This window comes from Ambystoma mexicanum, chromosome 14 (assembly GCF_040938575.1).
Source record: "Ambystoma mexicanum isolate Mex_15411 chromosome 14, UKY_AmexF1_1, whole genome shotgun sequence".
In the NCBI taxonomy this organism is placed as follows: domain Eukaryota; kingdom Metazoa; phylum Chordata; class Amphibia; order Caudata; family Ambystomatidae; genus Ambystoma; species Ambystoma mexicanum.
In genome coordinates this window covers 557,381,639-557,453,727 of record NC_090940.1, presented here as the reverse complement: position 1 = coordinate 557,453,727, position 72,089 = coordinate 557,381,639, and positions in this window count along the sequence as shown.

Here is a 72,089-nt window from a genome sequence, read left to right as displayed (position 1 = left end):
GGCCATTTTAGACTACAGGGTGACTATGTACAATAAACTAAAAATGGCGTTTCTAACCTAAAATGGAGGCTTAATTCACTTGAGGTCACGACCTTGAATTACGGATTTCCTCGCAAAGCGACTTGGCATAGGCCAACATAAACAATGCGGACGAAACAAACCCTCCTTTTGGCCTATGACAAGCGCTAAAATACCTTCAATCACTTTGCGACTAACTCCACATTTCAACATCTATACATCCTGAATCATTGTCTGACATATCTATTGCCATTAGAACTGACACCAGAGTTTCTTTTAACACATACTCTTTGGAAACCTTCTCTGGGGCGTATATTTTATGCCCTAATACACTTGTTGCTTGCGCGCAACATCCCTCTAATACTGAGCATCTACCAGGGAGACACTGTATACAACAGCAAAGAAACAGAAAACTTCCCAAGATAATCAGCAGGACCGAAAACAACTTCCATCCCCATGACTGTAGGATGTCCCAAAACCATGCACTAAGTTCCCAGTTTCCCTCAGGAACATGTACTTCTGAACTAAGAACATGTAGATTTTGGATAGCCCTATAGATCGTTGGAGAGGAGTCTGGTACGTAAACGCAGCAAGCGGACCCCACTAATTTACATACTCCTCCACGCTCGGCCAGAATGACATCTAATGCCATCCGGTTCTGAAGAGCCACTAATCTTATCACTTTCTGTTCTAACGTCATATTATAGAGTATGTCAGTGGTCCGATTGATGGTTCTCTCCAATACTCTCGCTAGTCCCCTGATATCTTCTGAATTCGTAATTTGGCCAAAGAATGGCACAAAGGATTTTATGATATCTCCTAGAGTTTGCGCTGGAGTATCCCCTTTCACACCTCGTCGTGGATGAGTTTTCGAAACATCTGCAGTACAGACAATAAATATCCCAGGTAGTAGAATCCCTAAATAGCAGGTTCCTTGCCAATCCCTGGGCAACCATGGAAATGCCACATTACCGCAAACAAAATAGAAAGGTTTGCCTACGTACAGAGGTCTGTTCTCACTAGTCAAATTCGCAACATTGGTGCACTTTCTAAAATTACCCATTGACCGTGTTCCATTCCTGTGTATGCAGAAGGATACTGAATCGGGGCTATGGTTAACAGAATAAGATCTAGGCGTGGCATCCTTATTGCCTATAGGAGCCATTTTAAAAGAGATTAAAGACTGAAAAGGACGACACAATCTATCAGAGGGCCTAACAGAAGCAACGTTTGGCTTACTTCTATTTGCAAAAAGCGAGCATCCCAGGGGCATCAAGACATCTTTTTCAAAACTATTTAAATTTGTACCATCAAAGTTCCCTGAGATGCTGTCATTTCATCGACCAAAGAATAGTGCTCTAAGAGAAGCGTAACAGGCAGTTGCCAAAGGTAAAGGATGAATATACCAACCTAGCCCCTTATCCCCATGTTGTGGTAGATGTCAACAGATCCAACAATTGGTCTTATTTAAAATTGCATGAGTGGCATTCATAATTAACAGAAGGGTATTATTCTGATAATTCCGTCTATGCAAAGAATCTCTAAGCGATAAAGTATGCAATTGGACGGAAGGAGTGGGGATAACAGATACATTTTCAATAGGTAAAAAGTCCACTAGCGGATATGCTTCCTCCAGATACCATAACCCAAAACCAACAGTTACTGAAAATCCAATAATTATCACAAAAAGGCAACAATACACTTTGGGGGTCCCTTTACATGCTTGATCATTGTCTCTGCTAGTCACATATTTATCTAAAAGTTCGGTACGAGCGGTAGCGGGTGTAGGCATTGTAGTCTTCAACCGAAAAACACCAATTGTTCGTTTGCTGGCAACTCCAGTCGCGCGTCTTCTTAATGTCTTTCCCACAACTCTTAGCCAACAGAATCTTCCCGTACAGTCGGGCCAAAGGACAAGCCCTCAAATGATTTTTTCCCAATCGCACAGTCAGACCATGCTGTACGTTTACTTCCTTGGACGCAAATTATATTTCACAGTTTCTGGTGAGGACAAAGTGTTGTCACTTCCTCCCGGAAGTGGCGAATGAATGGAAATGGGATCAGAAAAAGATTGATCCGGAAGTTCCACTGTTGGGGAGTGCGGAGACAAGATGGCTGTTTTGTCTGGTCTTGCGGATTCTGAAGCGGTCTTCGATTCTCCCTTGTTGGTTGTTGCTGTTTCAGGCACGCTAGTTACAGCAGTGGGAAGAGATTCCAGGCTTCCCCGGGTGCAGGCGGTGGAACCTTGCGAGTAAGCGAGGAGCATGCACCTGAGAAGCAGGTTCCCAGGAGTCCTCCGACTCCGGATAACCCTTCCAGGACAAAAGGTATTCCAACCTCCCTCGGTAGAACCTAGAATCTCGAATGTTGGAGACCTCAAATTCTGCTTGATTGGGTGTCTGAGAGGGAGTGTGTCTGGGCATTGGTCTGTGATGAGAATCGGAATAGAAAGGTTTAAGGAGAGACAAATGAAATACAGGGTGAATGTGATTTAGAGAAGGAGGCAGCCGAAGACGGTAAGCCACAGGATTGATTTTGTGAAGAATGGGAAAAGGACCCAGAAAGCGAGGGGAGAGTTTAGAGGGCCTTGTCCATCTGGGTAAAAACCGAGTGGACAACCACACCTTGTCGCCTGGCTTCCAATCTGGACATTCTTTGCGGTGTTTATCTGCTCCAATCTTCGATCGTCTCCTGCTGTTCTCTAAACATCGCACTGCCGTGGCATGTGCCTCCTTGATCTGATCCAATACCTCTTCGGCCGCTGGGGAGTTGGTGAAACTGGGAACCTCCGGAAGAATGGACTTAGGGTGGACCCCATAAGTACAAAAGAATGGCGAGAGACCAATGGCAGAGTGCCTGGTATTGTTATACGAGAATTCTGCAGTAGGCAGTAGAGAAACCCAATTGTCTTGATGCTGAGTGACATAACATCTCAGATATAGTTCGAGAGTAGCGTTCAGACGTTCTGTCATCCCGTTGGATTGAGGATGGAATCCCGAAGAGAGTGCTCTCTCAATCCCCAATCGGTTACACAGAGCTGTCCAGAATCTCGAGGTGTACTGACTACCCCGATCAGAGATGATCTTGTCGGGTAACCCGTGAAGTCTGAAGATGTCTCGTGCAAACACCTCAGCCATCCTGGTGGCTGTTGGGACACCAGAAAGAGGAGAGAAGTGTGCCATCCTGGAGAACGCATCTACCGTGACCATGATGCAGGTACAGGATTCGGATTCCGGTAGATCTACAATGAAATCCGTAGAAACCAATCCCCAGGGGCGAGTAGGCATCTCAACTTGGGTGAGTAATCCCAATGGTTTCCCTGTAGGATATTTAGACCGAGCACATATAGGACAGGTCTTCACAAAGTCCAGGGTATCTCTTCTCACGGTGGGCAAGGAAAAATTCCTTGAGATGAGCTCCAGGGTGTTGATTCCCCCGCGGTGACCTGCAAGGCGAGAAGTGTGACACCAATCCAGAATCTTCTTCCGCAGCATGCCTTCCGGGACGTACAGTCGTTTCTTGAAGAACAGCCAGCCGTCCTTCTCCTGGTAAGGAGAGTCGGGTGTAGCGGTAATTGGGGAATTTCCTGAACCACAGCGGCTTTAACTTCTTGTAGAAAAGAGCTAACAAGGGCCAATATCCGGTTGCGATGAAACATGGGTTCAGCGGATAACGAAGCCCTCTCCTTGCTGGAGTCCTTGCGGGACAGGGCGTCTGCCAGATGGTTTAATGACCCAGGAATGTAGGAAATCTGGTAATCATATTGCGAGAAAAGATAGGCCCAACGAGCTTGCCTGGAATTTGAACACTCCATTTCCTGGAGGGCTTTCAGGTTCTTGTGATCATTCCTGATAAGGAAGGGATGTCGGGCCCCCATGAGCAGATGGCGCCATTCGTCGCAAGCCAATTTCATTGCCAACAGCTCCTTTTCTAGGACAGAATAATTCAATTGACTGGGTGAGAGTGTCTTGGATAAGTAAGCTACCGGATGTTCCACTCCACCGACAGCCTGAAGTAGTACCGCTCCGATGGCAATTGCAGAGGCATCGGTTTCCAGGATGAAGGGCTGAGTTTGGTCCGGGTGTCGGAGAATCGGAGCTGAGCAGAAGAGATGTTTGAGCAACTTGAAACTGTTATCGGTATCGGTTGACCAGCGGAACGGAGAGGCCTCCTTCTTAAGTAGACGAGTGATGGGGTACACCACTTCCGAGAAGTTGGGGATGAACCTTCGGTAATAGTTGGAGAGTCCCAGGAACCTCTGCACTTCTCGGACAGAAGTGGGGGCGGGCCATTCGAGAATGGCCTGAACCTTCCTTTGATCCATGTCTATCCCTTCCTCTGATAATTTGTACCCCAGATACTGCACAGAAGGTACCGCAAATTTGCACTTCTCAGCTTTAACCAATAGCTTGTTCTTCTGTAGACGTTCAAGAACTTGGGTGACATGAACAATGTGTTCCTGTAAGTTCGAGGAGTAGACCAAGATATCATCCAAATAAATGATGACGGAAGTGGAAAGCTTGTCGGAAAACATTCTGTCCATAAACCTTTGGAACGCTGCAGGAGCGTTAACCAGTCCAAATGGCATCACCTTATACTCGTACAGGCCGAATGGAGTGCGGAATGCCGTCTTCCATTCGTCACCCTTGGAGATTCGGAGCAGATGGTAGGCGTTTCTGAGGTCGAGCTTGGTAAAAATTCTGGCTCCTTGTACAGCCTCGATGATATCGGAGATCAATGGCATGGGGTAACGATCTCGGATAGTCACCTTATTTAGACCTCTGTAGTCTATACAGGGTCTAAGTTCAGTGGAATCCCTTTTCTTGATGAAAAATAAGGGAGCCCCTGCAGGGGATTTCGAAGGCTGAATCAGCCCATTTGTCATATTTGTGTCCAAATAGTTTCGTAACACAAGCTTCTCCGTGAGTGTCAAAGAGAACATTCTGCCGAAGGGAACTAGTGCATTGGGTACCAAATCTATGGTACAGTCCTCGGGCCGGTGGGGTGGCAGTTTGGAGTGAAGGCTTTCTTGGAATACTTCGGAGTATTTCAAACAAAAATTTGGTAGTGCAAGAACCCCCACACAGTTGGAGGTGTGAGCCGTAATAGATTTAAGGCCCTTCTGACTCTTCGGTGGAAGACAGTGTTCGGTGCAGTATGCAGAACAGAAACTCAGCTGGTTATTTGTCCAATCGATTTGGGGATTTTGCCTGCGAAGCCAAGTGATTCCCAAAATTATTGGAAAATGTGCAGCCCGGATGATGTCGAACCTTATCACTTCTGAGTGCTGAAAAACTGTTAAGGGTAGCTCTTCAGTGGTATGCGTGATGAGTCCGGATGATAGTGGAGAGCCGTCAACTCCTTCTATCTTCTGGCCTTCCTTCCGGGGTATCCTGCTTAGACCTACCTTATCGGCCCATAGGGTATCAACAAAATTTCCTGCTGCTCCGCAGTCCAATAATGCGAGAGTCTCCACCTTCTCACCTTCTATCATTATGATAGCTGAAACTACCATGAGTCTGGAATCTTCCTTGGAGTCAGAAGAAGAAACTGTTAGAGAAACATAGGGACGAGTAGACAGAACTGGAAACCCCCGGACACTAGTCCCTATTGATGCCGAGGGTGATCGTTTCCCTGCCTCTTGTTAGGCAGTTCTGTGCAGTCTTTTAGAAGGTGTTGATCCGACCCACAGTAAGCGCAAAGTCCTTTTTCTCTTCTTCGCCTTCTTTCGGCAGCAGTCAGAGGTGCTCTTGTGGAGCCAATCTGCATCGGTTCTTCTGAAACGGCAGCAGGAGAACGACTAGGGGGAGAGTATGTCCGAGAATCCGGGAGGAATCCTGAGCCTCGTTGTTTGTGTCTTTCCATCTTCCTTTCCTGTAGGCGATACTCAATATGTAGTGCAGCAGTTAGCAGGTCAGGGAAAGTAGGTGAGCGAGTTGATCTGGCTAATTCATCTTTAATCTCCTCTTTAAGACCCCTCCTGAAAATGGCATATTGTGCCGGTTCTGGCCAGCCTGCGCCAGAGGCTACTGTTTTGAAAGCAGAGATATACGACAGGACATCCAAAGAACCTTGTTTTACATCTAACAACTCTTCAGAAGCAGTAAATGACAACTCTGGGCGTTCGAAAGTCTGTCTCAGAGAATTTTAGAACGCTGCGTAATCTTGGAGAATGGCATTGTTGCTTGTGACTAGGGGAGTGGCCCAGGTCAGAGCGTTGCCTGTCATGTTCGAGATTAGGAAGCCGACCTTCGCTTGGTCTGTAGAGAAAGTGCGGGGTCGGAAAGTAAAGTAGACGGTACACGCCTCTATGAACTCCTTCACCTTTTTGGGGGCACCATCAAATTTTCCCGAGGATATTGTTGTAGGCGGTAGTTCTGGAGGGGGAGGTTCCCGGGCAGATACCATTTGTCTAAGGAGGGCGTTCTCAGCTTTGACTCCCAGAAGTTCCTGAGACATAGCTTGAATTGCCTTCCAAAGTTCTTGCAGTTGCCCTTCGGCTGACATGGTGTCTTTCTTTGGCGTCGCAATCTGTGACAGTTTAATAGCCTGGTCTCCCTTTTCTCCCCCTTCTGTCGAACTCTCCTCACCTGGACCGCCGGAATCGCTGTCGGAATCCTGCAGACGCCGTCGAAGTAGGTAATCCTTCTCCTTTTTCCGATGAGCTTGCTTGTCACGGAGGGAGGCCACCGTGACCGCTGGAGAGAACAGCTGTCCGAGGACCTCCCTTCCGGAACCAAGCCGAAAATACGGGAAAAAACCCCGAATGGGGAAAAAACCCTTGGACTCCTCTGGTGTGTAGTACGGAAGGTGTAGTTCCAGCGGAAAATAGACTTTCAGATGGTCGGAGGAAAATAGTATCCGTTAGTGTGACTGAGGGCAACACAGCAGCGGAACAGGGGTGTCCTGTCGTGGGAGCCGGAACACCCACCAGCCAAGGCCACAGCGGGGCGAGGACCAGAGGAGAGGAAGCAAAGGAGAAAAAACGCCAGGGAGGTAGCGGAGAGAGAAAAAGAAAGCACAGGGAAAAAAGGGCGGCGCCTATCCGCGGGAACGGGGCCGCAAGAGAAGAGAAACAGAGACCGCTGAGGCGCGGCGGCAGCAGAGAAAACTGGAGAGGAGAGAAAGCAAGAAGAACACTCGCAGGAGGGCGCGAGTGAATGGAGCCTGAACAGAGCGAGGCAGGAGCGAAGGAACCCGGAAGAGCGAGAGCTTCCAAAGGATAGTTGCAACGCAGGGATCGCTGGGCCGGGAGAGAAGATATACTCCCAGCGGCCCCGCGCTACAAGGAGAAACCAGTAAGGGACACAAAGGAGGGACTAGTACCTCCCGTACCTGCGTCCCAAAATCCAGCGCGGAAGAAACCGCCAGTCGGAACGCCTGCGGGTGACACATAGGCCAACATATACAATGAGGACGAAACAATATTATATCAGTTCTAACAAAGCGTGCCTGAAATAAACCTTTAATGAGCCTAGAAAGTATTGTATAGAATTCCAGAAAGACAAATTTGTTATTCCTATTCTTTCTTATGTAGGGTCACTGCTGACGTGTGGAACCCTGTTCTTTAAAAAACAAGACAAGAAAGCCAGGCACTCCAGAAGCAAAGAGCCTCTTGGTGCTGGCCACAGCCCAGGACCTTGCATTAAAATACAAAAAATAAAACCTTTTTTTTTAGCTGTAGCAAGGGAGACCTCAGGGGTCACACTTGCGACCCCTGACAACCCCAAAATGACATCCCTGATATCAATATCCACCAGGCATGAGAGAGCAAGAAATACCCCCTGAATTGCACATTCTAAAATAGTGTGCATTCATAAAAACTCTGTTGCTTTAGATATGACAGGACCAAAAACACATGCCACTGTTTGTCAATACGAAACAGCTGTCCTTTTTTGCTAAATCACAGTTTCAAACATAACTTGTGTGCCTACATTACATCACCCTGGACCTGGGCTACAGCTGAGCGGCTAAGTGACACAGCAAATTCCTACCAGTGTAAATTAACAACATACAAATAAGTTAAACATATCTATTTACGGCTCAAAGTGCTGTTGTGCTATCCAGAATAAACATCAAATCAAATGTGATACTAATTATTGAAGCTATAGTACAACAGTTTTTATCATTTTAAACGCACTATATAACTTAAATGTTTTTTTTCATTTATACATACGGCTCTCCTTTGTTATAATATGTTATCGTTGGTTTCATGCCCAGGCATGCTCGCCTATAGCTGTCAGCCTCATGACCACTGCATAACTGAACCTGCCTAGGCATGTCCGCCCCTGCTCATCCTAGAACCACAACCAAACATTCTGATTTTATTCACATTAAAATACTGGAAACCTCCCAAAGATATTTATAGCTCAATCATTCTATATTAAATGTATGTAAAATATGCTATAAAATTATGTCAGCTATAAAATTCATACCCCATTCCTATCTCCTTAAAGGCCAAACACAACTTTGATATTAAATCTATATAAAATCTGTTATAAAATTATCACGTCGGCTTGACCCGCAATTATTTATATTCGCATTGAACACATTTTTATTCAGCTTTTATTCACATTAAAATACTAGAATCCTCCCAAAGCTATTTATAGCTCGATCCTCTCCTTTACATTATAAAATTATGATGTCAGCTCTATATTTAAAAGACCAAACCTACTCCCGCGCCACCACGCCAAAACCCTAACATTCACAGACTCGCTCTTCGCATCTTACTTTGCACTCAACCAGGCAGCGGTGCCCACGCATTTTTATAGACATTTTATATTAAAATATCATTTTAATAGAACTTTTATATCAATCTACATTCTTTTTTCATATAAAACTACAAAAACACTATATCAAAAGAAATACATTTGATATAAAATAGATATCTTTGATATCAATGTTATATTATATTTATTTCAGGTGTATATCAAAACCATATCAAAAGGAGGGCGGGACTAAGGTTGGAAGCAGGGGGCGTTCTCACTGTCAAATTTACTTGACAAGGAAAGGGAGGCCCTTGTCAAGAAAAGAGGCTCCACATGCCACATTTAAAGTATTGAAGTAAGCTCCCTTTCATACGTTTCTCTCCATTGCATAGCCGTTTAGACAATATGGTTCATTAGGCTCAACTTCCTCAATGTCTAAAGGCTTGCTTACTAGTCTCATTCCATCAAAAGGTAAACTCAAAAGAAGTATGCTCACAGACATTCTGTACACAGGCGTAGCCAGCATTATCTAACAGGTGGGGCCTGAAGCTAATGTAGTTGAGCCCACCGCGTGACATTAATATCTGTTAATGTCCACGCAGCGCTGCTGAGTGGGCATTTGCAGATTTTGGGTGGGCCTTGCCCGCGCAGGGCCTACCCTATCTACGCCTCTGATTCTGTAGCTCCATACTGTGAACAAAATAATTAGAGGGAATCTTTCTGAGACACAGATGTGTTTTTCTTAGAATCCCAGACCTGTGTTATTCTAAAAAATTGCCAATTAATTGTTTCCCGTCCTTAGAATTCAGGCATTCATATTTCTGATTTCCCAGCTAGGTTAAATGTTTTATTCAATGCACCATGTTGTTTCACACGTGCAAATGCTTAATATAATGAAGGCTTCCGGGTTTATGGTATTCATTTTTCCATCATTTTCGTTTGTATCTATCCATATTTATTCTTTGGCCCTTTTTTCTGTATTTATCCACATTTATTATTTGCCATATAAAAAGGTAACGTGCAAGTCGTATATTTCTGCATTTATTCAAATGAAAGAATGCATTTATTAAAACACGCACTGATACCTCTGGGTTTGGTGCGCATTATAAATGATTAAACAAACAAACAATCACACGCAGCCATAGTGGACCCAAATGGAACTGGATTATTGCACCTCAATGTCAGATCCATGTTTTCCATAAAAACAATATCTTGTGGTTTCTGTTAACCTAAAGATGTATGTTGCCAATAATTTCAAGAACATTACTACTACTTTTCATGCAACCTTTCCTCTTCATGCTGCTGGTCTGCAATACAATTGGCCCGCAATGCAAGATTCACACCATAGGGAACTAAACAGAAAGACCCGATTTTTCTTTTTTTCCCGATTTTCATAAATAAAAACAGATAGACAGCAGATTGATTCCCGTCTCTATGTATGCGTAAAAATCAGTAAAAACTGAAAAGATGGAGCCTTACATATAAAATATCATTGTTATGAAATAGTCTTCAGATTACAACACCAAACAATGCGGATGTGCCGCTATTGGAACTGTACAGAGGGCTGGTGGGTCAGCTAAGACAAATGGAGGGCCCTGACGGCCATTTTTCTTTGACAAATTCAGCACTGCTCGTGCATAGCCCCCTTCTCTCCGTTAGAGTACCCTGTGTTTTCCAGGACACACAAAGGCTTTGGGCCCAGAGTCCCCATATCCCAAAGGGAGGGAGCCGTTTCAGTCAACTGGCAGGGCTGGTTATTGGAAATGGATATATAAGTTAGAAAAAATGACAAGAGCAAACACGCTGGCCATAGGGGACATACAAGGTTTCTTGGCAGCTATTCTTGTGGAAAGGGCTGATGACATAAGGAGGAGAGCAAGATATTCAAGTGTGACACCATAAAACACAGCGCATGACGGAGCACTGTTTAACAATTGTAGAGCAGACGTGTGGAGGCCACACAGGGTACAGTACCCGGCACATCAGATATGGGTGCAATTATGACACGTAAAATGAAGGAAGATGAAGACCCTATTGCTTACATTCAGGATAATCGGGAGAAATGGCAACATGAAACTCGCAAGCCATGGGAAAAGACAGTGGCATTATTTTACCACATTTTAGGTCAGGGGTTGCCTGAGCCAGTACAGAGGCAGATGAAGAAACAAGTAGGGATGGAAGCGAAACCGTGGGCTGAGATACAGCTGACGATAGTACACCATTGTTGGTTATTGCAAGAGAAAAATAGGAAGAAAGATGAGAATAGGAAAATAATTGTCTAAATTTGTCATAGACGGGGCGGTATTGACAAGTGGAGAAGGATTGGAATTGCAGGAAAGAATGGGTGCATCGCAGGTGAGGAATTAGCACCCGATGGATCAAGGTGATATGGGTTCATGCCACGAGGCAGAGGTATGGGCTATAGAGGAAGAGGAGGTGGATTACCAAAAAATCAAGGTGGTTTTAGAATACACAGAACGAGAATCAGAACACTGAGGGAGGATATAACCAAGGGGGACATGTCAGACGGGCACCGCCGGTATGTTGGATTTATGGGATGACAGGACATAGTGCACGCATATGTGGAAGCCAAGGGAATGTACAAAATGGGCAATTATCAATAGGGGGACAGCGTATCCTCCACCATATAGTACACAAACTAGAGAGGGGTTCGCACAAGATCACACATACTATCAGACACAAGCGCTGCAAGTACAGCAGGTACATCAACAAGAGCGAGTGCAAATGAATCAACCACAAGGGCAGTCGCAACAAGCCCCTATGCAGACACAGCAGTATGCAAACACAGGACAAGTGCTGACACCCAGAATAGGAGGTGCCACTGTGGTAGCAGGAAATCCTTTCATAGGGACGGGGATGACCCTATACCCACAATAGGACAGCTCACAGGGTGACTTGATGTGTTCAGTACTATCTGTGACACCAGACCCCAAGACGAACCAAGGATCCTTTTCTTTTCTAGTAGACACCGGAGCTACTCGTTCATGTATACGAGAGGGAAAATACCCAATGTCGGAAATTGCCATGAATGCTCAAGGGTTCTCTAGAGTTACAAGTCAAGTTCCTTTTACTAATGAATTACCAGTCTCTATAGGAGAATGTGACATGTCTGTTCCTTTGTTATATTCACGACAGACACTAGTTAACATTTTGGGACGAGATTTGATGGCAAAACTTAACATGACGATTTCATTCACTGATTAAGGAATAGTGTGTTCCACTCCAGGAATACACGATTTAAATGTGGGAAAATGTATACTGGCGTTCACAGGGCAAGTGGCTCTGTGAGACGTCCCAGTAAATCCAGAGATTTTTCTATATGGAGTGAGCATTCTACTGACATGGCTACCTGGCTTAGTAGGAAACATTGTGAGGATACCTGATGAGTTTTTGTTTAGACCACAAATACCTATGGAAAAAGAGGGGGGCAGACTATCCCTATAGAATTGGAAGCAGCCATAGTATGAAAGGATATGCCAATGCTCAAAGGAGTAGATGATGAGGGTAGACCATGGAGAACAGTAAAAGCTCTTGTGGAAGGGTATATATTGACTGACATAACTGATGATGACATGTTCAGGGAACACCAAACAGATGATGAAGTGGTGTTATTTATGAGCATCACATACTGGATAAGGATAGAAAAGAGGCATGTTCCACAGCGAATGGCGATAATGCGGTAGTGTCCAGCATTTTTTCAGGAAGAATTGGAGATGGTTGCAAGCGTCCTTTGGACCATAGGCCCTTATGATGTAGGTTTGTTAAAGGGAATAGGGGAAGTTAAAATAAAGCTTAAGCCAGGAGCAATTTTACCTCGAGCAAAACAGTACCTCATGTCTCGAGAGGCTGATTAAGGTATATTTCAGACCATTTCAGCATTCATGAAACAAGGGATTCTGGTGCCATCGGAATCATCATGTAATACTGCAGTGTATCCAATCAAAAGGAGGGTCGTGGAGATTTTTACAAGATATGAGACTGATTAACCAGATTGTAGATGCAGAGTTTCCGCTAGTTCCTAATCTGGTGATGATACTGTGCAGTATCCCGGTGGAAGCTCGATATTTCACTGTGGTCAATTTGTAAAATGTGTTTTCACGATCCCGTTGCATAGAGATTCACAAGACTTGACGTTATTTACATTCTGCCAAACTCGACTGAAACATACTAGGCTGCCCCAGGGGTACTGTGAGTCCCCATTGATCGTTAAGAGTCCTACAGATGGATTTAGGTAATATTGATCTTAAGAGTGTGGTGATACAATACGTCAATGACATTTAAATTTGTATCACCATGGAAGATGAGTGCAGACAAGATTCTATTCAGTTGATGACTATTCTAGCAGACAAGGGATATAAGGTAGACTAGGAGAAGTTACAATACTGACAAAAGAGGTGTTATACGTAGGGCAGCTGATTTCACATGAAGGAATGAAGGTGACACCTACAAGAGACTCGACAATTATGAAATCCTCAAAGCTGAATACAGTGAAAAAGATCCAACAGTTTTAGGGGTTATGCAACTATGTTAGAGCCTGGGTGGTTAATTACAGTACATACACAAGACCCCTTTAGCAAGCTTAAAAGAAAGCACATTTGGATAAATTAAAAATAGAATGGACTGAAGAAATGGAGGAAGAGTTTGAGGAGTTGAAAAAAGCAATTTGTATAGTCTCTGTTTTAGGAATCCCCAATTATGCTGAGAAATGTTGTTTGTTTTCGCACACAAATGGGAGAGTCATGACAGCAGTGCTTACTCAGAGAACTACATTGGGGTACAAGCCTGATTTCGAATCCAATGATTAAGATTGTAAGATGTAAAATAGTAAATCCTGCCATGTGTATAGCTGAGCCAATAGAAGAAGGTGATCATGTGCATGACTGTGCTAATTATGTTGAATTTTATGATGAAGTACCCCGTTTGAAGGAACATGCTTTGGCAGGAGGGGACATTATCTTTACTGATGGTTCTTTGAAAATTGATCAGACTAGTGGGAAAGGCATTCAGGTGCAGCGGTAGTTAGACACAGATTAATTGCAGAATTAGAAGTTGTGGTAAGTGCAAGGCTACCGTCTCACTTTTCAGCGCAAACAGCAATATTAGTATTGCGCTTATTGTCACGCTCGAGAAACAGGAAGGGCAGGAAGGGATGGTGTACGGTGTATGGATTAGCACGTTGGAAAAGGAGGTGCTAACTCTGTGCGGACGGCACTCCAGTGCAGCATGCATCCTTATTGGACAGGCTTATTATGGCACTACAACTCGCAGTAGCCATAGCGGTTGTTAAATGCACAGTGCACACTAAGCGAACAGACTATCTCTTGCGGGAACGAAGCCGCAGATGTAGAAGCCAAAAGGGTTGCATATTCCCCTGATATTTGGACCTTTGATACTGAGAGTACTAAAGAGAAAGTAGTTACAACCATGTTAGTGCAAGAAGGGTTTAATAAATTGTCAATAACCTAACTAATGGAGATTCAAGGGAGTGCACCACAGGAAGAGCAGGAATTATGGAAATGAAGGGGGTGTTCTTAATCCCTCACAGCAGCATTATGGACACAAAACAGCACTGGAAAGCCAGTGATGCCAGTAGCATTATTAAAGGATGCGCTTGAACAGCTGCATTACCCCGCGCATGTAACTAGGGAGAGTTTTGCTGCTACAATTGCAGAGGACTGGTTCATTCCAAATTTGTTGGAGCACGTTCACTATTTATGTTAAACTGCATAGTGTGTCAAACGTTTACTGCTGGGCATAAACTGAGAACAATAGAGCGGTAATACCTCAACCAAATGGTCAGTTGCAGCATATACATATCAAATATGTCGATATGCTGCAAGTACGTAATGGATATAGGTATCTATTAGTGGTGGTATGTCCCTTCTCTAGGTGGATCGAGGCAGGTCCATGTACACACCCTGATGCCACTTGTGCAGCAAAGTTTTTAGTCCACAAAGTCTTCCCCAGATGGGGTGTGTGTGAAGTGCTGTGATCCGACAATGGGCCACATTTTATTAATGAGTTATTTGAACAAATAGGGCTTTTATTGAATATAAAGCACAAGTTTTCTTCAGCTTATCACCCGCAGGTGAACGGAATATGTGAGAGACTCAATGGCCTCCTTAAAGAAAGGATTGCCAAGATTAAATTGACTTTGAAGAAGGTATGGCTATATTGCCTACCCCTAGATTTATATGCCCTTCGGAATCAGCCAGGATCAGACCATCACCTCACCCCTCACAAACTAGTGACAGGGCGGCATATGAGCACACCCCTTACACCTCCATCTAGGAGTAGAATTGATGCCCATAGTGTAGCTAAACTTTTAGGTGATGAATTGCACGACTATTTGACATGTATGACCTCTAGCATCTCTCTCATTTCAGATCGAGTCAAGCGTAAGGGGGGTTGGTCTCAAAACACAGAAGAAAACTATTCAACAACCAACCCAATTCAACTACTATCAGCACCTGTATGTATGTTATATGTTGGAGACCTTGTTCTCATTAAAAACATTCCTAGAAAGTGGCATGAGCCACGGTTCAATGGTCCCTTTTACATTGAGAATATAACCCCTTCAGCTGTAAAGGTCTAAGGAAGACAACCTTGGCTTCAATTGCGTGATGTAAAGGCCTAGAAAGGTGAGGCCTGCCCTCCCACAATTACTGATCCAGAAGCAAGACAAGAAGAAGAATTACAGCGTGTGCAGACTCGATCAATGACGAAGAAGGAGGATGATGAAGCAACTACCAGTGGATGATAAAGAATTTTTATTGAACTGAGATTCAGAGGACACTCCTTATAGATATTTTAGCACGAGTGCAAAGACTTGCCAAGAATTTCAGGAATTTTAAACATTAACTTTTAGAAATACATTGAAGCATCAAAGTTATGCCTAAAAGTCAGTTCTTGATCAGAAATTGGAAACAAGATCAGTATCCAGATTAAATGCGTGGTGAAAACCTGTTCTAAGCAGCTCACCATATGGTACTCACTGACAGTGATGTTCATCGACTTGTGCTTGCTGTCTTTGTGTTTATACTTCAAGCTTATTCTACTCTTGTTAGAAGAGGTGTTGATATTCACACTTTTATAGGATCCTAAAAATGGCCCACTGATTAGAAGGCTTCTTGTGGCAATAATTGAGCAAATCTTACAGTTGCAAGTATAAAGAAATGTGATGATTGTATTAAAGATGAGACATGTAGAAGCCGGCACGGTTCTAGAGAATGAACAAGTGTAATAAGTACCAGGATGGTGCGAAAAATGGATGCCTATGTTTTTGTGCATAATATATGCCTGTACAATTACTTTCTTTGTCTTTTTGTTTCTCATTTTTCACAGTCTTTATCATGTTAGTACTTCAACTGATGTAGAGGTTCCTATGGTTATTCCTACTATGGGAACTTACTTTGATATACTTCATGAGTGGTACAAGGATTCTAAAAGATGCTGGAGAGATGCACGGGAAGATAAAGAGGGGATAAATACCTATCTAGCTAATGCAGCACACTTGGGTAATAACATGTGGTACCAGCACATGAGGAAAGTAGGGGAAAAACATCTAATAAGAGTTGCTATGTCTGCGCTCTCATCTCCAATGCCATGAATACAGTGCAAACTTTCATTTCCAGTGACATCCCAGAAAACAATGCCAGGTGCCTCATTCATCTTGCAGCATGTATGACCAGAGGACAATTTCAGGGAATTTGGGCCACTTTATGATTGAGACCAAAATGGTTGTTTCCATTCCAGGATGATTATATCAAGACTACCCAGATGGAAAGGGAACCTGCATGGGAGAACATAATGCTTGTGTATCCTGCAGCAGGACAGGAAGAGGTAGTCATTGAAGACATGAAGAGAATGGATTGTCCCTGATATAACACAAATAGCTGGATCACCTGGATGTTGGGAACTAACTCAAATATTAGTCTATTGATGAGTGAAGTCCAAGAAGGGATGAGAAGGAGGACTGATGTCCTGTGCAGCTCATCTACTGAAACCAGAATATGTGCAAGAGGTGCAGAGAGTGAACAATGGATGTTTGAAGTCATGGACTCAGCATGCCAAACTACTGACATGGGTAGAAGATGAATCATGTCTCATGGTTGTGGTTCTGTTGACGAATGTGACATTGTGCTTCCAAAGATTTGGAAAGAAGCATGTGGGTGACAACAAAGGCTGCAAAACTACAGTTGACGTTTCTAGAATGGGAGCCGGGACAGCCGTCCTGATGGATCGATATTGGGCTTGTGGGCCTAGGGCCTACATGAAGCTCCTATATATTCGGGAGGAACATGTTCCTTGATACTTATTCATGTTCCAGCATTAGTGATTCCTCTGAGTGACCTAAACATTGGAGAATTTCCAAAAGTAGATGCCCATTTGAGAAAAAGAAGATCGCTTGAATTTCTTAATCGAACCAGAAGAGGGAAATACTTCTCAGCCAAGTCAATAGAAGCATTTGACTCCATTCCTTATGAACATGGGTTGTTCAGCAAGACTGCTTCAGCATTTATGACTATATTCATGCCTGGGATCTTGACAATGGCCAATGCCAAGTGGTTACATATTATGAGATGGGAGCTATTTCAGACAATCAACACCACTATAAAGGGATTCAATGCTATCAAAGAAGAGCTGAGGGCCATACGACTAATGACCCTGCACAACAGATATGTCCTTGATATGATCACAGCGATGGAAGGAGGAGTTTGCGCCAAAATCATGCCATTGTGTTGCATGTTCAACCTTCTCACAATGACGAGAATGGGACCTTGACTGAGGCCATAACGTTGCTAACGAACCTGCATAACAACATGGAAGACATGACAGGGGACATTATAGATAACAGTTGGTTTGCTTCCATATTCTCATGGATTCTGCAGTGGATGGCAAACATGTTCAAGTTTCTTGGAGCAATATTGGTGATGGTGATGTTTGGATTCTGTGTGATCACGAGAATAATTGGACAATGTAAGAAGACGGCAACAAAAGCAGTAGGAATGAAGATCCTGATCGATGTCGAATCCAGGTTTGGACCCAAGGAATTGACTGATGAAGATGCCAGAAAATACATAGAGGTAGCACCTGAAGGAGCGAAGTTCCAGTATCAAAAGAATCATAAGTTCCTGGGATGATGGGTTTATTGTAATCCGAATGGACAGGGCAACTACATGACCTGGAGTGTAGATGAACATGTTAAATCAGCTGGCACACTGAGGGGGGTGATGAAGATCTGGACTCTAAATAAGCACTTCTTCAAGAGAAAATACCAAGATGTGGAGACCATTGAAGAGGTGGTCGATGACTCGACCGGAGGGTGGAATGTAGAGGAGCAGTTACATGCCTCTGCAGTAAATCCTGCCCCTACCTCCTATATGTTTGAAGCCTGAGATTGTGCCTTGCATAACACCAGCAATTGTGCCAATTCCACAGTGATTGTTTGAGAGAAGATATCCTCTGAGAAAATCCTATCAAATGTACCCCCGAAAAAATGATAAACTGAGGGAGGAACTCCCTGAATGAATATGAAAGGGAGCAAAAAGAGGAGCTGGTGTCATCACAATTTACGAGCGTGACGCCTTGGGAATACTGGCTGAGAAGAATGCATGGATCTTATAGAAACTGATGACGAAGTTAAGAATCGAGTAAACTTTCATATGTGAAAAGAAGATTGCACGTATTTGAAGCACTGCAGAAAATGCAACTGTTCAATGATTGTACAGATGCTGACACGCAAGTAGACTAAGTGATCATAGAAGCTGGCTACACGTAGTAAATAGACTGCAGGTGAAGCCGCCATTGTATAAAAACTGGACATCAGTGTCATGCATTTAGTAAGCCCGGACCAATGGAGCGGAAAGGCTGAGAACTTTATTGCAGCAAGAATAAGCTGAGATCGTGGAAATGAATGGCAAGGCTGTCTGGCCTGGTATCACAAACGGAAGCCAAGTTCGGTTTTCTATTCTTGAAGGCAGAGAACCTGTGAAGCTGAATCATCCCTTGTTAAGGTGCAAAGAAATACCACCAAGTGTGCCAAGTTTTATTCATTTAAGACATTTAAATGCTGTAAAATGGACCAAATCGTGGTCTCCTGTCACGTGAACCAAGGATGGAAATAGAGTTGAGCATGGAGTCCTAGAACAACGATAGTGAAAGCCTGTACTCCCATACATTCCCACAGACAAGGATACTTTGCAAGGCAAAGTTCAAAGTTAATCTGCATGCCAGAAGGCTTGGGTGATGAGAGATGATGGGCTAATAATCAAGTCCACCTCCTGGCACCTTGGTATGAGCTTACATGCTGCTAAGTGAACCGAATGTTCCAGACATGGCACGAGCATGCCAACCAATTGTAGCGGGCCATACAATGAAGGGAATTATAGTTTAAAGACCAAAGATATACTGTGTACTTAATAGTGTTGAAGATGACATGTTTTTAGAGGTAGGCATAAGTTGTCCACCTGACAGTAGATAGCCAATCCCAATCCTAACCCCTATGGAAAGTATACTTAGATGTTCCCCTTGAACGTATCACAATCCCTCATAGGTTTTTCTCATTTTCCTCATAGTATGACATCATTGCTGACATATTATTTGCATATAAGGATGTTTTTATGAGCAATGCGCTGAGAGCTCGAGAAAACTTCTGTTGATCTCCGTTGTAACTCCTTGTTTTAGATAATTGTTAATGAAACAGCACCTTTGCCACCTTTCTGAGTTGGTTCGATTATTTGGTGTCAGAGGTATTCTGCATCCCTATTCATTGCATGCACGATACCCAAAGGGCCGATATGCTCAACTTTCCCACTGGATAGAATAGCGTGGTACACATTTTAGCAAGTCCGCTTTCCATTTCAATGTAGAGAAAGCGAGAAGAGTAGGGGAACGCAGTGAAGGTGTGGGAAGGAGGAAAAGGGTGCCATAAGGAATATGGGGGTGGGGGTAATCCCACCTTAGAAAGGACACGACATAGACAGAGCCGATGAAAATATCATCATTTGGGGACAGTGAATGTGACTGAGGAAAGCGTACCAGTGGGTAGAGACAAGCCCAAAACACACAGGATATTGAGATTTGTGTCAATCAGCAATACCACCTACATCCCTATGCGCACCCTAATAAACCCAGGATTAGTGCCATGGAGGTCAGAGTTTAAGAAGCCCAGATTTTGCTATTATATGCCAAGTCCACCCTCACTCGGGGGATAGCTTCATATACAAGGAGCAGTCATCATTTCTTTGATAAAGCCTCCCAGGCCAAAGTATACAGTTTCATATGCTAGGTACAACGCTAATATGGGCAGACTCAGTCTCACATGCGTGCATACTGTCAACACATGCCAGTTGCCATGCCACATGGCCCTGTCATATGTTCATGCACTTCCACAATATGCCAAGAAGTTAATGGGTCCAAACAGGGATACCCCTATTGGCAGAGAGTGTGGATACTCAATTGGTGTTTGTGAGTCAGAGGCAAAATCAAGAATATTGTCACGTCTTAAACGATTATTAAATTGAAGAACACAGGCATCCATAGGCGATTAAGCAGCAGTTGCCAAACACCGTGTCAGCGGCTACTACCTCAACAACATAACTACACCGTCATCCCAAAGGTACCCCACCAATCATCCACTTGCAGTTGACAATGAAAATGGCACAAATACTGATCGTTGCCTCCCACACTTACAAGCCAAATATCCTAAGTATAATGGAGCCCAAAGCGTTTTTGCCAAAGTCCCTCTAGGAACAAACACTCCTCTTGCAAAGGCAAGAACAGAACAGAACTCAAGTAAGAGAACACACAATAAATGAACAGTCCAAATGCTTTATTAGCATCCTACGGTGGGTGTGGGGGACAGCTAACCAGGAGGCTACGAATGCAGGCTGAAACTGCTGATCTAGCCCGCGTTGCAAGCTGCCAGTTCCCCCACTTGCCATCTTTTCCCAACCATCCCTACTCTTTTTTTTTTCAAACTCCCCTCCCAGTTTTCTCCTTGTGGTAGCAGCGAGTGCCGCCACTGCAGCTGCTGCTACTTCTGCTCCGCTCCGTGAGGCCGCCATGGAAATGGAAAAGTGGCTCTGTACAGTGCATGGCCTTCCCAATCCACGGCAGCCATCTTGGTACAGTATTTTCTTTCTGTGAATGGCACGTTGTTTAAATTAGCCCCGTTCCAGCCTGTGGAACGGGTGCTAATAGCGTTAAGCACCCGTTCCAAGGGCTGGAACGGGTGTTAACATCGTTTAATGCCTTTAACTCAGGTCCCGGGACGTTAACACCTGTTCCAGTCTTTAGAACGGGTGATTAACGCTAAATTATTAAATGGAACACATCCCAGCACCAATGCAGCACTGTAAGGAAATACAGTGACATACTGAGTGAACAATGCCCACTTTTGATTACCCACAAGTAAAGTAGCAGAACACATAGAACAGGGGTCTGCAACCTGCGGCTCTCCAGTTTTGTAACACTACGATATCCATGATCCAGCATCATTGGGTATGCTGGTTAGAGCTGATGGGTGTTGTAGTCTGAACCATCTGGAGAGCCAAAGGTTGCAGATCCCTGACATAGAACAACAGTTATATAAATTGAGACACACAAGGGAGACAAAACGTTGGTTTCACTTCATGCAAATAGACAGTGTAAACAAGCACTGTTGCAGCTCAAGAAATCCCTGTCTGCACATCATATAGACAAACCTGCATGTCACATGCCAACACCTACACAAATTAACAATGCCACTCAACGACCTGCATCACACCACCGCCAACCACTATGCAGCTGGCGCTGCCATAACTCCTCTATGACTATTCAGATGGCTTCACAAGCTGGTACAGATGGCACTGGTAGTGCATCTTACTGAGACACTTCTGGACACTGCCCTAGGAGATGGGCACACTGGCACTGAAAGTACCACAGGTCCAAAGCACTGGCCCTCCACGCTGACATCCAGTGTGTACAGAGATGCCAACGCAATGAGTACACTCTGCTGAACCTCAAGCGCTTGAGAAGGTAGGTTATGAACCCGAAAATGAGAAGCCTGCATGCCAGAGCAGTAGAAATGAAGCTGATCACTGCGGTGTCTAGTCAAAGGATCGAATATAAAGGGTCGACAGGTCAAAGGATCGACACCAAAGGGTCGACAGGTCAAAGGATCAAATTATTTTTTATTTGTTTTTCACATTTTTTTTTTAATCGGAAAAAAAGTGTTTTTTTAGCAAAAAAAGGGGAGTTGGGGGGGGGGGGGTACCCCCCCAAAAAAACAAAACAAAAATGTGAGAAAAAAAATTACAAAAAATTCGATCCTTTGACCTGCCGACACTTTGGTGTCGATCCTTTGACCTGTCGACCCTTTTACTGTCGATCCTTTGACCTACAACCGATCACTGCACTATGGCATTAGGCCACTTTCTCATTGCAGTGAGTCATAGGAGAGATTAAGTCCATCAATGCCTACTTCCCCTGATGCGACCGCGTAGAAAAGGGGCAGAGCTCTGATTAGACATCTGGATAGTACTGGTATAGGCACCTTAATGCATATGTGTACCATTGAATGCCTCAGCTGCTTTAAATCTGCGCTCCCATCACTATGCACTATCACGAAGGTGGGCCTCTGCATGTTATGTTATGAAAACTTGTAAAGTGCACATTCACCCAAAGGTTTCATGGCACATTGTCTGCCTATGACCCTTTCACTAGCAAGCGCTTCCCTCTCGCTAGTTTCTCACCTGGCACTTAAAAGTGAAAAGCACCAAGAACCTCAAGTCCTGTGCCTTACGTGACTGATGCCGAATTAACCACAGATTTGTCTACCCTTTCCATAGAGATTGGAATTTGTCTTCCCTTTCCATAGAGATTGGGATTTGTCTTCCCTTTCCATAGAGATTGGAATTTGTCTTCCCTTTCCATAGAGATTGGGATTTGTCTACCCTTTTCATAGAGATAGGATTTGTCTTCCCTTTCCATAGAGAATGGGATTTGTCTTCCCTTTCCATAGAGATTGGGATTTGTCTACCATTTCCATAGAGATTGGGATGTGTCTTCCCTTTCCATAGAGATTGGGATTTGTCTTCCCTTTTCATAGAGATTGGGATTTGTCTACCCTTTCCATAGAGATAGGATTTGTCTTCCCTTTCCATAGAGAATGGTATTTGTCTTCCCTTTCCATAGAGATTGGGATTTGTCTACCATTTCCATAGAGATTGGGATGTGTCTTCCCTTTCCATAGAGATTGGGATTTGTCTTCCCTTTCCATATAGATTTGGATTTGTCTACCATTTCCATACAGATTGGGATTTGTCTTCCCTTTCCATAGAGAATGGGATGTGTCTACCCTTTCCATAGAGATTGGGATTTGTCTTCCCTTTCCATAGAGATTGGGATTTGTCTACCTTTTCCATAGAGATTGGGATTTGTCTTCCCTTTCCATAGAGATTGGGATTTGTCTACCCTTTCCATAGAGATAGGATTTGTTTCCTTTCTATCTCATGAAATCAAGTCTTATTTTCATCTTCCCGCTTTCTCAAATGTTCTTTTTGTTGTGAAAGAGCGTTTTTTGTGCTTTTGTTTTTAGTCTTATCAAAGGCCTTAGGTATCATAATTGTAAGCCTTTTACACTTTTCCATTATTTGTTTTTCTTAACTTGTTTGAATAAAACATTTCAGTCTGAGAATTGGCATTAGCGTGCTCAGTTCGGTTTTGGGATACTGTAACGTGATATCAGGACTGATGCACGTATCTGATAAAAATAATCAAGAACTTAGTAAGGAATCATTCTAGTAGCAGCATGGACTATATAACCACTTTTGGGTGGCAGCGGAGGAACTGTTTTCTACCACTGGCTGGCAGCCGATTGGAGTGAGAGTCAGAATGTATGAAGAAGTTCACAAAGAAATTGGAAATGTGGGGCTGGACTCACAATTATGAACATTTAGCCTCACTAAAACCATGCAAAAACAACAGATTTGTGGACTCTAGATACAAGTTACCCCCCAAACCATATCTCAGACAGTGTCCGTCTCCCGCAGTACGTAGATTTTTTATTTTACTGCGTGTAGATCAATTGGCAGTTTTAGTGAATACTGGCCCCAACTCAAAATTCCAGGAACTAAGAGACACTGTAGATTACGCAAACTGCAAAAGATTTGATGGGAACAGCGTGTCATGTGCTCACAGAAATCCACACTTTGGGGCTTTCATGCATGTGTCTACAAGGGGGATTTATCCAGGGCTATGATACAACAAAAGGTAGACACCTTTGGAAGCGCTGTATCAATACGCGATTTATGTCACTGCATCTGGCTTTATATAACGTGCAGTTGGAGGTTTCAAAAAATCTGTAAGCGAATAATGAATTGTTAAATGAAGGATACCTTTTAGTAAGTTTTAGTAAGATAAGGGTTTTATGAAATGTTTTTACTAAATGAGTAAGAATTAAAGTTTTAGGATCCGTTTTTTATTTTACTTTTGCACATATGATCTTAACAAATTATTTGTATGTGATTATTAGTAAAAAGTTGTATTTATGTCTTCTATGAAAAGTATGTGAAAAGATTGGGTATCGACCGAAAAGATCGTATCTAGAGGGTCGTAGATACGGTTGTGCCGCATTCGGCATAGGTATAAAATACTAAATCCGAAAATACCAAGGTAAGTGAGCAGGGGTTGCGGTGGTGTCCCCTGCACTCATACTTCGATAATTTCAGGTTCGGGGACTGCGGGGGTGCCCCCCGCATACAAGAAACAATGCTGTTCATCAGAGTTGGCATACCCCGCTCTGCACTCCCACTGATGTCTTCCCAGTAAAGGGGCTTGATCTTCTAGTGTGTGCACCAGCATTATTTGTGGGTGGGGGTTTTACTCCTCAACTCCACCCGACACTTAAAGGGAAGGCGCAACTGACAGTACTTAAGTAGCACAACCAACGGTAGAAGTGTAACGAAAAAAGTAGTGGAAATGTGGTCTCAGCCGGGGAGAGGGCTATTTAAGCATAGTGCAACATGTGACAAGTGGGTTCTATGTAATAATGTCCCCACAAAAATATCGCCATGCAAAAATATCACTGAAAAATGGCCGTTTTTTGTGGGGACATTACTGCATGGAACATGCGGGGGACACCCCTGCAACCCCCAAACCCTTTTTTTTTTGGCTGCCCCTATCCCCATATATATGGTCACCCATATAATATTGCCACGACCTTTTCCTGGCGATATTATGTATGGCGACCATATATATGGGGATAACATTACCTGATACCGACAAGTGTTGCCACCGATTCATTCCAATAGTCTAAGTGACTCGTAACTAAGGCTCCAATTATAACTTTACACTTGCACAGGGACATGAATGGGTAAATCTTATGTATAAACTGGTAAATATGGCCATAAAAAGTAGAGGAATGGTAAACAGAAAAAAATAAAAGTAGAGGAACACCGCTCCCGACCGTTCCCGCTTACTTCTTTCACCGAGCACAGCACACCTAGGGACCTGGGCCTGTGCGCAGGAGTGCCTACACATGTCTTCCCAGGTCTTTGGTTCAGTGCAGTTTGTTTTGCCTTGGTGGTGGGTACATGTGGGTGTAATTCTCCGGCCTGCATCGCCTTTCAGCTAGGCTGGTATCTGGCATGTTCACCCCTCCCCCGCCTCTGAGCTTGCTCATATCTTGTATTGCATCTAGGGGGGGGGGTCTTTGTTGTGTGCTGCTGTCACCTGTGTCATTCCTGAATGTGGTGGTGTCTGCTCTCCCTGCTGCGGTTTGGGTAAGAGCGGCCAATCGTCTAGTTTGCCGGGAGTCTTCAGCAGGCTGCTGGGGAGGAAGATGGTGTTGCCCCCCCCACCCCCCCTGCCAATGTCAAGCCCCCAATGAATGAACCCCACTGCTCAGCTTTCTCTGAGCTATTGGTACCAGGGTGTGTAGTCCCTGCCCCCAGGCTTTTCGGGATCTCTCCATCCCACCATGAAATGATGGGCTTTATTTATTTATTTGTGCTTATTTATTTATTTATGTATTTATAATGCGCCGGCAGCCTGCAGGCATCGGGGCGAGGCATTGACGGACAGATTCTACTCCAAACGGTCTCAATGTGTATATTTTGAAGGCATGTGCATCACACTATGGGTTACTGTGGTGGTCCGCAGCTGGTGCTGGATGCTGTCCTCCTAGCACACAGATGGTGGTGGTTCTGGTGCTAATAGGCAAGTCTGTTGTGTGCGGCCGGAAATACAGGCACGCCTTACCAGCGGTCATGTGTGGGCATGCACGCTGGTGTTGGCTTCTTTGTGGGCCTCACTGCTGATGGGTGGTCTCTGCTGTCTTCTGGGACTGGCTGAATTAAGACCACTGCAGATCTGAGGAGTACGGCACTTTTCTGTATGTGTAGCTGGGTATCAGCCTGCCATTGGTGGAGGCGGGTGGGTGGCATCTTTGTTGAGTGCAAGGTGCATATCTGTGTTTGCAGTCCCTGCCTTTTTGTCACAGAGCTTGTAGTTTGTAGAGTGTCTATTTTCAGAGTAATATAAAATATAACTGATGTTCAGTTGAGCATGAGGCCAAGATTGGCTGTGATCAGAAGTTCCTTCAGAGATGGTGGCATGCCTCTGTGTGCACAGTGTGAGCAGGCCGTGTTCTCGGCTGGCCTCTGCTGCATGCACTGTGTTACTGCCCATGCTCCCTTAGGGCCCGATTCATGGAATTCTTTGCACGGTTCACAGTGACTTTGCACTGCTGAGAAGTGACTTTGCACTGCCGACACAAACCCTGATTCATGGAACTGTGCAAAGCGTATTTTTGCAGTGCAAAATAACTTTGCACAGTTCCATGAATCAGGGTTTGTGTTGGAAGCGCAAAGTCCCTTTTCAGCAGCGCAAAGTCACTTTGAACCGTGCAAAGATGTTTTTGTGTCAGACATGCCCTTGTTTGGTGCTCATTGTGTTTGTATTTTTAGCATGTATTTATGGCTTTCTATTGGTCTCGAGGACTGGATCCTTGCAGGGTCTTCAGGATACCCTTCATTAATATTCATGCAATAGATTTGCATACAATGGTTCTAAACGTATGCAAATTTCTCCTGATGAATATTAATGAGGGATGTCCTGAAAACCCGTCAGGATCCCAGCCATCGAGGTCTGGAGTTGGGAAACCTATTGTTTATGAAATCATAGCCTTCTCTTGCCTTTCGACACTGCATAGATTGTGTGCTCTCCTGTGCCAGGCACCTTGGTGCGGCAGGTTATTCTTGCAGGTTTAAGAAGTATGGTGAGCGCTGCGGTTCTCATGCAAGCAAGTTTCTCGCTTTGCATTTGTGTAAAATAGTAGACTTTTTCTATCTTGGTTATGTCCCTTTATCTTGTTCCTCCGAACTTGAAAATAAAGACCTCACAGTCGTCCACTTTGAGGCAGTCAGATGTCCTGCCACTGGCGTTCCTCGCTGTGTCCTCCGCTGCCTCATGGTCTAACTCTACGGAGTGGTGCCAATAGCCCTTACTAGTGGTGGGAATAACCCTTAGTAGTGGCGCGAATAGCCCTTAGTAGTGGCGCGAATAGCCCTTAGTAGTGGCGCGAATAGACCTTAGTAGTGGCGCGAATAGCCCTTAGTAGTGGCACGAATAGCCTTGGTAGTGGTGTGAATAGACCTTAGTAGTGGCGCGAATAGCCCTTAGTAGTGGCACGAATAGCCCTTAGTAGTGGCGCGAATAGCTTTGGTAGTGGTGCGAATAGACCTTAGTAGTGGCGCGAATAGCCCTTAGTAGTGGCGCGAATAGCCCTTAGTAGTGGCGCGAATAGCCTTGGTAGTGGCGCGAATAGCCCTAAGTAGTGGCTCAAATAGCCCTTAGTAGTGGCACGAATAGCCCTTAGTAGTGGCGCGAATAGCCTTGATAGTGGTGCGAATAGCCCTTAGTAGTGGCGCGAATAGCCCTTAGTAGTGCCGCGAATAGCCTTGATAGTGGCGCGAATAGTCCTTAGTAGTGGCGCGAATAGCCCTTAGTAGTGGCGTGAATAGCCCTTAGTAGTGGCACGAATAGCCTTGGTAGTGGTGCGAATAGCCCTTAGTAGTGGTGCCAATAGCCCTTAGTAGTGGTGCAAATAGCCCTTAGTAGTGGCGCAAATACCCCTTAGTAGTGGCACGAATAGCCCTTAGTAGTGGCGCGAATATCCCTTGAAAATGTTTTTCCCTCTTTGGCAAACACTAACATACACACTATTGATGTTTTTCTCCAAGAAGTCTACAATCTTTCGGCATCTGAGAAACATGTGCTTCCAGGTGCCTTTTAATCGACTACAGAGCCAAGCCGCCCCTGCACCTGGGCACATATCAGCTATTTTTCTGCTTTGATCTATTTTTATATATTATTTATTTTGCATTTATTTGCAGCGCACATAACCATTAGGTATCTAGGCGCTAGTTTTATTGTGGGAGAATCTAAAGACGATACGTGCAGGATTATCGGATCCTCCACCAATTTATTCTCCCTAGGACTGAGGTGGGGTTTAAAACACAGATTTTCCAAAACTTTGAACCTAAACACATTTCCTGTACCGGTGAGGTTATCCCTCTCTCTTTCCTTGGCCTCAGAGTTTTACATCCTTTGCCAGTGCTGCGCTGAAATAGCTGACATGTTCCCTATCCCCTCCTGATGATGTTGCTACAAACTCTGGAAGTGCCCATAACTAAGGAAGAGTCCTGTGATTTTGATTTGCACTTGTGTACAGGCGAGGTATAAATGACTTGACCATCTCCTGCCTGTGTTTCAGCTGTTTTCAATCCGATCGCCACTGAAAACCCAGATTGTATGGTTGCAACTTTTAGAGCTGGCCTGACCGATTCAAGACACCGACTCGACCATTGCCTGCCTTTTATTCACCAGACTTAAGACACTCACCGCTACAGGAACGCACCTCTGGACCATCTTGAGCCTACGTGACTGTCTTGACACACTCGATCCATTGGGAGCAATGACTCTAACATCTCGTCGCAGACTCAACCAACTCGTCGCTGACTCAACCAACTCATCGCTGAACCCACCATTATAAGCCTGTACTGTTCATGCTGAACACCAAGAACAAGCCTAAAAGTTATTTGGAGTGGTTATGACATGATAGATTATTTATAACGCGCTTAATACCCAGAGGTTTCTAAGCGCAGACCTAGGGATCGAATCTGTGTTGCTCCGTGTTGTCTTGCTTCCAAGGCGAGCACGTTGCCTCTGAGCTATCCTCCCGAAGTTCTGTCCCAAAGACCTGCCTTAAGGGGCCCTAATGATATATAAGTTAACACTCCTGACCTTTTTCTTTAATAGCTATTCTTCATTGATTTTAGCTTTGCTGATTAAAGTATTGCTTGTGTGCACCTCTCTTGAGACCCAGAGTGCCCCCTTTCATTGCAAAGGGTTCATATTCAATGTGTTCTCTTACATGGGTGGGTTATTCGTGTTTTTATTAGTTGTGTGCATTTTTGCTTTGATGAAAGATTCATTTTTTAATAGCACCTTTCTTGGCCAGTCTTTTGTTTTGATGCCCCATTATGATCCTACTTTGCAAGCTCACATCTGTCCTGAAGAGTATAGCCTACCCTCGTCCCTCGGTACCCCAAGAGACGAAGGAGGCATGCCTGCCAGCTGGGCCTGCGGCACCCTTATGACTGGGGTCACCAATGGTACAGTAGGAATGTGGGACAGGGTAGGACTGTAGTCCACTACTCATCCCTGTACTCCTGCAGAGCAGTCGTCATTTTGTCACAGCATTTGCAACCCCCTGCGTTTTGGGTGTATGGACTGCGTTTCCCGTACCATCCACAAAAGTGGCCGCACCGGAAACATCGTCCACAGGAGCCTGCATTAAAAGGGATCTACGTGAAATTACTGAATACAAAAGTCCAACCTCCAAAAGTCCCATTTTTTTCTACATTTTTCCGCAAATATATATGTGGGAGGAGGCCCCCCACAGCCCTCCACCTTACCCCTATGCATTTTTATTCACTTTACCCCCCCCCCCACATAGATATATGCAGAAAATTGGGGGTCGGACTTTTGGTGGTAAAACTTTTGGTATTAGGTAATTTTGTACAATACCAATAAAACACAAGGGTTTCGGAGGTGTGAGTAAGCTTTGAAGACTGGAGAGGGGGTGCAGGAAGGGCAAGCAGGCAAGTGGTTCTAGTGGAGGGGGGGCTTTGAGCAGGGACGTCATTTCACCAAAACGCCAGGGGTAGCGGAAGTGACATCACAGTGCCACGCCCATAAGAGTGACATCACAGGAAGTGATGTCATTTGACCACACCCCACTCGACATCACAGGAAGTGATGTCATTTGACCACGCCCTCCACATGACATCACAGGAAGTGGCCTCATAAAGCATTATCCCCTCAGTACACTAAGAAATATATGGTTACGATATCAGTGTTTTGTGACATTTCATACAAGAATGGATCATCATATGTAGCAGTGTCAAGGTCCATGTTGCCACGCGAAGTGTATGAACCCAAATCCCCTCTTAATCTGGATCTGCCCTGTTAGTTCAACAGGACTACAGAGCGAAATCACATTCTGGGGGGACAGGGACGGATAGGCGGGTATGGGGATAGGGGAAAGCCAGGATAAAAGGCGAGAGGGAGAATATTTCACCAGAAAACATGTATGGCATCCACAGTTTTTAATAATTCTTCTTCTTGTGTTATTTTGGCTGCCAAAAGATTAGTTCAAAATGTGTTCAAGGTGTACAGTGCATTACTGAGCGATGCCACCTTCAGTACCAAAAGCCTCATAAGTCATGTCCCCATATTTTACGGGGAAAAAATCCTGGCTGCATTTTGCATTACTCCCACACTCACCAACACTCTTTATATGCCTAGGTTTCTGTTCCTACATGTTCATTGTCCTCCACACCCCTCACCTCTCCATAATGGTACACATTCCAACAATTAGTACTATTGTATAGATTTTGGGATAATGCCCAACCCTTCACTCTGATCATAAGACTTAAAATGTAGTTTCTTACCAGATTGAGCAGAACAGTGGCTTGACAGATGTGTCCGAGGCTGCTGTTTCAGTGGCATGTAAGGTGAAGATTCTGACACAGAAAGGAAGGAACTCCACATGAAGATGCTGGTCTGAAAATAAAAAACAAATTATCAGAATGGAAGAATCATTTGTACAACAGCACACCAGAATATCATTTGTCATAGAGACAAGATACTGACTGAACGCACTGAGGGGTGTGCTTTCCAGACTACCATTAACTGCAGTGCCCTGCTTCTGACCTTGCAATCCGGCCACCCAGCAGCCTATTCCACCCTCCGTTTCCCGGCATCCCTGGAGCCTGTGGTACCTCTCATCCCGGCACATCTAGCCTCCCCTCACTCACATGAGCACTTGGGGTGACGTGATATTATCGAATTATACTCCTGAAACTGAATACCCTACACCCAGTGACCCTAATGTGGCTGGGAAGAGGTGGATGGTGACGTCCCATCACCATGTGAGGTCATACACTGGGAAACTGGGGCGTGCAGCGTAACCCCTCACTATTTACCCAGAGGCAGAACTGATTATTGTGGCAGATATTCATTGGCCCATTATTTTTATGATGATGATATTTTGAATGCACAGAGCTGGATTCCAGCGAGCACTGAGCAACTCAATATGATCTCTGCTGCATAGGAGGCATTTCAATGAAGATGCAGGAAGGACAGTTGTCTCAGGTAAGGAGCGATTGTGCTGCGAAGTGACTCTGTTGAAAAGTCTACATGTCCCCTTTGTGTGAGGGACCGGCAGGGTTCCACGACTCCCACCACACTTGCCCAGTCAAGGAGGCGTGAGAGAAGGGAGGCCACAGAGAGACAGTACACCCTGCACTCCAGACACACCTCCACAGCACGGACCCAGGGGCCAGAGAAGCACCCCAGGCACAGGGGTCCCTTCCAGATACCAGGGAGCGCACAGACCACACAGCTAGGGGGCCGAGAGCGTAGCCCGCAACACTCCAGATAAAGCCCCCTGATTTGGGCCAACCAAGCCCTGCAGCACTCCAGATACAGGCCCCCCACATCCCACAAACGCACACACAGACTAGAGCAAGCAGACATTTGCATGCATGCACACCCCCACCCCGAAAGCAGAGCTCCCTGCCCTTGGCCACAGGCACCCTGCCAGTGGAGTGTGTTGGGACCCTGATTACATTCTGCTTGAGGAATCAGATTTTAGGCTTTTAGCTCCAATTGTGTGTAAGTATTTGAGGTATTACAGATGTGTGCAGCGCACTTAGTTGCTGTATTGAATCCATGCTCCTTCGCCAATGAGGTAAATTCACAAAACCCCCAATTCTATGGAAAGAGGCAGAGAGAAGCTTCATCATTCTCCAATGGTACTGTGTTTTACTTTGTGTATAGGCGCGTTATAAATGCCATAATATATCATATGTTGACATTCCTTGCCAATGACATTTTAGAATATTGCAAGGCCGGGACACACATGATACTTTATAAATCGGGGCCACTGTCTATATTCTAGGGACTCTAAGGGGGAGAAACTGGGGTGGCTAAACCTTAGCAACTCGACAGTCCGTGGGGCAGATTCCTAGCTCAGGGGCAACTGGAAGCAAGACGACGTGGGAGCAAAACAGGTTCGATCCCCAGGTCCATGCTTAGAAACCTCTGGGTATTAAGCAACACGTGTAGCTGTTGTCGCCTGAGGTGCCAAGCTATCCGCCTGCGGCCGCAGGCGGGTAGTGGGCTAGCACAGCACACACGCAACCTAGGCTCCACCTGGTCCTGGCGGCCGCAGGGGAATGCCACAAGAGCACACATCTGACCTCAGCCTGGGGCAGGGCTTTAAGTGGGCCGGGGCCTGCCGGGGCTGGGCCCCGGCAGGTTCCGAAATTTCGTTTTGAGGCGGGGCCCTGCCGGGGCCCACTAATCTCCCCGGGCAGCCCCGGCCACTACACGAAAAGGCATTTTTTTCTACAGCCTGAAACTCTCGCTCGTGTGCGAGAGCTTCAGGCTTCAGAAAAAAATGCCTTTCAGCTATAATGGTGGCGCCGCACCTGCGAGGCATCCCTTTAATCAAGGGATGCACGTGGGCCGGCGCCACCATTAAGGCTGAAAGGGTGAGGCCGCTGGAAGCAGAGGCCTTGCTTCCTAAATACTGAAGCTCCCGCGGATTCGCGGGAGTTTCAGTCTTTAGGAAAAAGGCCTCTGCTTCCAGTGGCCTCACCCTTTCAGCCTTAATGGTGACGCTGCCCCTCCCCAGCTGGCGAGGGGCAGCACCACCATTAAGGCTGAATAGGCGAGGCGCTGTCCCCTGCCAGGCAAGCCTATACAAAATAAATGCAGAGATCAGCACCCTCTCCCCCATAGGGGAGAGGGTGCTAATCTCTACAAAAGGCTGCCTGGCAGGGGTGCCAGTAGCCCATTGAGCCGGGGCTCGTCAAGGGGGCGTGGCCTAACGGCCCATCAAGACCACGTTGTTGGGCCACGCTCCCTCGATGGGCCCCGGCTCGATTTGTAGTGCCACTTAAGGCACTGGCCTGGGGCCTACGGCGGCACACGCCAGCAACATTAATCCACCCAGCAGCTCACACACACCCGCTCGCCCCCGACCTCAGTCACACACACAACACAGACTGACTCACCGCTGTGTGTTAGCTTGGAAGAAGTTAGTTGGCCTGGACTTTCTGGCACCAAGAGAAACCACGAAGCTGCTGCTGCACGCTGGCTTCGCTGCAGTGCTCACAAAATGGAGGACCACCAGCACGCTGCACCGCTTGAGTGGTGGCCACGCCCCCTCCTCCTCTGATTGGAGGAAATGCCAGAGGTCGCAAGAGAGTGACAGAGGTCGCTGGCCAATCGGCAGCGGTCGCTCTTGCGACCTCTGGCGACCCCCAAATGACGTCCCTGGCTTTGAGGGGATCAGGTGGGCCTGGGAAGAGGGTAAACCTCTCATGGAGGGTTTGGGCGGGGCCCGGGAGCAGAGGTGTAGAGAGGGCAGGGCTTGAACAGGCAAGGCCCACCCAAAATCTGTAAATGCCCAATCAGCAGCGCTATGTGGTCATTTGCAGTTGTTCGTGCGACTGCGGTGGGCACAACTACATTAGCCTCAGGCCCCACTTGTTAGACAATCCTGGCTACGCCTCTGCCCAGGAGACCGGGGGACACCACGGACAAATCACAGTGGCCGAGGCCAGGCTGGGTGGAGGCCTGGGAGCACTTGTTCTGAGGAGTTTGAAGGGTTTCCTCATTTGAGGATGCTCCAAGGCAGCAATAAAAAGTGGGCTTTTTCGCAGAGACTTTAAACAGGTGGCTTTCATTTATAGAACCCACCCCCCCTTGTAATGATGAATTCGGGAGGTAGCGTGGTGAGCAGTCCCTTGGGAAAATGAGCCTAGGCTCATCAAGGGGGCGTGGCCTGGCAGCAGGGGAGTCACCTGCCAGCTCGGTAGGCCGCGCCCCCTTGACGGGCCTCGTCTTAATGGGCTACAGCCCCCCCACCAGGCAGCCCTTTGTAGAGATCTGCACCTTCTGCCCCCAGGGCAAGAGGTTTCTGATCTCTGCATTTATTACCTAAAGGGATGCCTGGCGGGAGACAGCGCCACATTTTTCAGCCTTAATGGTGGCGCTGCTCCTTGCCAGGCATTTGACGAGGGGCACAAGCACCATTAAGGCTGAAAAGGTGAGGCCGCAGGTAGCGGAGGCCATGCTTCCTAAAGCCTGAAGCTCCCGCGAATGAGCCAGAGCTTTAGGCTTTAGAAAAAGAGGCATTGGCCTGCATCAGCCTCATCTTTTCTTCTATAACGGTGGCACCGGCCCACGGGCAACTTTTGGTTAAAGGGATGCCTCGCGGTGCTGGTTCCACCATTATGGAGCAAAGGCATTTTTTTCTGATGCCTGAAGCTCTCGGACATGAGTGGGAGCTTCAGGCTTCCGAAGAAAATCTTTGTCCTCTAGGGCTGCCAGGGGACATTAGGGAGCCCGGCAGGGCCACGCCTCAAAACCATATTTCTGAGCCTGCCGGGGCTCAACCCCAGCTAGTCCTGACACACTTAAAGCCCTGATGGTGAGCTATGTCCTCTGCTTACTACTCGCACTGAGTGACCTCAGAGGCAGAAAACTTGACTATCTTCTACTAGGAACACTTCAAGGGTGTAGTGAATTTGAGCGAGAAGGTTTGCAGCTAAATCGGCCTCCTTTGCATATTGGAATCCAGACCCGTGACAACGCGCTTCCCACGTCTTAACTGCAAGACTTGCCCTCCCCAGCCCCAGTGGCAGTGACCCCAGGAGCTCATTACAGGCCGGCCGCCCGGATCCATGCACTGCGACGCCAACAAAGAGCGGCTAAATCAATAGGCATTGCACGGGGGCTTCGTCTGGCGGAGAGACGCAACGCCGCGCCTGTGCGACAGAGATTACAAGAGCCCAGCGCCCGGGCAGCCAATGGGAGGCCGGCGATCCGAGTCTGCAAGATGCTCTTAATACACAGCACTAATACATCCTGGACCCTTTTGTCTTTTCCTGGAGGACGCCCCGCCCCCCTCTCCCCACAGACATCCACACACCCACACACCCATTCTCCCACTTGTGTCAAGTGATTACAACATTGCGTCACCGTCGCCGACGTTCGGTGACATTTTGCCGATGGTGGATGGACGCAAGAAATGAAGAGCGCAATGCATGGCGGGGTCCAGTCATGTAAACCTGAGTAAAATAGGCGGAGACACCTTTTTTCACCATTGCACGTATATGGTGCAGATGCGTAGGAGTGATTTTATTTGCTGGGTGCTGCCCGGTGAAAACTGTGCACGTGAAATGCAGTAGATAAGCGCACCCCATTTAGATGTAATTCATGGTATAGGATGTGTTTGCCATTGTTTTTCTAATGCTATGTTATGTAAGCTTTGGGAAGCCCCATTAGCATAGTCACGTGACTATAGTTCGCGCGACATATCCTATTCAAGTCCTAGGCCTTGCTTATATTTTTCTTTATTCCACTGTATTCAAGTGAAGTACCCAAAACTACAATACCCCAAATGCAATGGCTAGAGAAATGAAAACCCCGAATTGGGGGCATGCTGACCCTGGTGGCATGGAGTGCCCTAGAAGTCTTAATCTTGGCATTGTTTAGGGTGAGCAGCTTTTCAAAATAGAAAACGCACCGGGCATAAACATTAAAGTAGGATTGGACCCCCTCCCCCGCCCCAAAACCCTTCCACCATTGGATCGCACAGTAAATTCGTTCCATTTGTAGCTTTTCTCCAGAATAGTAATGATGTGAAAGTAAGCCTGCTAAAAGCAAATACAGTTTATACCCTGGTTGCTATTTCAGGCCTGGCTTGGTATGTATCTAACTCGCAACCAGGCTCTGTGGGGAGAGCAGTTTATGCGTGTGGCTGCTGCCGCAAAGGTTGGGGGTTCGAGCTCATCCCCAGGATGTTGGAGATGTGTAAAATGACAAAACTTTAATGTGTGTTTGGTTTATAAATGTCACCTTGAAATGTTGAATTGTTATATTGTATCTCACCCTGAAGTCGATGTGGGAGTGTTCCAGTGGACACACCATTTCCCCAAAACTGGAACAGGATTTTTAAATTAAAAAAAACTCTTGGGACAGGGGGACGGAGCGCCCAATTCCGGCAAAGAATGGATGCATGCATACCAACATTGTCGATTTGTAAGACGTTGGTGCAGTCCTGGTTTTAACTTTGCATTCTGGAACTTATAGTCCTGGTTTTATAATGAGGAAATGCAGGACTACAAGTCCCAGAATGCAAAGGTAAAATCAGGACTGGACCAGGACCTCCCAAATGGCCTGGATAATGTTGGCATGTATGTTAAGGCTATCTTGGATGTCCACTCATGCTTGTCACTTGATTCTTGTGGTGAGTGGTTTCAAGAGGTTCCATGTGATAATGTCCCCGCCAAAATGTCATTATGCAAGAATGGCGCCCTTTTTTTTGCAAAGACATTATAATTAGAAACACCCCTGCAACCCCTGCTCCCATTACCCCATATATTGTCCCCATATATAATGTTGCCTATGCAGGGGTGTTGCTAGGTCTGGAAAACATCAGGGGCTTCACTAATGTTGGTACTTTCGGGACTCGGGGCGAGCTAGCCTTTTGGTTGTAGACCCTGAGCTTCTATCAGGGGCTACAACCAAAAGACCCGGGCTATAGCCCCATCGCCCCCCCCCCCAGCAACGCCTATGCCATTTCCTGGCGACTATATGTATGGCAACATTATGTACATGGACAACATTACCATATACCTTTCAAGAATGGTGGCTTAGTCCTCCGGTTTAGTGCCTGCATGGAAGCGTGGCTGCCAGATACTGTGAATGATCAGACTGTGAAGTCCTGCATGAAGGATGGCTTGTGTGCACGTTGTGCAGTGTGTTGGATGCTATGCTGTTTCTGTGTATGCAGCGTCTTCTAGGCCTGGCCTCCTTCTAGGTACTGATGGGCCCTCAGTGTGGCCTTACAATCTTCCCTTTTTGTGTGGGCATGTCATTCGTGTTTGTGATGGCATACAGGGATTATCTGATGTCTGCTTTACTTCCGCCAAAGTGCTCCCTTTGTGCTCGGATACACTCACAGTGGCCCACGCGCCAGCATGCCACACATATTAATGTACATCTCCACCTGAACAGAGGCAAGGCACAGTCCATCCCAACTGGCCACAATACGTTATTCTTAATACTAAATGCGATCTGCGTAGTATGCCGAGTTCTGCTTATTTATTTATTTATTTGTTTGTTTATAGCACGCCGAGCAATGTCGGACGAGACTGCTTCAGTGAAGCAGGGCCATACCAATGGCGGGAAGGCCCCTTCAAATTCCATTTAACATTGTCTTGATCTGCTGGAGAGTAAGCTCGAGGAATTCAGTATCAACAGTGGGCTACAAACCCCAAAACAGCTCGGCTACCAGTCTAGGGCATCAGCCACTGCCATCTCCTAGACAAAGGTAAACAGCTCGGCTAGGGCATCAGCCACTGCCATCTCCTAGACAAAGGTAAACAGCTCGGCTACCAGTCTAGGGCATCAGCCACTGCCATCTCCTAGACCAAGGTAAACAGCTCCGCTACCGGTCTAGGGCATCAGCCACTGGCATCTCCTAGACCAATGTAAACAGCTCGGCTACCGGTCTAGGGCATCATCCACTGCCATCTCCTAGACAAAGGTAAACAGCTCCGCTACCGGTCTAGGGCATCAGCCACTGCCATCTCCTAGACCAATGTAAACAGCTCGGCTACCGGTCTAGGGCATCAGCCACTGGCATCTCCTAGACCAATGTAAACAGCTCGGCTACCGGTCTAGGGCATCAGCCACTGCCATCTCCTAGACCAATGTAAAGAGCTCGGCTACTGGTCTAGGGCATCAGCCACTGCCATCTCCTAGACCAATGTAAACAGCTCGGCTACTGGTCTAGGGCCATCTCCTAGACAGTCTAGACAAAATGTACACACTTTAAGAATGAGACAAAAGGCGCTCACATGGAGGTTTCATTCTCACTAATGGTTGTAAGGCACACATTTACGCTATTACAATATTAACACTATGTAATGATTCTATTTGTGAAGTTTTTTTGTGTAGCAGAGACATTTTGTAAATGTAGAATGTTCAGAAGAAACATATATTGAATAATTGAAATGTGGGACTGCAAAGGGACTATGAAAGAAGAGGGAGAGGTCTGCTAGGTAAGTGTGGTGAAATGCTTAACTTTGTCTCTTGAAAGGTACAGTCCAGTATCATAGAAAGCCATCACAGGCAATAGACAGCACCTTCTATTGGATTCAGATGGCGGCGGCACAGCAGAAATAGGACATCGACATTTGGCTGTGGCAACCATCAATGTTATGTTTATTGAGATGTATATCACACACCGCTGCCATGTGCATATACAGCGGATCTGAAAGAGCGGAAGAGGGGTGCGGATGGCTTTGGTTAGCGGGGAGAGATTATTGATGCATGCAGACCCGAAGTATATTGCTGAGGTTTCTACATACTACACCGCCAGCTGTAGACCCAGCAGGCATCCGCAGATACAGAGCAGGAGTAAGTCATGGAAACAGGGACTTGGAGGCCGAGATGAGATCCTTTTGTGAACAGATTTAACATCTCACTATAAGAAAGTGGAGATTGTTTATCAAAGCTGCGATAGTTGGATATGATCTCACAAAATTGACTGTGAAATTGGTGGCCTAAAGGGCTACTTCATAGCAACGATCACACAATTGAGCAAACTTCATTCAACGCTACAGCAAATAACTACCCTCATTGCTGGAAATGAGGTCTAGGTAGCGAGGATCACTGCTGCTCACAGTTCATGCTGTCGTCTAACGCTTGAGTAGGGAGCTTACCACATATTCTCCTGCAGGGGCTCCGTGCAATCAACCTAGCGCGCATTATAGGGGATGCGCATGCGCTGCTGAGAGGATTTGATACCTTCTCCCTTTCTAGGGAGTGGACCCGTTTAATATAGTTCATCGTCTCTCAACCGCTGTAGAGTTTTCCTCACTCCCTATGGTGTAGATGTCTTTCTTTCTTTTCAATGGTCTCTCTATTCACTCCTTCTTGTTTTGCTCCGTGCCTCTGGTGGATACTTGTCTCTGTGTGTTCTCTTAGTGCTGAGATCTTCTTGCTCTAGGCATCCATTATTACCTTAATTGGAAGCAATGGTTTCAAGACTATTGTGATTGATGATTGTGGTGTATGTGTCGGACCTCCAGTCTCTGGAAATCCTTACTTTTCTCTCTACTGGGACGAGGCAGTGTAGGAGTAATGAATATTACCAGTAAGTAATCTGAGCAATATTTCCTACTTTTTTAAAAGGCAACATGACTCATCATCCACCTGCCACCTTTTGTTAAATTCATACACAAGGTGGGGTGTACTTGGAAACTATGCCTATTACTGTGGTGGGCAGGTACACCTTCACCCCGTCGCCTCGTTGTATGGAGTGGGAGACTACAGCATGGCTTTCCCTCTGCATCTTTGCATTGTCGCTACTTTCCACATTATAGTGCTGAGAGAGGGAGCCATGCATGAGATTTCTCAACTGTCCAAAGAGGTATTTGTAGAGGAGCAAGTGGACACATTCTCCCTAGTCGCCGTCCCCTCGCCCCCACCCTATTGGAATGACAGACAAGGAGCCACATTTGGGAACCCATGCATAAGGTTATGCAACATGCCCATACCACGTCGACTATATGAAAGACAGTATGCACTCAGGCAGCCGTTCAGAAGATAGATACCCTCACATTGAAACAGTGGAGGAAAGCTACCAAGAAAGATGTCCGATACCCTCACGTTGAAACAGTGGAGGAAAGCTACCAAGAAAGATGTCCCTTGCAGAGGTGCCGGAATGCAGCCATGAATAAAATGGTGTGTGACATGTGTATGTTAAACAAAGTCTAGTAAAAGCAAAATAATGTCCCAAAGAAGATATATGAACCTATGTTGAAATGATATAAAAATACTTAAGAAAAATGATGTAAGTGGAACACTGAGAGAAATATGTACCTCATGATGCAGTGTGTGTGAACACAAAGAAGAATGAAGTGACCCCTGGTCAATAATTGTAAATACGCTGAAACGCAAGGTAGAAAGAATACATAGAGACTTGCTTATTGTGGGGTAAAATATAGCCCCTGAATGCCAGCAATAAAGAGGCCAGAGTGATTTGAAGGAAACTGGCCAAGGTGGAGTCCCATTGAAGTTTAAAGCTAGCACAGCACAGAAATGGGGATGTCAGACATGAGGCCTTTTGAACTAAAGACAAGCCTAAATCTCAAATGAATGAGGCATATGCTGGGAAGTTCAAAAGTGCAAAGATATGCGCAACAGATTTCAGCAAGGAAAGAGAAAGACATGCGGATGAAAATGCTGTTTTACTAAATCCATGGAAAGCTACACTTTTTACTTAAAGAGACAGATAGCATTGTGTCCATTATCTTCAATGTAATGCCAGATTGTGATCCAGAAATCTCAAGTGAAACCAAGCTTATTGCAATTATAAGAAATAAAAGAACTTCCTTTTCCCCAACCCAGTGACAGCATGCAAAGAGAAGTGCTCACTTGGTTTCAAGGTGAACATGATGTTCTAGTATAACTGCGCTGTGTATGGACACTCCAGACGTGATACTCATGTCTTCTCTAACTGTGAGAATAAAGGAAAGACATTGCACATGGATATAAGGGTCGGATGCCTTGTAAAATGCTCATTGTAAAATGTATTGCGTGTGAGCTTAAAAGCCATTTCTTGCAGAACTGTACATGCAGCTGGGCATTCCTACTAAAATGCCACTTTAACCTCTAAGACCTTTCCTCTGCTTGTCCCGGAGAGGGAGGTTGGTTGTCAACAATCAATCAGGTCCATTGCTTAAAAATACAAAGAAATGCACTGCAATTGATGGAAACCACGGTGGAAATAGATAAAGCCCTGCCTGTTTTTTCAGCAGAAGTGACCTTGGGGTCACAACTCCCATAAAATGCACATTAAAGCTGTAGCCAGGATCATTGGGAGGCCAAGGGGGATTGGCTGAGATAAACAAGAGCCAGCATCTGGCTGGTCACATGCTTAAGGATAAACAAAACTTAGAGGAACAAAGGTGGGGGCTAGAGAGAGTGAGGCCTGTGAAGCTGGGATTTGATTAATAGAAAAATACATTTTATTGCATAAAAAGGCAGCGTATATGCCATAACTCTCATTACAGACTTTTATTAAAGGTGACAGCAATCCCCCTTGAACCATGCCAACATGATTTGTGTGTGATAAACATAACATAAGTTATTAAGTAAAATTTTATTTGGGCCTTCCCATGATTTTGTGAGATTTGAAAGTTGGTGTGAGGGTGAAGGGTAAAAATAACATGGGAACTATGAAGCGTCATATTTTTCACTGATGCGGCTCCTGAGTAAACAAAGAGAAACAGTATCTCTGCACAGGAAGGGCTTGCAGACTTCAGATTAGCATGATCTGATTTGCCTTAAAATGTACAATGCTTTCTCCTCCCTCAGCTTTCCTAACTCACACCCCTCAACTCCTTGTCCTATTAGCACACAGTTGGGAGGAGGGTGGAGAGAATCAACCAATACCTTCCGCAGGAATCATGACACATTGTGATGTCAATTTCCCTATAAGTAGACCAGTTTGCATTAGAACTGGGGTTTTTCACTTTATTCCGGGAGGCAACCTGCTGATGAACTCTTGCGTGAAACACCGAAGCAGAGAGGCCCCAAATCTTGAATTGGAGCCAGGGACCAGGAGACATAGAAGCTGACTGTGACCCCTTGGAGGAGCCAGAGGGGACTATTCTTGACTGACACCCTTGCTGTCCCAGAGGTGCTCTGCTGTTCCCTGATGCCCACTTTAATGCCTCACCTGTAATTAAAACGATCCCAAGCCATAGATTGTGTAGGCCCTGCAATTTCAAGTATTGTTTTAATTATTTCCCCATAGCAAAATACCCTGTTTGTATGTGTAGATCCTTAGCATATTTAAAGTAAATCAATTAATTGCCCTATAGAAATCACGGGATATGTTTTGTTAGCATTCAAAACGAACAAGCTCCCCCAGTGTGTTTCGAGCCGGTAAAGACATAAAGACTTGATTGACTATTGGTAAGAAATCCCCTGACCTCGGTACAGAAAGGGATGTCCTTAATTGAAAATGATTAATCCCAAAACCCTGTTTCCAAGTGAGTGTGCAGGGTGCAAACAAAATTCCCCATTAGTCCCCTTCATTTTAACTCAGAAGTGTGAACCTTGTATTTCCTTTGTGTGTATGGTGGAAAAAACGAAACAGACCCTTTGTTTCCATTATGCTCTGGCCCAAACCACAAAGCCCTGCCTGTTCTTTTTAGATGCAGCAAAATGATTTTTCCAACAGTTTTTCTTTCCTTTATATTAATTACATCTGTTCGAAAGAGTGCATTTTTCTATCAGAACCCAAAACGATTTTCCCATTGTGTTCCCACTCTCTGCCACTTGCCTTCAATTCAGAGGGTCAAGTCCAATTGATGTTTGGTGGGTGGGGGTTGCTGGGAGAAAAAGTATTATAACCAAATCAGTAATCAATGTGTGCATTGAATTGTTTTTTTCTGTATTGGTGGGCGATTTGAAAAGAAAGCTGCAGGAAATTGTGACTGCATATCTTAATGTTATCTCTGTGTTGGTGCCATTACGGAAGCCATTTTTGTTCTTGTGTTGCCACAGTATTGGTTGTTGATGTTAGTCTGTTTGTCACATTTTGTTTAAATAAGTTACTACATCCATGTTCTTTTTTGCTCCAAACTTTATTTTCATTTTTGCAAACAAAAAGGGTTACAAGTCATCGGAATATCACAAGCTCAATTCTCTGTAACTTATCATATCATAAAGATTTAAGTCCAGGTTGCAATTGCACATAGATTCTCAGAGTGTAACCATAATGATAACATTAACAACTTTTACACCCTGCCTACTCCTCCCCCCTAACTGGGATGGTTCAGACATCCACGGCGATGGTTGATCTTGTCTGTGGTTTGTTCACCCTTTAGAGTTCTCGATTACCTTGGCTTTGTCTATAGTGGTATTCTTCACCTCGCACATCTAAGAGGCTTCAGTTCAGGATCACTCTCATTAGCCTTGGTCTGAAGCAGTAAGCTTCCCTGTCTTTAACAAAGTCTATGAATGGGTCCTAAATTGCCAAACATTTTTGATGCTTTCGCTTTCTCAGGGCTCCCAATTTTTGCATTGCTAATATGGTCTATTTTTTAACCCACCAGCATGCTATCACTGGACCCTCTGGGTTTTTCCAGCTTTGGGCCAGGGTCATCCTGGCCGCCATTAATAATTGAGTGATGAGGGAGGCGTTATTTCCTGTTGCCGCATATGTTCCTTCCACCTCAGCTCCCAGTAGGATTACCTTTGGGTCCCATGGTAGTTGTCTCCCTGTAATTTCTTTTATAAGTCCCAAAACTTCTTTCCAATACATCACAGCCTTGGGACAGGTCCACCACATGTGATTTAAGTCTCCCCTGTTTCCACATTGCCTCCAGTAATTGGGGGGGGGTATGAGGGATTCATTTTGTGGAGCCTATGTGGGGTTAGGTACCACCTGGTGCATATGGTGTATGTTGTCCCCTTGACAGCAGTGCACTTGGACGTTTTTTGTGCCCTCTTCCATATTTGTCCCCATTCCTCCTCCGTAATGGGGGTGCCGAGATACCCCTCCCAATTGTCTTTGTATGAAATTTTGTCCTCCATTTGTGCCCTATCTATTAATCTGTAAATGTTTGCTAGTGCTTTCAAGGGTACACCCTCCTGCAGGGTGAGCTCCAGTCCCAGAAGGGCTCTGGTGGCTGCCTTTTTAACTTCCTTCTGAGAGATCCAGTGCCTTATTTGTATGTATTTGTATCTCTTATTTTCTCCAAGGCCAAATTTCTGCTTACAGTCTTCGAATACCAAAGGGGTTCCCTCCTGAAAGAGATCTCCCAGTGGATCGTCCGTGCTTGTCCCCAGTTTTCCCAGAACCCGCCTGCATTCCCGGGGTGAAATCTAGGTTGTGCGCCATTGGGGGAAAGCGTTCTAGGTCTGGTGTAATGTGGCGCTTCTTGAGTGCTTTATCCCATCTCTTCAGTGATACTCGGGTAGCTTCCAGTAGCTGTCCTTCTGCTCCCCTGGCCCTCTGACTGCAGTGCATGTGATGATCCTAGGGGATTGTTTGTCACTCCTTGCTCTATTTCCATCCACCCATTGAGGGTATTCCCTCCCATCCATTTCAGCATTGGTGCTATTTGGGATGCCAAGATATATCTCTCGATATCAGGGACCCTAAGTCCTCCCAATAAAGGTGGTCTCGTCAGGACACTTTTTTGTATTCTAGATTTTTTCCCATGCCACACGAAGGTGACCACTTCTTTTTGCAGAGCCTTGCTCATTTTGAGAGGAATTTCAACTGGAAGGGAGCTAACCACATACAATAGATGGGGTAGTAGCGTCATCTTTATTGTGGCAATGCGTGCAAACCAAGACAGTTCCTGGGCATCCCATCTATGTAAGTCTTCTTTTAACTGTTCCCATAGTGGTGTTATGTTTGCCCCATATAAATGTTTGTATTATTTTGTTAGTAAAATGCATAGGTATTCTATGGTCTTTGGTTCCCAGATTAGTGGGTATTGTGTCTTTATTACTTCAACCACCCCTTTTTCTTCTGTTATTTTCAGGGCCTTTGATTTGGTGTAGTTAATGGTGAACCCAGATATCTGGGTGAACTCCTGTAACCTCTCCAATGCTTTGGGGAGCGAGGTAATGGAATCTTTAAGGAGCAGTAAGATATTGTCGACATATAATGCGATCTTGTGTGTTATTCCCCCTGCCACAACCCCCTTTACTTCTGGGTCTTGTCTTACAATTTCTGCTACTGGTTCCATTGCCATTGCAAAGATCAGGGGGGAGAGCGGGCAGCCCTGTTGCATACCCCTATGTATTTGTATTCTTGTTGTGGGTCTTCCATTGACCATAAAGGTTGTTGAGGGGAGCTGGAAGTTCGCTAGCACCATTTTAACAAATGTGGGATCACAGACATATATCGCCAGGACCAGGTTTAGATATGTCCAGTCTAGGCTATCAAATGCCGCGCTGTGCGTCAAGGGCTGCTATAGAAAAGTTCTGTCCCGTCCTAATCCCTAGGTCTATTATATCCACCGCTCTCCTAACGTTGTCCTGCATGTGCCTTCCCACTATAAACCCTGCCTGGTCCTCGTGGATAATTTTGGGTAATACTTTTGCCAGCTTAGTTGCAAGGATTTTTGCGTAAAGATTGGCATCGCTGTTGAGCAATGAGATCTGTCTGTAGCTTGTGCATTCTGTAGAATCTTTCCTGGGTTTAAGGATCAGGACAGTGGTTGAGTTTCCCATGTCAGGCGTAATGGTTCTGTCTTCCCTTGTGTGGTTGAAAAGTTTTGTTAGTGGGCCTAACAGTTGGTTCCATAATGTTTTGTATTATCCGTTCCCCAACTCACCTGGTCCTGGGGTTTTGTTGGGAGGGAGGTGTGTTATGGTGTCACTTATCTCCTCTGCTGTAATGGGGGCCTGCAAGTTAAGGTTGTCTTCTTCAGTTATTTGGGGCAAGGCGAATTTTGACATGTAGTCTGTTTGTGCTTGTTGGGAGAGTTTCTCCCTTTCGAGAAGGCCCTGGTGGAGCTTCTCCATAATCTATAGCTTCTCCTCCTCCGATGTGCTTGTTTCCTCTTTTGCGTTTTTGAACTGCACTATTTAGTAACGGAACCTCTGTTTATTTAGTTTGGCTGCTAATAATTTGTTGGCTTCCCCCATGCACATAATATGTTTGTTTAGTTTGTAACAGTGATTGTGCGGTACGAGCCGCCACATGGGTTTCGAGTTGAGCTCTGACCTTACAGAGGGTTCTTAATGTTTTAGGTGTTTGTCTAGCTTTGTGGTGCGCTTCTGCCTCCCGTAGTTCTATCTCAAGTTTCTGCGTGATGAGCCCCCTCTCCCGTATGTATGCTGTGGCTTGCGATATGAGTTCTCTCTGGGCGCCCACCTATCATGCATCCCAAATTACTCCTCAGTTTGTTTCCCCATTATCGTTGTCTTGAAAATAGGTATTCAGCACTTCCTCCATGTGTGCTCTAAGGGCAAAGCCTCTAAGCATCGTTTCATTCAGCCTCCAGTTTTCACGGACTCGGGGCCTCTCTTTTGTGGGGACTATTTGTAGGAGGACAGGGGCGTGATCAGACAGGTATTGGACTCCTATTTGTACCTTGTCAATTTGTGGGATTAGTGTCGTTGAGACCAAAATCATATCTATTCGTGAGTACCCTTTATGCACTGCTGAGTAGTGGGTGAATTCCTTTTCTTCCTCATGGAAAAATCTCCACGTTTCCACATCTTGTAGGTCCCTAAACAATTTGCCCAGTGCCTGCCTGTTTCTTCTGTCAGCAGCTGATGAAGGGGGGTTTGTCTAAGACTGGGTCCATTACACAATTGAAGTCTGCCCCAATTATAATGTGTCTTTCACACCAACTCCCCAATTTCTGCAATATGTCTCCCAGGAACAGGTCCTACCTTTCATTTAGAGCGTATCTCGTGATAAGTGTATACGTTTGATAATTTAGCGTCCCTTTGCTGAGCAAGAATCTACCCTCTGTGTCTCTGTATATGGGCCGTTTCTTAAATGCTACCCCAGTGCTTAGTAGGATTGCTATCCCTTTGGTTTTCTTTCCGCTTGAAGCAAACTATTGTTTGGGGAATGCTCTATGGAGCATTCTTTGTTCGTCTATCGGGAGTAGGTGAGTTTCTTCTAGGAAGACTATTGCTGCTTGAAACTCTCGTAATCGGGTTAGAATGGAGCGTCGCCTCCCTGGTGAATTTCGCCCTTGCACATTTAGGGTTATGACATTCAACTTAGTCATGGTCTCGGTATCAACTATTCCTCATTGTATGTCGTATTTTCCCCCACAGCAAGTGCCACGCTTTCTGTTTTGTCGTGAACCAAATCTAGAACATTTCCACCATAACTGAACTTCAACATTAATAACTTCAAGAGTCTCATCCCCCCTACCCTCCCCACCCCACTCTCCCATCTTCTGGGACCGAGGATTTGTTGAGCCTTCTCTGAGTCCCCCTCAGAGCATTGGATTAGTATTCTCCCCATGTTCTCCTGTGCAAGGACATCCCTATCTGTGCCTCTCATTCTTCTATTGTTAGAGGACCATTCCCATTGCCTGCGACCTTCCTCTCTCTGGGTTTGTTTCACTTCTTTGCTCCGTCGGAGTTCCTCCACTTCGATTTGCAGCAGGAACATGTCTTCTTTGAAAGGTGGAGATCCTCTGATGCTTGCCTTCCCACATGAACTGCAGGCCAAAGGGGTATGCCCATTTGTAGGTGATTCCTTTGTCTTTTAGTGTCCTTGTGATCGACTGTAGTAGTCTCCTTTTGTGTAATGTGGAGAGTGCTAGGTCTTGAAACAGTTGGATCTGGTTTCCGTTGATGGTGACCGTTTGTTGTTTTGGTGCTGCTTGTAGTATCTCCTCCTTCATTGAGTATCATGTCATTGCCATCAGGACATCTCTTGGCCTAGAACCAGGTTTGTTTCTCTTGGGCCCCACTCTATGTATTTTGTCGATAAGGATGCTTTCTGGTGATGTGCTGTCGAGCATGCTGCTGAAGTATTGCTGCATTGTATCCTTGAGGTCCTTGTCCCCTATTGTTTAGTCCAGGCCTTTGACCCTTATATTAGACCTCTGCAATCTATTCTCAAGGTCTTCTGCTTGTATTTCCAAGTTGTGTGTTGCTCAAGCAATCTGTTCAAGGCGGATGCTGTTCTGTTGAAAGTCTTCCGTTGTCTCAGAGAGACCCTGTTCTGTGGCATCTACTCTTTTGCCAAGTTCTGTGATATCTCTTTTCACCTCTTGCAAGGAGGATCTTAGTTCCTCTTTTATTGTACTTCGTTGGGTATGGAGAGATTCCATCATTCTATTTTCCATGATCCTTAAACACTCTTGTAGTTCTTCCTTATTTAGGGCCGTAGTTGAGATGTTTTCCACGTCTCCTTTGGCACCTACTTCTTCTGTGTTGTTCTTGTGCTGGTTTCCTTCCAAATGTCTCCAGCAGAGTTCCAATTGTCCATTTCGTGGCCTGGATGGTGTTTTAGCCCTTGCCAAGGTGTTCTTGGTTTTGGGCCCTGGCATCTGTATCTTGGGCCCGTATAGAGGGTCTCTTGTTGCGCCCATTAGGTGTCACTGGGTGTCTTTTGGGTGCAATGTGTGTCCTTGTCCAATATTCCCCTGGGGGGATTATGGTGTGGTGGTTAGATTGGATTACCCCTTTATTATGCTTGCTCTGTGCACAGTGGTCTTTAGTTGCGCCTTTGTTTTGGAACGTTTCTGCTTTCTGAGAGGTAATTGGGTACACTGTCCTTAAAGCTGCACCTTCAGAGGGTATCTAGGTCTTTGCTATCATGCGTGGGTTGGCCTTCTGGTCTTTTGTGGGAAGCGTAGATCCCTTCAAGGTGGTGCAATAGTGATCAAGGGGCAGTTGTTCCCCTCTTAGTTTGTTCCAGTCGCCATTCTGAGCGTTTGCATTCTTCAGTTGAGAGGCGTCTCCATTTCCACCCTTCTGGGGTATCTGTGCGGCCCATTCCCCTCAGCCTGGAGGGTATCACAGTTCCAATCCACATGGTTCTATTGTGTGTTTCTGGGCTGTTACAGTCTGTATGTTGCGGGCCCAATATCTGCTGAAGGTCCAATTTTTCGCTCCCAGCTTTGGAGGAGGGTTTTCAGGGGACCGTAAGGGGCCTGCTAATCCCCACCCCAGCTCTGTGATGGTCCTTGTGCTTGCGCCCTATGCGTCCTTTGGGGTGCGGGAGAAGAGGGGGCAAGCTTTCTTTACCTCCGCTGCTGGTGGGTTACAACATAGAGCGCTGATGGGGCCCACAGATCTTCAGATTGCTGCACCAAGGTTTTCCGGGGAGATAGTGACACGGTCAAGGCACTGTGTGTGTTGTTCTGATTTTCCATTTGTCGTTTCTTGTGAATGGGGGGGGGGCAGCTCTCTCCGTCTCCTCTCCTGGGGAGAGCCTTTATTTCTTAGGGTCCTTTGTTTTTGCGGGCTGCTGGCCGAGCCCCCCGATCCTCGGGATAGTCACTTTTGGGGAAGTAATTTGTGCGGTCTGGCTGGCCGTAAATCTTCTACCTCTGTCATAGGCTCAGGTCAGGACCGCTGCGTCTGTGCTCCGGCTTCAATCTACGGGGTCCTGTGCGGTAGTGCGTTGGAGCACCTCCTCGCCACCAAATGTTGCGGCAGGTTCCGTGCTCCACTCCGCTCTGATTGTCAGCACCACGCCAAGGGTGTTCTCTGGGGTCTCCGTAGCCCTACGGTCACAGTTTTTCATTGTTTCCCCCGGTCGGACTCAAATCCCCTGCTTCATATGGTGTTCCGATCGTGGCTTAGGGCTGTTTTGGAGTTATTATCGGCTTACAAACTGCTTTTCCCACCAGGTGGTGGCCATCTTGGAATCAATACATCTATATTCTTACTATACAACAGCCTGGTTCCTAGGCCATTGTGGCACAGGGTATTTGTTGGGATTGGGTGCGAGACGGGTTGGAGGCCTTACCAAATTGAACCTTAACAAAATAATAGTGCTTTGTTGTGTGCCACCTTGATTGGGGGAAAGGAACTCCCTGAGTTGAGTGTGACCGTGTAATAAACCATGACAAAACAAGAGGGCTTATTTCAGTCAACCCAGTTACCTCAAAATATGAGCCTATGATCTTAATACGGATAGACGATGAAGAAACTGTTTTAACGTTGCAGAATAAAAGAGTACATTGACTCAAAACCAAGGAGGCTATTTCGAGAGATGCAGGAAAAGCACAAAGGCAGTATACAAGCAGATCATGCACAAGGACATACTTCCTGAAGATTAGGAGGGACACGAACATTTACTGATGCCAAATATTGGATAATTAAAAGGGCATGAAGTTATTATGGGATAGAGTGAGCGAGTTCCTAAAGGCCTAGAGAAGCAACTTCACCTAGCACAATTGAATCAAATGATGTTAAAAGCACGGTTGATATGGACGATTTCACGGTCTTGTATCACGTGATGAAGAGCTCACAAACAAGGGTTATTCATTAAATTGAAGCTAAGATAATGATGTGCCTACACGCCCCCAAATGTCCTGAGACAGTACAGACTGGCAAGGTCAACCTTCAAACAAAAGACATGAGGCCTACCGATGAGAGAGAGTGGCCTAATTGGGGAAATAAGGGGAAAACTGACATATCTCCAAGCACCTGGCTTTTGTTTCTATGTACGTGCTGCTAACAAGCAGAATGTCCAAGTTTGGAGTTGGGTTGCCAACAAATTAGAATAGCCTGCCATGCACCTTTACATATAATGTTGCAACGTATTATTCCGCTGCCACATTTTCTGCTAGGAGGACGGCCATGCACCACGTGTTTCGAAGTAGCTCAGGGTGCGTCTGTCACGACTCGCTCCCTTCGCTCCCGTTCCCGCCACTTGGGGGCATGTTTTGGGGCTTATTCCTTGCTGGACATTTCCTCCGAACCTAATGCCACAGTGCTGTAATGAATTGGGAGCGCTAAATCCCTATTTTCCAAACTACTTCCCTTCCGGATCCATTCCAGGTTTTTGGCAGCCAGCATGCTTCTTTAACCAAATGACTGTGCTTCCCAGAATGCCTGGCCCACTGCTCCACCTCCACCCTTGCAGGACAAGGTTGGGTGGAGGATAGGCAACACCTGTGGCTGCAGGTGCAGCAGTCAGCACACCTGAGGCGTGTGCTCGTTAAACAGCTTTAAAAGCCTCAGTCTCACTTCAGTCCAGCGCTGGTCATCGTTTGCAGTGTTCCTGTTTTTGACTAGTCCCTGGTTCCTGGTTCCTTGCCTTTGTACCTACTTCCTTGTTCCTGTTTTCTTGTTTCCTCCGCCCTGAATTTCGGATTCATGCGCTAATTGATTTCTGCTCCCTTGATTTCCCTTTTTGTCTTCCCCTGTTTGCAGGCAGCAATTCTCAGTGCTTTCCCCTTTTAGATGCAGCCCAGTTTGTCTGTGTTCTATATTTCTTTGACTCTGTCCTTTGCTGCTGTTACCCATTTGCCTTAGCCTTCCTCTTAGTTTAGTTTCCTGTCTTTTCCTTGGAGGGGTAGGGAGAGTTTGCATAGGTAATTTCGTTTTTCCCTGCTCCTGATCCTTACTTTCTAGAGGATCCATTCCATGTTTTCCATTGCACCTCTGCATCCATTTCCCATTTGATCATTAGGTGTGGTGTGTGGTGGTAGCTAGCTCCTGTGTGAATGCTTATGTTTTCCCCACTAGTTTGTTATCCCTATTCCAACTTAGGTATTTAGTTTCTGCAGCGGATCACGCTCCGCTGCCTTCCAGTCTCCGCCCTTGTCCTGCCGGGCTCTCCACATTGCAGCGGATCTCGCTCTGCTGCCTTCCAGCCTCCGCCCTTGCCCTGCGGGCTCTCCACATAGCAGCGGATCTCGCTCTGCTGATTCCCAGCCTCAGCCCTTGTCCTCTGGGCTCCCTGCCCGGCAGCCTGCCTCATTCCGGCTGCCTTCAGCCCTTGTCCTCTGGACCTCCCTACTTCTCCCATTGCTGTTATAGCCTTTCTGGGTCCCAGATTCATCAACAGGATTCGTGGGCTAGCTGACATTCAAGAGGTGTATCTCGTCCTCGTGAGTACAGTTCCTAAGTTCCCTTATGTAATACCATCAAGAGTGTTAGTACACAGATCCTGTCATTGCTGGCCCTCCACGTGGGTTTAGCGCTGTCAGTACCTGTAACAGCAATTGGGGGTAAGGTGCTTGCCGACTTTCCTCGCGGTCAGGTGCTTACCCCACATCCCTTTTCATATATTGGTTTTGATGTCACACTCTATTTTGCACTCCTGGGTTCTAGCATACCTGAGTCGTTGTTCCTGGGTGCACATTTCCCTTGCCATATTCGCTGCCTTAGTACTCGCCTGACTAATCCTGACAGCGTCTTCCAGAAAAGAGCCCACCAATGAGAGACTAACATGCACATTTTCTATAAGTCGATATGATCCCTTAATCCAATCCCACGCCTCGATAGGTTTTTCAAGTTGCCATGTAGGATGACCTCGTAGAGAATGCGTCTAGCATTATATAAAATAAATATGATCGAAAAGATATTGTGATTAGTATTTATTTGCCCTGCTTTACTTCTTGAGATTAAAGCAGTATTTTACCATCTCCTTTGAGTCTGTCGGCTATTGGGTCCGAAGTATTTTCTTGATAATTCCACCTAGCACTCAGACATTTCAAGGTGCTAGAGCACATCTTTACTCTAGAATTAAGCGAGTAATCTCTTATCACTTTGCACAGACTCACATCCGTATGCACAGAGAAGACCCCCTTGACCTTAATGAGCAGTCCCCTTGATTCCCAACAACAGTCGTCCAATGCCCCGCTCACACCTCCGCTCGAGTCATGAAAAGGTAATCTACAGAAACATGAAGGAACGGAAAACACGTACAAAAATGCCGTTCAGAAGACAAGTAGCAGTCGCTTCTGCCAGAGGCATAGACAGGGTAGGGCCTGAGCGGGCAAGGCCCGCCCAAAATCTGTAAATGCCCACTCAGCAGCGATGTGTGGGTATTTACAGATATTAATGTCACTGCGGTGGACTCAACTACATTAGCTTCAGGCCCCACTTGCTAGTCAATCCTGGCTATGCCACCTTGCGTCCATCACCTCCCACAACGAAAGGCCACCACCAGTCATCGAGAAAAGCTAGACTGACTGAAATAAGTAAAGTTATCTTGGAAAGTTGAGCAATGATCTACGGCTGGCACATCATTCAGGGTTACGTAGGTTTCATTGAATACTGGAATTTCAAGGTTAGGGTTGGAAAAATGTCTACAAGAGCTTGGATAAGACTCTACAAAATAATAAGGTACGCACATTGTTTTGAGTTGGCCCATCCCAGCACCTTGTAGTGCCGATTCAAATAAAAATAAAAGTCTTAAACCTATTCTTAACAGTCTCTTTCCCTCCGGGGACATCACAGTCTATCATAAAAAGGAAGCCACTTTTAACAAGCCTTTAAGTCCTGGTTAACCCTACTCTTCCAAAGAGAAATATTCCAAGTCTCACCCAATGAAGCAAGGATGTACAATCTTCAGAAGTAATATGAACACTTCGTTATTATATGACATAAAGGTATCGTACATCAGTAACAGGCCCCACAACATCAATGCCTTCCTCTCTCTCTCATCTCTCTTCTAACCACCACTTCCAGAACCCTCAAACCACACCCCTTCTACATTCCAACCCCTCTCCATCCTACAATTCCATACTTAGTTCTATACAACGAATGCTATGAATACTACACATCCCCCTCCATCTGACATGAATAAATCCAACAATGTACATATATTACTATTATAACAATTAAAGCAATTAAATGATACACATCCAATAACATACTGATAGTAAAAACATGGTCCATATGCATAATATGGAATATTCAGACAACTCTGTTGATAGTCTCTGAATGTATCTGTTGATCGTCTCTGAAAATAAGGTTTACAAGCAATAAAATGATAAACATTAACGAAGCACACCATATGCCTATGAAAGAAAATGTGCACTATAACCTACTTATTTATACAGCATGAATTCCTTAAATTTGCCACGTAACCTATGCACCCTTGAGCTTCTCTTAACACCAGTATGAGTGGAATGATTATCCAACCTAGCACCCTGATTAACCTCCCCATTACCATTGACATTCTCATACCTATTAGTACTGTTTTCTTGTCCATTGAAATGTTCTTTCCTATTGGCACTGTTTCCTTGTACCCTTAAAGCATAGTTCAGTGATCCCATTTTCTCATTACAACATTCTTATCTTCTTTTACCTTTTCTCTTAACAATTTGAACACCCTGTTAAAATTTCAAACAGATCCGCCTTCTACTCTGACTGCTCCTTTAAGACACTCAATAACCTTTACAGCTTCAGAATATTTGGAACCTCCTTTTCTATTCATTCTTCCCTTTCTCACTCTAACAGCATCACCTACATAAAATCCCTCCCATTTCCAGGCAATATTTCCTTTAAACTTCCTATCATGATATTGTTTGTATTTCTGCTGACTTAGCAACATTTTGTTGGCAACAAAATCCTACAAACGGTATCCCTACCACATCATTCAACCAAGACGGGCACAATTTACTGTTAGGTTCTCTGCCCCTCATCAACCTAAAATGAAAAACTCCAGTAGTACTATGTGGTGTTATTCTCATAAACCACAACAAATCACCAAGATTTTCCTTCCAGTCCAATCATTTGCCAGTGCCAATCGTACACAATCACCAATCACTCTATTAAGCCTTTCCACCATTCCATTATTTTCTGGATGATACATAGCTGAATATTTCCATTGGAAACCCATCTTATCAACATACTTACTACTGATTTCCTAACTGCAAAATTGTGAACCATGATCACTCATAATCACATGTGGTACTCCTTTTCTAAACATCTTCTCTAAAAACTCAATGACCCTCTTTGCCGCAACACAAGCCATAGCTGCAACTTCAGGCCATTTGGTGTATCTGTCCACTAATACCAACAAGAATATATTTTCAAACCCAAGCCCCTCATAAGTACCAAACACATCAACAGCCAATTCCGTCCATGGCCACCCACAACCGGAATCTGAGTTAAAGGTGATTTCTCAGTGACCATATTTCTATCACACTTGTTGCAAGCTGCACACAAGCACAAACATCTCTGACAATCCAGGATGATCTTCATGAGCCAACATTATTATCTCTTCTTTCAATATTTCTGGTGGTGTCATCTTAATACCCCCCAGGAACTCCCCCACCTCCAATAGTTAACTCATCTCTAGCAACAAAATAAACTTTGAATTCATCATCAATTTTATCTGGCCAACCATCCACTATCCATTTTATTACTTGAATTAAAATCTTGTCTTCTGCATATTTTTCTCTCTACTTTTTTCTGTTCACACTTTGAGTACTCCAGGTACTTGCTCACCCACTTCATGTTCTGATTCAACTTCTGTATTTTCCCCTTCTATACATTTCTCACAAGGCATTCTGGACAGAAAATCAGCAATACAATTTATTTTCCCTGGAAAATATTCGATCCCACAATTGTACTCCAATAATTTTAAGACTTAACCTGGCAATCCTTGGTGTAGATTTAGACATACCTTTAACAGTTAATACTTATACTAAAGGTTTGTTAACAGTTTTGATCATGAATTTCTCTCCTGACACACATTGCCTCAAATGTTCTGCTCCCCAACAACATGCTAGTAATTCCCTTTCAATCACGGAATATTGTGCTTATGTGTCATTTACAGCTCTCGAAGCGAACATTATAATTTTTTCCCTCTCCTGCAATTTGAGATACAACAGCACCTCATCCCTTGCCACTGGCATCAACTGTGATCATAGATTTTCTTCCTGGAACAAATCCACCTAATAGTGGTGCTTCAAGAATACATTTCTTTACAGTGTCCACACATTTCTCATGTTCACTATTCCAAATAGATTTCACATTTTTCTTCATCATTTCTGTCAATGGTTGGGTTATTTCTGCAAAATGTTCAACAAATGTTTTATAAAACTCTGCTAACCCTAAGAAAGAACGTACATCATCCTTGCTGCAGGGATAAGGTGCCTTAGCTCCCATAGCTTTAAATTTGGGCCTAAAACCACCCTTAGATACTTCATCACTACCAAAGTTACACTTGGTATAGTCCATAGTCAATCATTTTCCCCTCTAATATTTGTAATACTGTACACAGCCTTGGATCATGTTTCTCCATGCCTTGTCCACACACTAAGATATCGTATTGGAAAACATATACACCAGGAATCCCTTCTAGTAAGTGTGACATTACTCTTTGAAATACTGCAGAGGCCGAAGCCAGACCAAATGGCATTCTAGCATACCTATGCATGCCAAATGGAGTAATAAAGGTAGTAGATTTTTTAGAATCATGATGTAGCTGTATTTGGTTATAAGCAGCTAACAAGCCAATAGTGGAGAACATCTCGGCTCCAGCAATTAAATTCAACATTTAAGAGATAACTGACAAAATATACTTTTCTACAATTATGGCTTTGTTCAATTCTCTTAGAGTCATGCATATCCTCACTTTGCCATTAGGTTTCCTGGCAACCACAATGGGAAATACCCACTCAAATGCATCAACTTCTTCAATCACTCCTTCACCCTTCAACCTGTTCATTTCTGCTTTAAAATCCTCTCTTAAGGCTATAGGTATATGTCTCACTGCATGCAATATGGGTTGAACATCAGGCTCCACTAACAGCTTATGTTTGTATCCTTGAAGTTTTCCAATGTTCTCTCTAAACCCAGTTGGAAATTATTATTTTTCCTTACCTCTGACATATCCAAGCTCAACACATCCATTGTTGGCCATCACTATGGAAATAGGATCCTGTCCCTCAGCATTTAATTTAATCTGCAGTTTAACCTGATATTCCCATCCCAAAACATCCCAACATATACTTTAACTTCTGCTAACCTGCCCTTAAATTCAAGTCTGTATCCCAATATCTGAATCACTGAACCTTCAAAACCTCCAGGATTCCTGATATCTGACTTTTGTTAGGACAGGGTTAAATCCCTTTGGGCTTAACTCCTGCCACTTCTCTTTAATTATAATGGTATAAGGGGAACCTGAATCAACTGTAAGTTCTGAAACTATACCACCAATCTGAAACATGGTTTGTGAGTGGTCTTTTTGTTATTGCTTCTAACCATCATGACTACTTCTACTTCCTGTCTCTATTCTTCTTTTACACATTTTATCCTTTGATTGGATTTTTTATTCTTGCATACTACACAGAAAGGACCTTTCATTCCACAATTCGAACATTTCTTGTTCAGTGCCGGACAATATTGCGAATTTGCATAATGTCCCTTTTTGCCACATTTAAAACACCTTCCCATATATATTCTTTCCCTGTTCTCCCCTCTGTGCCTTTCTGTAGGACACTTAGTACATTTTTTGTTTTTCCACTCTTTGCTTCTCACTGAATTAATCACCTTAGATACTTCCTTCTCCTGCACTACATTCACTTGAGTCGTCTTTGTCCCCAAGTCATTTTCACAATCCTTGATAACCTTGCTGCATGTTACAGTATGTTCTACCTTTTTGGCAATACCCATTTCTTCATCTAGAGACAGATCGCCACACATCCATAACCTTTCTTGAACCACGGTACTGTTAGAATTGATGATAATTTAATCTCTGATCGATTCATCCTGAGTCACGCCTCTGCCGAAATTGCAGCTTGCGGCCAGCTTTTTTAGCACATTAACATACTTGTTTACAGTTTCACTCACTTCCTGTTTCCTCGTGTAGAAATAATATCGATTCACTGCTACATTGGTTTTGGGTTGATCATAATTGTCAAGAGCTTCTATCGCCAACTCATATTCATCAGCACCATCTGCATCTCCTTCTTCGCTTCTTTGGGGAGGCAACTCCCTATACACTCTGTGCCCTTCCGGACTGAAGGAGTGTAAATGCAATTTTTCTTTTTAATTGCTTTGAAGGTTCCATTGTCAATAGTGTCTATATAATTTCTCCAACACGCATACCATTCTCTCCATGGAATGGAAGCTTCATCTACTGTAGCCAAAAATGGTTGAGGAGGATGAATGGTAATTCCTTGCATCTTGTTTAATCGTGATAATTATTACAAGTTCAAGTTCCTTTTGCAGGGAAAAGTATGACGTGGTTTAGAATATAGGGGATAGTCTGATCATTCACTGTAATTGTAACTGCTTAGCTCGCAATTCGATCGACATCACAGTATATTTCAGAAGCCTTCTTGTGTACGTAGCATATAGGTGATTGCCTGGTCATTGACTGTAATAGTAACTGTTTAACTCACTCGATCGACATCACTGTATAATTCAGAAGCATTCTTGCATACCGCTCTGTAGTTTCCCATAGAAATGACTGAGTCAGCCTGTTTTAAAGATCGCCACACACAAAGTCACATCTCAAGGTCCTTTCCTTTAAAGTCACCGAAGGACATTTGCGTGAATCAATGGGCGCCCGTATAAATCGGCGCACATGCGCATGAATTGTTCTTTTTTTTTTAAACTTTATTTAAACTGGGCAGGTACAGCGCATAACACAGAAGATAATATCAGGATTACAGTGCATAATTGGATATGGGTAGTAGCGGGTAGGATTAGACATAGCGGGTCAACAGTTGGTCTGCATTAGAAATGGATTAAGACAACAGTTTTCAAATAGGTAATGACTGCAGTCTAACCACCCCTTGTAGTTCCACTCCTGGGCTTGGGTGGCTAAGTAGGATGGGCATTCCGCTCAAGTGTCCTTAGGTCTGGATGTAGTGGGCAGTGTCGCTATAGAAGCATCTTCACAGTTGTGTGCCCACGTTAAGACCAATGGCCAGGTTTCAGTGGAAGGTGGGTATCTCTCTTTCCATCTCAACAATATACATCGTTTAGCCATCATGCAGCCCATGTTGACGCATGAGCGGAGACATTTATTGGAAAAATGTAGTCCACCCCCTGAATAGTGCTCCCATTGGGGTGGGGACCAGTGAAACATTACCAATGTCTGACAGGGTCTTTTTAACTGAAACCCAGAAGTCCCTGAGGGAGGGACACTTCTAGAACATATGCAGATGGTCAGCGTTTGGATGATGGCACAGATGGCATAACTTTTCTCCCATGCCAGGCATTTTAACCAGCTTCTTGGGGGTGTAGTAAAGCCTGTTCAGGAGTTTGTATTGCATAAGTCTAAACCTGGATTTAAGAAACATTTCGAGTATAATTCTCCAGTGTACATCCGACAGCTCTGACCCTAGATCCTTTGCTCATTTGTCCTTGGTTGTGAGAGTCATATGGGTTGTTTTGAGCGGAATCGTTTTATATAGAGTGGAAAGGATACCAGGACGGGCATTAGAGTTGGCTATGTACATCAGCTTAGAGTTTTCTGGGGGTTCAGAGGGGTAGTCGGGCCACCACGAGGTGACTGCTGCTCTTAGCTTTTAGTATTGTATCCATTCAGTGGACGTGTCTTTGTTTTCTGGACGTCAGGTTTGTGTGGAGATGAAGGACCCATCGGGAAATAGATCACCTAGAGCATGATATCCCAGACTTTCCCAGTGTCTGCTCACCATCTTTTCCCATGTGGGCCAAATCCCAGGAATTTCCATAGGGGAAGCCATTTGTAGTATGGGTGGCGTGCCCCTGTCTGGATGAAGATTGAGCGCCACGCAAGCATTGCCATGTGCACAGGGACAAATGGGTAGTTGTCTGTCTACCTCCCATCTAGTATGAGTGTCCTGAGGTCTGACCTACCTGCGGCCAATGTTTACAGTTTTACATGGGGGGATGTGGAGCAGTCCCATACCAGTGAGATGCAAAAAGGGCCTGTGCCGCCAACTAAGAACTCCAGGTGAGAGGCTGCAAATCCCCCTTCTGCATAGCACGGAGTCATGTTAACCCATTTCTTGCGTTCAGCCCCTGCATGCCATAATAACTGTGCAAGCATGCCATGTATCCTAGTGAAGAATGCTTTGCCTGGCCAGAGTGGAACATTGGTAATACAGAAGCTTGGGCAAAAGGATCATTTTAACTAGGGAGACCTACCCGCCAATGATATAGGATGTGGGGACCACTTGGTAACCTTATTTCTGGCATATCCCTCCATGGTCTTATAATTATCTAGTGTCGGGGAGAAAATTCTGCCGGGGTCGGCCGGGCCGTCCGCAGACCTCCGGGCAGGGAGGCCCCAACTCCTCCCTTATATCCCAGAAGAGATAGAGTATGAGACACACACAAGAAGCAAGGTGACTCTGCTGTTTATTATACAAAAACGGCAGGGATGGGTCAAGGATCGTACGCGTCCGTCCTGACACACACACAATCGTGGGGCTCGCAGGCCCTTTTTACCTTAGTATGACGCGCTACTTGCGTCACCTTAGAAAGTTAGCAAAAAACCTATCGCCACTCTTAATTGGTTGCTCGAGTGGTAGGGTTAGTATAGCATACGTATAGAGAACAATATTAGTGGACAAGGGTTAGTCAGGTGATATATCTGGGTTGTCCCTACAATTAGATACATGAGAATTGTTACATGAAGACTTCTGATGATTGGTTAATGTTAATGGCGTCAGTGATAAGAGCCCCATGTTCTGATTGGTGCGTCCGAGAGCTTCCCAGCCAGGGACCATCGCTGTTCCCAGCTCTCGGTGTACCTGTCATTTGCAACAATGTTTCACTATGAGTACGTGCAGACAATGTGAGGATTTATTCATGAGCTGGAAGGCCGACTACTCCCACTGTCGCAGATGTCCATTGAGCCTTTTAAGTGTATCTGCCTGTGTCTTGTAACGAGGGATCCAGACGCCTTCTTTCTCCTGGGCTTGGCATCCTGTCAGGTTCGGCTTGGTCACGTGAGGTGGGACCGTGTTTGAGGCAGAATTCTGCACAATTAATATTGTTTTCCCACTGTGTGCCTGGTTTAATTTGCAGGTGCGACTTTAACGTTGGTGCGCGGCGTGCGAGGTTGCAACATCGTGCCCTTGATGGTCTGCTTTTGGAATGTGGGTTTGCAACATTACGACCTTGGCTGTCTGCTTTCGCCAGGCTCATTCTGCAGGATCAGCAACCTGACTCTTGTTCTTTTAACGTCCATGGGAGCTCTTACTTGTGGCCTACTCAGGCCTGGTGTATAGGTGGAACCTTTTGGTGCACAGGCGCTTTAGGTTATAGTATCATATTGTCTTATGACCAGTATCGTGTCTTCGTTATATTTCTCATTATGGCACCTGGGTTTAGGAGAAGCGTAAGCAAGCTCTTTAGATGAGTTCATGATGCATCTTGCGTTTCTGCATTTTGAGAGCCTATGTGGAAAATAATAAAGATGCACGTCCGTGAGTATGTTTGTCACTTACGTCATAGCACTGAGTATATTCTTTGTGTAGATTGGTGCGGGAGTGTCCGGTGTGTATATTTGCACAGGTGTGCTGACCGTTGGCTAGGTCGTCATGGCATCTCTAACGACGTGTAGGTTTTAGTCTAGTTGATCCGTGCCGCAGGTATCGGCATGGGCAGGGCGGGCTGCTGGGCAGGCAGATGGACACATCCGTATGTTCCTGTACCAGGGTATTTGGTCGTCTGGTAGATGGGCAAACTCTTCTCGTGGCGGGTGTCTGGGCCGTGATCCTTTAGGCCAGGCGCGAGAGGGGAAGGACGGGAGCCTGTTTTTCCATTCTCCCACTTCAGTCCCCCCTCTGGTCGACTTGTCGACCACAAACATATCCTTTTCGTTAACTCCTCTTACTCTCCATATCTTAGTTATTCCTGCCAAATGTCCATAATGGTTAACATGATCTTCAAATGACCAATACATATATTCACATGTTCCTCCAGGAGTACAGTATACCCATTTTCCTATGTAGCTCCTGGGATTTCTTGGGTTCTCGATCTTCACCGATGGTGGGTCCAGGTGGTTGGTGATGATCTGGTTGCGCAATTTCTCTCTCTCTTGTATTATTATGCCTGTGTGCTGGCCGTCATCTGCTGGCATCAAGGGGTGCATACCGACCATTTCAAGCAATTCGTCAGTGGTGCGTGCCTTCCGGGCCTTCCAAAATCTTATTATGATCAGTGTAGCTCCAGCCAAAATAGTACAACCAACTATAATTTTCAGTCCATCTGACAGCCAAGATGGCATCCATGACCATAATAGCGAAAACCAGCTCTCATCCTTTTTCACACCTTTACTTTCATCCATCATTTTGGAGTGCATCTGGGCCAATTGTGAAACTGCTTCTGTCAGTGTACCGTTGTCAGCATCGTTGGCAGGAATGAACGTGCAGCATGATTGTCCTATCTTTGCGCACACTCCTCCTTCCATGGCCGTGAGGAGGTCCAATACATATCTGTTCTGAAGTGCTACCATCCTTATAGCTCGCAGCTCCTCTTTTATTGCGTTGAATCCATTTACTGTAGAATTGATGGTCATCATTAGTTCCCATCTAGTTATCTGGAGCCATTTTGCGTTTGCATAAGCCTGCAGTCCCGGATGTATTATTGAGGAGAAGAACATTGCTGCTCTGCTGAATAGTCTGTGTTCTGGCGGAATTGAAGTGAGTGCTGTTTCCGACCTTCCCCATAGGTAATTTCCTGTCAGAGGTTCTCCTTGTCTTTTCCTTCTGTTTAGGACAGTATTATTGCCGTTGGTCCTGTTTCCTGGCTCTTCCTGAGGTGGTGCAGATCTCTTCTTTCTCTTGTCCCCTTCATCCATTTTGGGAAAGTTCGCCACATTCACATGCTTCTGGGGTACCACTAGTGATGGTACATTGACGTGCACCATCGTGCATACACCATTCCACAGAGGGGGCAGTGTGTGGTATGCCTTTTCTCCACAGGCCCAGTAATGGTCCATTATTACTGCTGTTCCTGCTCCCCCCTCAGGTAACTCCATCACGCTTGCACAGTTGGTGTTGTACCCTACGTCCACCTCTCCTTTATGTTGGTAGCATACCTTAGGTGCAGTCAGCGGCAGTATTGTTATTGGGTCTTCATCCGTCTCTATCCACGTGAGCATGGGCACGTACTTGATCCAAGTCGTTCAACATCTGTGGTTGTGTGCATCGATAGTTGAAATAGTTTCTTTTGTCACCATGTTGCTGCCAACCACTCCTATCTCCCATTTGTTGTCCAAGTACACCTTCCCCGTTATCGTCACCAGTGGCCTTTCCCAGCATCCTGGTTTACCAGGAACTTCAGTGGCGTACCAATCACATGGTAAATACTGCAGTGTTACTTTCTTTGTTTCTCCTTTTGCAGGACCACTTGTTATGTACCTGAATGCTTCAGCATGTAAACTGCTCTGGTGGTAACTCAAATAAGTCTTGAGGAAGTTGTTTTCGTATGTGTATGAGTCACGTGTTTTCCACACCATATGCACCACTGTCCCTTGAAATCTTCCTTTCGTTTGGAACAGTGCCAAGTATATTATGCATCGTGCTGTTTTTTCATCTATTTCTGTGGCAACAAATGTTCGAGAAGCGCTCATGGCGTATGGTATTAATGAGCAAACATAGCAGCTGTCTTCTGTTGTCTGCTTACCAATGCGGGTCATGTGTTGGTACCATATGTTGTTTGAGACGTGTGCTGAATCTTGTATATAATTGTCAATACCTTTATTATCTGAGTATGTGCTGCGTCGAACTCTATTTTGTTTGTACGCAATTTTACTAATATCACCTGACGTAACACCTGTTGCAGCTGGGGATGGGGGTGGGTTAGGTTTGGGTGCAGCAATAATATTGATAGCACAGCTGTACTGCCATACAGAGGCAGCCAAGAACCCGGTGATCATGAAAATCCCTATTATTTTTATTACACATGCTAATTTCACCGGCATTTTTCTCTTACCTTGCTGCAGTCCGGCAGCGTATTCTTGCGACGTTAGAGTTGCCCGCCTGAAAATTCTCAATATGCTGGTTATTAAATGTTAGTTGTTGTTTTTTTTTTAAGCTCTCCCTATCAAATAGTCATTCAGTGCCCAGGCGAAGAGCTGTTCCCACGCTAATCTAAGCGATCTATCTCTTAGGGCAGGCAAATATGGGTGGAGGTGGGGCATTGAGTATTCTATGGCCAAGAGGAATGCTGTGTAGTAGACACATACCCTTTTCCTTTTCAGGTACGTTGGCCTTTTTATTTCATATACAAATTGGTGTGACAATTCTTCTGGGTAGTTATCGTCTGAGGGTACCATCTACTCCTGGGCAGTGAATTTGTTAGTTATCTACTTTCTTAGCAGTACAATAATACGCAGTTCCTGCATGTGCGAGAGAAAAGAAAAGAGAGCATTCACGTGTTTACATGTGTAGGTGTGCGAGACAATGTCCTTCAATTCAGGTATTACTGCAATGGGGGTAGGGTCAGTGGGTGGTGGGCAGGGGATTTGGGCTCAACAGGCGCAATTATCTTTACTCTTTGAGCGTGTGACCATGGGGTGGGCAGTTTGGGGATCACCCCTTTCTTCTTCAGTTATTGTCTCTGAGGAGTCTGGGGAGTGACAGGGTATGGGAACACTTGGGCCGTTGGCCGTGGTAGACCTTTCTTCCTCCGTTGGTGATGCTGTTGCTGTTCTCCCAATGGACCTGTCGGTGGCGCTGGGGCGGGTCTGGGGTTTGTAGATCTTTACATCGTGTAGGTGGTTCCAGGCACGCTTGTCCTGTAGCTTTACTGCTCTCGTTGATACCTCCTCTACCAGATGGGGGCCGGTGAATCGTGGACTATTCCATTTCCTGTTGAAATTGCGAAGTAGTACGTGGTCACCTTTAGCAATTTTACACAGTCCTTCCTTTTCCAGTTCTTTATCCGCGTCTTCTTGTTGATTGCTGTTAGACCCGCCCCGTGTGCGCTCGAGCTGTTGAGACACAAACACTACACTAGTAATCAAAGAAGACACATATTGGTACATTTCATCACCAAGAAAACTCGCTGTGCTTTCGTGGTCGGTAAATGCTCTTGACGTTGGCGTTAGGGGAAGGCGCATTTGACGTCCGGTAACCACATCGTGAGGGGTGAGGTGGTGGTCGGACCCTGGTCTATTCCTTAGCTCAAATAGGGCTAATGGAAGGCAATATAACCAACTCTTCTTTGTTGTTTGCTGTATCTCTGCAATTGCCTCCTTTAATAGGCCATTCAGGCGTTCACATACACCGTTGGCCTGTGGGTGGTATGCACATGCAAATTTATGCTTGATGTTCAGCAAGGATGTGATGTGCTGGAACATTTCGTTTGCGAAATGTGGGCCGTTGTCTGACCTTAACACCTCGCACACTCCCCACCTGGGGAAGACCTCCCTCACTAGGAATTTAGCTGCTCTAAATGCATCTGGGTGTGAACAGGGCCCTGCCTCAATCCACCTAGAGAATGGGCATACTACTACAATCATATACCTATTTCCTTGACATATGTTGATCATATCAACATAGTCAATATGGAGATGCCTGAACGGTCCCTCTGGCCGGGGTATAGTACCTCTTATCACCTTTAGAGTATGGCCGGCCGTAAACTGTTGGCATGTGAGACAATTACTGATAAAATTTGACACATGAGAATTTAACTCGGGGCAGAACCAGTCTTCCCTAATTCGTGCTGCAATTACTTCCTTGCTTGTGTGGGCTGGATGATGTAGTTGGCTCAGGGCGGTGTTCAAAAGTGCCAATGGTATTACAACCTTTCCAGTGCCACCCTGGCGCCATAGTGCGTCGGTCGGTGACATTGTACATCCTCTTTTTACCCATATTTCTTTTTCGGCCATTGGTGCAGCCGCTTGTAGCTCCATAATCTGTGTGGCTGGGAGATGGGTGTACCCTTCTCTTATTAACATCTCCTTAGCCATTCCCCTCCCTCTCCCTCTCTCTGACTCTGGGGGGTTCCATATCTCACCAAAGTATGCAGCATATTTCGCATGTGCGTCTGCTGCTGCATTCCCCTTCGAGACGTGGTCCTCACCATTGGTGTGTGCGGTGCATTTTACTAAAGCTAATTCTTGGGGGTCATTTATTACTTCAATTAGTTCAGCCAATAAGAGGGCATGTTGCACTGGAGTGCCATCAGCTCTCCTAAACCCTCTTCTTCTCCATTTCGACAGCCCTGAGTGGACAGTAGATGTAACATATGCGCTGTCGGAGTATATGGTCACCCGTTTGTCAAAGCTTTCTTTCAACGCCAAGATCAGTGCAACCAATTCTGCTGCTTGAGCGGAGTAATGCTGTGGTAATTGTACACATTTCATTGCCACACACACCGGTACCTCCATCATTTTCACCACTGCAGCCCCAGTCCTCCTTACACCATCTCTTTGATCGATAGTTGATGACCCATCAATAAACAAGAGCTCACCTCCCTCTAGTGCGTTTTCTTCAACCTTTCTAGTACATGAGTACATTTCAGTTATTTGCGTACAGTCATGGGCATAATCCCCCTCCTCAATTACTTCTGCTAGGAACCTTGCAGGGTTGACCGTGCTACATCTAACAATTGATAGTTCAGCTCTAGATAAAATGATCTCATAACCTGATGCTCTTTGCGTGGTTAGGGTGGATTTAGGTTTATTCAATATCGCAAATAGTGCATGTTCCACAAATAGTGTAGTTGGGCACCCCATGGTGATTGCTGATGCTTTTTCCACCGCAAAGGCAGCTGCGGCGAGACCCTGTTCGCAAGGGAAGTGACCTAACATCACAGGATCTAAGTGGCCACTGTAAAATGCTACTGGTTTGTAGCCCATGCTTGTTTTTTGAGCCAACACTGCTTTCATTACTGCTGAATCGCAATGTGAAAATATAAAAAATTGTCGCTCATAGTCTGGGGATGCCAGTACCGGAGCAGTTGATATCGCATCTTTCAATTCATCAAAAGCCTCTTTCATTTCCATCGTCCACCCCAGCTTTTTCTCCCCTTTATTAGCTTCCCTTAACGCCTCAAGCAGGGGTCCTATGTACGAGCTATAATCAAATACCCATGCTCTACAGTAGTTGCACAGCCCCAGGAACTGCTGCAGTTCCCTCACAGTTTGTGGCATTGGAGTGTTAGCAATGGCCTGTGCTCTTTGTGGTGCAATCTTCCTTCCATGTTGGGATATAAGTTGACCAACGTTAAGTACCTGTTCTTGGCAGTACTGTATCTTTTCCATGTCTACCTTGTAACCTTATTCAGCCAATATTGTCAACATCTTTAAGGAGTCCTCTCTGCATGTTCTTTCGTTTGTACTGCAAATTATTATGTCATCCACATACTGTAACACTGTGCTTTCCGCTTCAATGTTACCCAAATCCATCTGTATTACTCTATTGAAAATTGAGGGTGATTCGCAATACCCTTGTGGCAATCTGGTGTGCTTCCACTTTGTGTTTCTGTAAGTGAAGCTCGTCAGATCTTGTGAGTCTGGGTGTAGTGGTATTGAGAAAAAAGCATTTTTAAGGTCGATCACTGTAAATCGTGAAGCTTCTGCTGGGATGCCACACAATTTCATGGCCGGGTTTGCTGCTACGGGATATTCCGCTTCTACTATGTTGTTCAAGGGCCAGAGATCCTGTATGAAGCGCCAAGACCCCCCTTTAGCCTTGCGCACTGGGTACACAGCCGTGTTACATGGTGATTCTGAGGGGACCAATATACCATTATTTATAAGGGCCATTATGGTTTCATATATGCCCTCATCTGCCTCTTTTGATAGTGGGTACTGTTTTACTCTGGGGAGTATTGCACCTTTTTTCAATTTTATTCTTACTCCCCCTATGCTTTTTATGCACCCCACGTCATAGGGGCCAGTAGTCCACAATGATTTGGGTACCTTTGACATATCCTCCTTAAAGAAGGGGACTGGGGTGCATGCGGGTGCCTCAAGTGCCATTGCAATTTTCTGTGCTACTTGTTTGTAAGCCACTCTTAGCCATATTTCCACACTCATCATAAACACCATTTCACCTTCCTCCTTTTCATCTGAGAACAACTCCTCTTCTGACACCTGGGTGAGCCTACATCCTTCTGCTAATGCTATCATGGCCCTCAATGCTCTTCCTTCTCTGTCTTGGGCATGTACAGCAATGTAATCAGCTGTTGCAATAATGCTCTCAATATCCATTAGAACCACCTTTCCTTCTGGTTCATTAACAGGTGTTTCTGGTCTGAACAGATAGGCTGCTGGCCTCCTCCATATTTTCCCTTCTATCCCTGGCATCCATGCAATTGCCATATCTGTTCCATACTGAAATAGTTCGCCATCTACTGGCTCCGCCCTAATCGCTGTCTGTCCGCAGTATGCTTGCATAATCTGTCGTGCTGTGAGCATGTTAATCCCTGGAGTAGAGCAAATTATGCCGTCCTCAGTAAAGGAGATCGTCATATTCAACCTGTTCATTATGTCTCTCCCCATTATATTTACTGGTGAGGCACTATAATATAGAAGTGGAACTGACAGATCATAATCTCCAATAGATAAGGGAATGTTATCAGTAAAGGGAACCAACCCTCTAGCCCCAGAGAATCCTTGGGTGTTCATGGCTTCGTCTGACATCTTGAATTTACCTTCCCTTATGCAAGACCGGGTCGCCCCGGTGTCAACAAGGAATGATAATTTTTTGTCACCTATCGTTACCTCTATGCGTGGTTCCTCCGCACTATTAGGTGTTACTGACAGGATGGGACACACCAAGGCCGTCTGTGGGCTGTCCTATTGAGGGTACAAGGACTGGCCATTTCCGGTGTAAGGGTTGTGTCCCAAAACCGTCACCCTACCCAGTTGTGTTTGTTGTGCTTGGGGTTGTTGTGTCATCGCTACCTGTTGTTGTGGCAGTGAATATGTTTGTGGCTGTTGTTGTATTAATTGTTGCTGTTGCTCATCTCCCTGTTGCAACGTCTGCTGTTGTTGTAGGCCCTGCTGTTCCTGTGAGGGCCTTGGTTGTCCCTGATCACTCCATGATGGTGTTCCTGGTCTAACTCTACACGTGCGTGACATGTGCCCTAAAAGTCCACAGCTCCAACACACCAGTGGTTCCCTACTCTGCCATGGAAAGCTCCCTGTGTTGTCCTGGTATACTGGTTGCCCTGTGGGGTAGGAATTTCTAAGTCCTCCCACCTGCTGTTGGGTGTTATATCCGTATCCTCTCCCTCTCATAATTCCTCCTCTCCCCCTGTTATAATTATAATACCCAGCTCCTGCCATTGTTTGTCCTCCCCCCATGTTGGTCGTGTATGGTTGGATTGGTGGCGCCTGTTGTGTTATAGCCGGTGAAGGTGGCATTTGAGAGGAATCTTGTGCAGCCACTACTTGTGTGGGGCTTTGGGTCATTGTTGTAGGTGTAGTTATTAGTGCCCTTTCCATTGTATATTTAGTAAGCTTTTTCTGTACTAGTTTAGCCTCTTCCGTTTTCCTGTCTTCTTCCTTTTGTTTCATTTTTCCTTGCCATGTCCTGCAATGATGCACTATAGTCAGTTGTATTTCTGGCCATGGTTTTGCTTCCATTCCCACTACTTTCTTTAGTTGTTTCTGAACTCCTTCTGGGAGCCCTTGTACCAGTATATGGTAAAATATTGCTGGTGTTTTATCCCATTGTTCCCTAGTTTCCATGCGCCACTTCTCTTGGATTTCCTGGATATAATCAACAGGATCTTCGTTCTCACGCATCTTGCGGGAGGTAATTGCTCCTATGTCTGATGTGTCTGGGTACTGTACCCTCAGTGCCTGCCATAGTGTATGTCTGCAGTTCGCGAATGGTGCCCCATCATGCGATGTGTTTGTTATTGTTACCCCATGGAATCCCGCTCTCTTCCAAATGTCATCCGCTCTATCCCCTAATATTGATATTAAAAGGCCCTTTACATCTCCTACTGCCAGTTTCTGTCCTGCGGTGTGTTTTTCCATTTCATATATCCACTTACCCGCACCTCCACTTAATGATGGGAGCCTGCATTTTATATTTTCTTTATCGGTATGCTTCCAAGGGACATACTGTGGTCTAACCCCTCCTCTCTCCAAAAGTGGCATTAAGTTATGTCTGGTTTCCCCCTTCGTGTTCCATAATATCGAGTCCTCACACCCTTCCTCCTCTTCTCTTTCTTCTACATCTTCAACTTCGTCCATATTTCCCCTGCTCGTAACTCTTTCCTCTCCATCTTTTCCCCTTCTTCCATCATTTCCTGTATTTAATGTGGGCATGTGTATTCGTCTTTCCTGCCTGCGACTAGGGAGGTCTCTAAGCCGACATGCATATGGTGTCAGTTCGTCTGTGAAGGGGGCGAGTTTTATTTTGCGTAATGAACGTGAGGTGGTTGAACATGTAGGGTGCGATGGAGGAGGGCGTGATGGGGATGATGCTCCCTCATGTGCCTGTCTTTCCGCTATTCCTTGCTCTCTCTCCTCACTTCTCCCCAGCTCCTCCTTTCTCCTACTGATCCATGGTGAGTCTGTGTTGGTCCGGGTGATGTATAGTTTATCTAAGCTTTCCCTTTCACTGTTTCTTCCTTCCTTTTCCACTCCTTCTTCTTCCTCACTACAAAAGCTAGTCTTTTTCCCCTTGATCGTTACTGTTTGTAAGTCTATTAGGTCCAATTCTCCTTTTCCTCCTTCATCAACCGCTCCCCTTTGTGCTGATGTTGTGGCTACTTCTGTGTTTCTACATACATCCCCCCATGCTCCACTCTCCCTTCTCCTATCCTCTCTTTCTTCTTCATTTCTCTCCTCCATCTCCCTACTATTTTCCTCCCTTTTCCTCTTTAATTCCTCCATCACTTCACTTCTCATCTGTTCCAATATTCTTTCGTCCTCTTTCTTCCTTTCCCATTTCACCCTTTCCCTTTCTACTATACTCTCTATCACCCTCCCTTCTTCGTATTTCTTAGTTGTTTCTGATAGTAGCCTTCTCTTCCAGATTGCCATTTCTTTTTCTTTTTCTTCTTCCCTTTTCTTTTCTCGCAGCACTGCTCTTGATACCCTTTCTGCTGCTGCTTTTACCCTTTCAGCTTCTCTCCTTTGCTCCTCAGTTCGTTCTCTTATTTTTTCCAATTCATTCTTACCTTCTTTCCTTTTCCTCGCTCTCTCTCTCTCCTCCCTCTCGAGCTGCTTGATCAATTCATTCTGCTCATCCCTTAATTTTGCTAGCCGTTCCTCCAAAATCTCTTCCTTTTGTCTTAACAGCTCTTCCCCCCTCATTTCACTCTCCCTGGCATTATCCTCGTCTGTTTTCATTACTACCTCCCTCTCTTCTCCTGTTAATGAACCTCGTAATTTTAATAATATCTGTGCAGCTACCCACTCATCATTTCCTATTTCCACAGTCTGGTCTTCTCCGGTCCAACCCTCCCCTGCTGGCACCTTCCAATGAGCTACATAGGGTGGAGGGCTGTATGCCGGGTTCGAGTATCCCTCAGCCACCCTTAACTGTCCTTTTTCTATTTCTCCTAATTCTCTTAAAGGGTACAACCCCCTTCCCTCTGTTTTCACTCCCTTTGCTAGGGGTATATCGTTGCTTGGTTCCTGTTTTATTTCATCTGTTTTATTATTCTTTTCTCCTCCCTCTCCTCTGTTTCCCATGTTCTTTTGGTCCTCACTCCCCTGTTTCCCATCCTCTCCTTCCTCCTTGATCTCTTTGTCTTCCGGTATTTCCCCCATAGTGAACATTCCATTAGGTCCTGGTCTGGACCCCTGGAACATCCTCCATAAGTTAAACACCTCCACGTGGTTTGCCAACTTCTTCCCTTTATATGTATTGTGCAGATGGTTTAATAATGAATGTTGGACATATTGATCGAAGCTACCATTAGGCGGCCACGGTGTCAGCATTTTGTTATCCGTCCCCTGGGTCCATTCTATGCTATACTTAATCAGTTTCTCCCTATGGGGTGGCAGTGTTGTGCATATGTGTTGTAGTGGGGTAGTGAGGGTGTTCCCCCATCCTCCCGATCTTGTCCCGTATGACATAGTAGCGCTCCACTTGCTACCCTTCCCCTATCTGGTAGCAGTTTATCTCACTAGTAGTTTACAATATACAGCCTTATATCGTTACCTGGCCCCGTAAGTTTGGGGACTTACGATAGTCCGCTAAGGAAAATTATAAAAAAATATATTATGTTACATTTGTACATTTTCTTCTATCTTTCTTTCTTTATACAACACCCTTACGGCCCCCTGCGGCCGAGGCGCACGTAGCCCCCTGCGGCTGCGTACCCCATATGACGTTCTTATACAGTCATCCTAAT